At 45.4% G+C, this 60,948-nt stretch overlaps 1 protein-coding gene across 1 annotated transcript; it reads right to left on the bottom strand.

Annotated features, from left to right (window-relative positions):
* Positions 1–1,128: 1,128 nt before the first annotated feature.
* Positions 1,129–48,578, bottom strand: frmpd3 (FERM and PDZ domain containing 3). The gene is made up of 15 exons (XM_090198757.1): positions 48,472–48,578; positions 48,094–48,254; positions 47,669–47,771; positions 47,124–47,169; positions 43,818–43,922; positions 38,194–38,301; positions 32,857–32,988; positions 32,132–32,251; positions 13,715–13,851; positions 11,110–11,236; positions 10,460–10,549; positions 10,032–10,211; positions 9,432–9,567; positions 6,788–7,756; positions 1,129–5,418 (listed from the first exon to the last, which is right to left on the bottom strand). Exons 1-15 carry the CDS (start codon positions 48,510–48,512, stop codon positions 2,549–2,551), a joined length of 5,325 nt encoding a protein of 1,774 aa, XP_090054883.1. The 5' UTR covers positions 48,513–48,578; the 3' UTR covers positions 1,129–2,548.
* Between the last annotated feature and the right edge of the window lie 12,370 nt (positions 48,579–60,948).

Genomic DNA, 60,948 nt, shown 5'->3' with positions numbered 1-60,948 from the left:
AGGATAGGCTACTTCTGCCCGATGCTCAGTAAGAGGAGCAGGATAGGCTACTTCTGCCCAACGCTCAGTAAGGAGCAGGATAGGCTACTTCTGCCCGATGCTCAGTAAGGAGAAGGACATCTCAAGGAGGTCTATTTATATTCATTTTGAAGTGAATGTCAGATGAGGCCCAAATAACTTGAGTGTAACAAACAAACATTTGAATCTACACCAAATGTAAATGTGCATTTCTAAACCGAGGATTATAATTTTATTGCTCTTAAAACATGAGAAACGTTGTACAGACAGAAGAACACAGTGAAGACAAGATTATTGACAAATAAATAAAAGTAAATAAATAAGTGCCAACAAACACAATGGAATAGGCCATGGAACATTGGTCCATTATGTTATGGAACAGAGACATATTCACAGTTTGGCAACAATGCAACTCAACAATGACAACCACACAAAATATTTCTATATTAACATTATGTCAAAAACAAAATGTTTGAAAACATTTCCAGGTGGTCATGATGAGAGAATGCCGTTTGATACTGTAAATATTTAGTTTTTATAAAAATAAACATGTCCCATGCTTTATACTCATTATATAGTCTTAAAATATACGTTTTTGCTATTAGTTTTCTATGGAACATAACTACATAACATTATACGATACAGACATGTTTTCTATTTTTTTTTTTACAAAACAGTGAAGAATTTGGAACCAATCTTCACATTGTCAGTTAGTGGGATAATTTAAAAGTGTTTTCCTGGCTCACAAATATTCCAACCGTTTTACAATATTTACATAATACAACTCCGCGTAAAGAATTCCCATTGCAAAACATTACTGCAGTAAGTAGCCTCCTCGTATTTTTGTGGATGTATATTCTTTCTTTCTCACTTCAATAAAACTAGTAGTAACACTGAATCTGCGACCACCATCTTGACCGTTCTACTTCTTGTATCTTCAAGAAGAAATGTAGAATTGGGGAAGCATGCGAGACACTAGTGCAGTGAAAGAAAACACATGGCATGAATAGTACCCTAATGTCAGAGTCTGAATAGTTTCAGTTTCGGTTGAGGTTAGCAATAGGCTGCTTTGATCTCCGTGGTTTGACAACAGGATGAGACAGAAAGCCGTTTTCAGACAGAAAACACAGGTGTCAGTTTTATTAAAATACATAGAAAACTACTTTGTGTGTGTGATTTATATATATCTCCTGTATTTTGTGATTTATATATATATCTCCTGTATTGCACAATGGACAACAGCACATAGAGAGCAAAAAGTATAAACCCATTGAATTGTTTGTGACACAAAATCCTGTAAAATGATTTTAGAGAAGAATATAGCAACTTGAATCTCTTATAAGATGAAATAGTTTATAAAACTGAAGGTGTATGATGTGACGTTTGTTTTCTAGCTCAATGTTCAGTAGGCTGAATGTAAACAAAACATGAACTTAGATCATGTGTGAGCAGGAGCAAATGCTGAAGGTTGTGCAAAAGTCTAAGGCTAAGTTTGCTAAAGTGGATCTCCCATTTACCTCATCTCGTTTACAAGAGGCGAGGTGCAGATTTAATGTGGATTGTGATCGTTGTGTGTGAGAGCGTGTGAGAGTGTGTGTACTGTGTGTGTGTGTGTGTGTCTCAAACCAAGACAGCAATGTGAGGTTTACTACAATTTATACAGTAGAGCGGGGCTGCCTTCCTTCACGAAGAACATTGATCCTACTCAGCTGATTGGTTAGCCGCTAGTGAGTTAGCGTTTCTGCTACATCTGCCCCAACCTGTGGTGTTATTCTACAGGTGTGTAAATGGGCCCCATGTCTGTTTTATAGCAACCCAATTCAAATGTGTGGATTTTACAATCTCGCAGAGGTACCATTTTCAACATTGTGAATGTGATGTATGTGATATTGTTGAGGTGCATGTCATGATACTCTCCGATGACCAACATAACTCCTTCTGTGACAACAGTTAGAAATGTAACAAACAAACACGTCAACTACTAACCCAGGCTTTGGACTACCTAATTCACAGAATTCGCTACTTTGACATTCTCTGTGGTATTTTTGCCCAGAGCACATTAAAATGTCTTAAGATTTATTATAGGTGTATTACTCTTTATATTTGTTATACTCAAATTCATTTTAGATATTATTTTCATTATATTTATTCTCCACAAAATGGTATACTTTGCTAAAAAGATACAACTCAAATATACATAGAAAATAATGAGAAGGACCTTTGAAATGTGAGAGTTGACATGGAGGAGTGGTTAGCCCTGTTTTTCACCCAGCGTTTCAGGGGTGTAGGTGCATACACCTTTTGTACAGCGGTGCCCAAGCGTTTGTCTTTTATGCTAGAACACTACAGGGCCACTCTGCAACTGCCACAGCCCCTGGTAACATATCATGGAGCAGTTGCATTGTGATGGATGGATCATTGCATGTCCTGTAAACAATAAATAACTAATGGACGTTGAGAGTGTGGTCCCAGCCACCCACACTCCCAACTGTCATAAATAATTATTCACTAACTTCCCCCAACTTTGTCTCTACTGGGCGGGCAGGGTTTTCATTGGGCGAGAGAGGGAGCCCATGTTAGTGGTGGTTGTAGTAACTAGGGGACTCACGCTCTTGTTAGGCAGACTACTGGAGTGGCCCATAGCATCCTCGGCTGCACGCAACAACAAAGTGTAATTGATAGCAACCTCTTCAACCTTCCGCAGCAGCTGCAGCCTTTGGGCCTCTGAACGCACCCCTCTAACCAGCTTGATGAAGGTCTGAGTCAGTTCGCAGAGGACCAGGAAGCTGGCCGTAACAACGCTCAGCATGCGCGTGGGGCTCTTCTCGACGCTCGCCACCCGTCTGCACGCCGCCCTGAACTCCTTGAAGCGCACCGCCAGCTCCTGTTTGTACTCGGCGATCCGGGATGGCTGGAGGCGTGATTCGTTATCCACCTGGGGAACGTTAGCGCACTGTCGCAGGATGGCTAGCAGCTCATTAGCATCCAGCTGGGCGTTGAGGAAACCGTCCGGCAGGCTGAACGTTTGCCCTTGCAGGGACTGGACCCTCGCCAGGCTACCCTCCAGAGTCCCGCAGGCCCGGAGGTCAATCTCCTGTGTCTGCGGTTCCTCTTCTTCTTCCTCTTCCTCTATTTCTTCCTCCTCCCCACTGCAGCCCTCCGCGTGGAGAACCTGGAGGGTTTTGCTGATGACGGGCAAGGTCTGAGAGTCCAGCTGCATCCCAGGCAGGACCTGGAGGGGGATGGAGTAGGAAAGCTCTTCTTTCTCACTGCTCTCGTCCGCCTCCTCACATTTCCTGTAGCAGAAACAGAAGGAGCAGCACTTCTCCCTGTCGTCACTGTCCTCGCTAGGCAGCCCCAGCAGCATCTCAGTCGGCGCCCCCTCTTTGCTCTCCCGCAGGAGCTCTTCTCCCTGGACGAAGAACACTCCTTTCTTCCCCTTCGCCGCTGCAGCAGCCGTGTGAGTTTGAGTTTGATTGTGAACAGGCTCCACGGGCGTTGGAAGCCTCAGTCCTGTGGCCCTCACTCGCTCCATCTCCTTCTCCAGGCTCTTGGCTTTGGGTTTGACCTCGGCGTACAGTGGCGTGCCTTCAGCGTTGTCCACCTCCCCGATGCTATACCGCCTCTGGAGCTTCTTGTACTGCGGAGCGCCCATGCAGTCTGGTGTGCGAGAGGTGCAGGTGGGCAAGCAGGAAGCCTGCTCCCCCCTGGGTTCCCGTGACTCCAGACTGGTCGAGCGGATTCGGGTGGTTTTGATCTCTAAGGTCTGAGGTCTCCTTTGATCTCCCTGGGAGTGAGGGGTTTTGGAGGTCGCTGGAGGGGTCTTGGAGAGGGATCTCTCTCTGCCTCTATGCTGCTGTGGCTCCGCAGTTGAGCCGACGGGTGTATCAGGCAATCGGATCCCTCTGCACATCCTCTTGCAGTCGCAGCTGCGGCGTTGCTCTCGGGAGATGCCAGGGGCTTTTAGCACAGGACTTGTACGGAGCTGGCAAGCACAGGGGGTGCCTGAGGGGACTGGCGAGGACCCCTGGGGTAGGTACTCTCCCCCGGATGACTTGGGCTTCAGAAGTTCTTCCAGGAACTCTAACTCGTACTGCCGGACCTTCTGGAGCTGGGCTCTGCGCTCGTCAGTCTCCCGACGAATCCGAGCTGGGAACGTGGCTGATAGGAGGTTCTTGATACTGAGGAAGGGGGCGCTACGCTGGGCCTTCCCTTTACCACCACCCTGCTTCTTGCTGTCGGCAGATGGAAAAGTGGAGACCTTGTCCACAGAGCAGGTAGGGTGTGTGGAGTCTCCCAGGAGAGATAATGTCTTCGAGGGGCATTTCTGTGGCTCAGCTTGAGCTTTACCCTGGGACCTCTCTGCCTTGGCCTCTGCTGCTTCCTTCCTCTCAGCTTTCACAGGTATGTGTGGGGACTGGGAGTACTTTGTTGGAACCTGGGGGCTGGGCTTGACCAAGACGGGGTCTGCTCCTGCTCCTCCTGCTGCTCTCGCTGCAATCTCTTTGCTGCTAGCCAGTTGGAGGCCTTTGGCCCGAAGACGCTCATCGTCTGTTGGGGAAGAGGAATGGAACACCACCACCTTCTGGGATTGTGGATCCTTCGGTCTTAGCTGTGGCCCGGGTTCTCTCACTGGGCATGTGCAGAATAGGCCATCAACTGGCAGGAGGTCATTAGAGCTTGAAGGCTTGATGGTCTCACTAGAGGCAGTCTCGGCATCTTGGCACATGTTTGTGGGGCAAATCTTGGCGGAGGCAGTTCTGTCTACAGCCAAGAGAATAGGTAAGGCTTTGTTGGTAGGGTCCGGACTCAGAGGCGCAGACTTCTTCCCCTTGATCCCTGCAGAGAGATTGGGGCTTAGTTTTCCCACAGCAGAACAGGGTGACCTTTGATCCTTGCCGACCTTGGGTGCCTGGCCTGGATCGGACACTTTCAGCTCCTCAGGTGACTTTGCAGGGCGGTCTTGCGTGCACGCTTTGGTAGACTCTGGTTTTTCCTTCTTGCCTTCACTTGGTTCACTCTGCGATGGGTCTTGGGTAACGTTACTCCCCTGCTTCACTGAGCTGAGACCTGGACTGGCAGTCTCCTTAGCAGGGCTGAGCTTTAGGGGAACAGTCTTACTGAGGGTCACTGGCTTCGAGGGGCAGCTGCCGCGGATCTGACCCATGGAGAACGCACCACCCTCTATAGTCTGGGTGGTGCAGCCTGGTATGGCCAAGGGGAAGTCCCTGCGACTGAAGATACGCTCCTTGTTGATATGGTGGGCCAGCAGGTAGGCCTGGTTCTGGTGCTGCTTCATGGCCGACACCATCTCTGAGACGTCTGTCAGCTCTGAGGAGTTGGTCTCGTGCCCTGAGTCCAACGAGGACTCAGGCGTAATGGCCGCCAACACGATCAACCCTACGGAAAGAAGGAAACACAAGACACTATCAGGGTCCCGAGGAAGACATGAAATATCACAGACAGGTGGAAAGCAGTCATTGATTGTGCAAAGATGGCACATCAAATATACTGTTTCTAAGTACTAACTCATCAAGGGATTTTTCTTTTAAAGCTCTGCTAATCATCTGTGAGTAAAACATTGTTTTGCATCAAACTGAATTTTAATCAAGACTGAGGGAACACTTGTGTTTCTCTCACTATCAAAATATACAGCACAAGAGACTTTGTTCAGTGTCAAGCAGTGTTCTGTAAAACAACACGTCAAAACTTAGTCTTTTTGTCCCTGTTTTGGGATGCTAAAGCTTTGAACTTGAATTATGCTATCAAGCCAGGCTCAATTCATCGGGGCGTGGACTCTACCAGGTGTTTGAAAGTGTTCCACAGGGATGTTGACTCCAATGTTTCCCACAGTTGTTCCCACAGGAAACTGTTGAGTGTGAAAAACCCAGCAACATTGCAATTTTTGACAGACTCATATATGCGCGCTTAGCACCTATTACCATACCCTGTTCAAAGGCACTTAAATATTTTGTCTTCCCCATTCACCCTCTGAATGATACACATACAGAGTCCATGCCTCAATTGTCTCAAGGCATAAAAATCCTTCTTTAACCTGTCTCCTCCCCTTCATCTACACTGAAGTGTACAAACCATTAGGAACACCTGCTCTTTCCATGACATAGACTGACCAGGTGAAAACTATGATCCCTTATTGATGTCACTTGTTAAATCCACTCAAATCATTGTAGATGAAGGGGAGGAGACAATTGAGATATTTTTTCAATATATTTTTAATTTAACCTTTATTTAACTAGGCAAGTCAGTTAATAACACATTCTTATTTACAATGACGGCCTACTCACATGGATAGACATGGATAGTGTATGTGCATCATTCAGAGGGTGAACAAAAGATTCAAGTGCCTTTGAACAGGGTATGGTAGTAGGTGCCAGGTGCACCGGTTTGAATGTGTCAAGAACTGCAAAGCTGCTGGATTTTTCATGCTCAACAGTTTCCCGTGTGTATCAAGAATGGTTCACCACCCAAAGGACATCTAGCCAATTTGACACAACGTTGGGAAGCATTGGAGTCAACATGGGCCAGCATCACTGTGGAACGCTTTCTACACCTTGTAGAGTTCATTCCTCGACGAACTGAGGCTGTTCTGAGGGGAAAAGGGGGTGCAACTCAATATTAGGATTGTGTTCGTAATATTCTGTACACCAAGTGTATAAAAACATTTCAAAGTGCCCTTAGTAGTCACTGAGCCCTAAAATTAACAATTAGCACTAGAAATAGCCCTTGTAGCATGACTCGGCATGTTGACCTGTGGTCTGAGCTGGCTGTTGGGGGTGATGGGGGAAATCCTCTGATGCAGCTAGGGCCTCCAGTGCCTGCAGAGTGGACACCAGAGCATCATCCAGCTCCTGGGCATGGTCCCGTACTGTCCTGGTGGCCACGTTGTCTATCAACGTCACCGGGACATCCTCTGGAGCTGGTACCACTTCCTTGGCAGAAGCCTTAGCAGAGCTCTTGCCTGCAGTTGCCCCAGTTGTAGTGCTTGGACTGGGGACGGAGTTTGGGTTTGGTTGAGACTTCCGTCCTCTCTTGGAGTCGTCTTCGTCCGAGCTGTTGTCCCTGAAGCCAGGTGGAGGAGCAGCAAAGGCTGGCGGAGGAGGCTGCAGCTTTCTTCCTACTTCCTCCACCTCTTCTTCCTCTTCCTCTTCGTTCCCCGGCGGAGGCAGGGCCATGAGGTCTACTGCACCACCATCACGAGAGGCACAGGCGCTGGAGCAGTGCTTCGACGAGTTGCCGCTGCTTCCACCGTTTAAGGCCACAACCACTCCCTCTGCTCTCAACCTGGCCTTACAGGAGTCACAGAAGAACCGTGTAGCTCGCTGGGACTGCCCCATGGTTTGGGCTCTGCTCCTGAAGACCACTGAGCTCTCCTGGACGGGGCTCTCTGGCCTCTCGCCGATCGTCTCCGTGCTCCGTGGGATTGGGTCAGACTTGGCACTGGGCCGCTCTGGTACCTCTTGGGAAATTAAGTTCTCGTTGATGTTGAGCTCGGGTTCTGCTTGCATTTGGAGCTCCTGCAGCTGTTGTGGCTCCCGGAGATGGACGTGGCATAGACCCAGGTGTTGGGACTCTGCGGGCAGTGGGGCGGTCGCTGTCTTCTGAGACTGGGAACCTGGGTCCCTCGTATGGGATCTTTCCCTCTCATCCCCTCGTCGGTCTCCACTGGGCACCGCTGTGACGCCAGAGCGTGGGTGGGCGTGGTGGGAACCTCTGTAATCTGAGGACAGAATTGTCAGAGCAATTGAGAGGCTGAGAGGTGAGGAATCGCATGGGAGGATGGAGTGGGTCCTTATGGGAAAATAGAGGAGAAGGCTGGTGGATGTTTTTCAGTGATGAATGCTGGAGACTGGAGTTGGAGGTTTGAGGTAAGTCTGGTGGGATGTTATGGGACGTAGCGGCCTTCCTCTCATGCAGGCACACCACCACAGCAGATGGAAACAGAGCTGTTTGAATATTACATGTATACTTGATTACAGAGATAAAAGCAAGGCAAAACCCCTGAAATGTTACCCTGTGCATGGAGGGAGAGAATAGTCCAATGAAGATGAGACCTCAGGATGGAGATGGGAGGAGCTGTTGATATGGTTTAGGTCCGGATGCACAGATGCATTATGGAGAAGCAGGTGTCAGTCCAGTTGGATTGAGCAGAGTTGGTTGCAGTATAATGGTTTACATGCAATGCCTCACACTTGCAGACACACACAAAAACCTGTAAATGGAATCCTTGAGATGCAAACTGATATGCAGTCAATGGGGGCATTGGATGCTAAGTTTGAATGCTGAGTTTGTATGTTGAGTTTTATTGTTACAAAATGTAGGCAAAGCAAACAGTATGGAAATGATTTTAACCTTAAATGAAAAATACTTTCAGTTTTATCTAAAGCTAATAATAATGGATTCTCTGTAACACTTCCCAAAAAAATAGACCTACAGAAACACCATGTATACAAAAGTATGTGGACACCCCCTTCAAATGAGTGGATTCAGCTATTTTAGCCACACCCATTGCTGACAGGTGTATAACATTGAGCACACAGCCATGCAATCTCCATAGACAAATGTTGGCAGTAGAATAGTCTTACTGAAGAGCTCAGTGACATTCAATGTGGCACCGTCATAGGATGTCACTTTTACAACAAGTCAGTTCATCAAATTTCATCCCTGCTAGAGCTGCCCCGGTCAACTGTAAGTGCTGTTATTGTGAAGTGGAAACATCTAGGAGCAACAACAGTTCAGCCGCCAAGTGGTAGGCTACACAAGCTCACAGAGCGGGACCGCCGAAAGCTGAAGCAATGCCAAGCATCGTCTGGAGTGGTGTAAAGCTCGTCACCATTGGACTCTGGAGCAGTGGAAGCGTGTTTTCTGGCGGTCCGACCAACTAATCTGCGTTTGGCGGTGCCAGGAGAACGCTACCTGCCCCAATGCATAGTGCCAACTGTAAAGTTTGGTGGAGGAGGAATAATGGTCTGGGGCTGTTTATCATGGTTCGGGCTAGGCAATGAAGGGAAATCTTAAAGATGCAGCATACAATGACATTCTAGACGATTATGTGCTTCCCACTTTGATTCAACAGTGTGGGAAAGGCCCTTTCCTGTTTCAGCATGACAATGTCCTCACTAATGTTCTTGGGGCTGAATGGTAGCAAGACCCCGCAGCAATGTTCCAACATCTAGTTGAAATCCTTCCCAGAAGAGTGGAGGCTGTTATAGCAGCAAAGGGGGGGGGGGGGCAACTTCATATTAATGCCCATGATTTTGGAATGAGATGTTCGACGATCAGGTGTCCACATACTTTTGGTAATGTAGTATACATTTCTTAAACATCAACAGATATTGTGAATATGCAGTTTCATTGCAAGTCCTAATAAATCAAGGAGGTGACTACTAACATACCTGCCTTGATCATATAAGACTGACCAGGTGTCCGGTAGTAGATGGCTCGTTTGGGGTCCACGAACAGCTTGTAGTAGCCAGAGATGAGACAGGCGAAGTTACTGGCATCAGGCCACTCCATCAACAGGACCAGAGGCTGCAGGGGTGGATCATTAAGACTTAGATTAAGATTCCTTTATTATTAATTGTACACAAGGTCCAACGGAAATGTGTCTTCTGCTTTATCCAATAATGTAGATAGATTGGCTTTATCCCAGCCCCTCCGAAACCCACACACACACATTCATACACAGAGGTTGGAAAGGTTGGAGCAGGGATGGAGACAAGTTAAGAGACCTCAACAAAGCACTTGACTGTATATTTATTCTAATGGCCATACCGGTTCTTCAACTTGGTTTATGTTGCAGGTTTGATTTAATTTAATTTAATTTGAAAGGAATTCTTCTGTGCAGTGAAAATCTATGCTAGATAGCATGGCCTACAAGTAAGATGCAAGGATTTCTGGCAAAACAAACACATCTCATTCTATTGAGTTCCACTCTGAGCCTCAAAATGTCCTTCTAGATCTATAGTTGTACATGTGTTCAATCTGTCATATACCTTGGCCTCATGTATGGCCACCTCTACTCGGGCAACGCCCTGGTTCTCCCGGTGCAGCTGTATCTTAGCAACGCGACTGAACTCTGTCAGAACTGTGGTCAGGTTGTTCTTTAGGTCGATCACATGACCGATGCCGTGCCGCGGACCCACCAGCAGCGTAGTGGCCGACTGCTTCTCATCCTGTGGATCAATCAGTCAGTAAATCAATCGATCAAACATAAACATGAGCTGTACGTTGACAAAAGAGAAATTCATCATAAAAGAGTGGGACTCGTATATGATGTGGGAATACAAAATTGGAATGTTCATAAGGGAATGGTAGGCCGTCATTGTAAATAAGAATTTGTTCATAACTGACCTGCCTAGTTAAATAAAGGTTAAATAAAGGTTAAATAAAGGTTAAATAAATGAATAAGTGTTGCCATTACCGGTCCGACGGTGTGGAACAGCAAGCCTCCAAAAGGCGGAAGATCGTTGAGCACACGCATGTACTGCAGCTTTCCCTGGAGAGGAGGGACCTGTCAGTAGACACAACACAACACTCAAGGGCCCAGTCTCAATAGTCTCTAGTGGCTTCCTCTACTCGTCTCCTCGATCTGCACTAACATTAAAGAACTGGACAGGTGAAATTAACATCCTAGCTGGCATCCTTCATTATTGCTTTCACTTATCTTGTGATTTCAGATCAGTGGAGATGAAGGAGAGGAGATGAGGAGGAGAAGCCACTTAATATGGTTGAGATTCACCCAAGGACGACAAGACGGATGTGGTCGCCCTGTTGCTAGCTTCTACTAGTGAGATTCACCCAAGGATGACCATTGGATTTTATATTGCAATACTATACATGTCCTCTTGGGGTCACTGTCTAGCCATGTATTGGGGCACAAGGACACTTTAAATATGTATGGAACTCCACAGCCAGTCAAATCCAAAGATAAACTGCTTAACGGAGAGTGCAAGCCCTCAGATGAAAGGTAGGCTATACAATGAATCTGAATAACTTAGTGTTATAGCTATGCTGTATCTAGAGAATATTTACTGAAAGGAAGGTCATTGTGTGACAGAGAGGACAGATCACCTTATTGCCGGAGGGAGGCGGATGCTGATAGGTTTTGAGCAGCTGTGACAGGGTCTTACACACATTCTTCTCCTTGATGGTGGGAAGCAGAGTGAGGGGTAGGAAGGGTTCCAGACCCCACTCCTTCCTGGGGAGGGAGAGAGAGAGAGAGAAAGAGAGGCGGGAATAGAGAGGAGGGGGGAGAGTAGAGAGCAAGGGGAGAGAGGAAGAAAGAGAGAGAGAGAGAGAGACAGAGAGAGATGGTATACTCAGTCAGATGCTGACAGCTGTGGGACTATGTCTATATCTCAGGGAGAGACCCCCAGGGAAGACTCGTGGGCTATGTCCCAAATGGCTCCTTATTCCTTTATAGCCCTGTGGGCCCTGGTCAAAAGTAGTGCACAACATAGGGAATAGAATGCCAGTTGGGACGCAGCCCAACGACTGCTCCTATTCTCTGTCACACTGCAGGATTGACAAGGCTACCCTCAGAGTCAGACTCAGACAGGAGGGAGAACACTGGCTCTTCTCTGTCTGTGTGACTGAATGACTTGACTTGCAACGACTGTTATTTCATTGTATTCACTTGCATATTATGTTTTTGTTGAACGCACTGATTGTAAGTTGGTCTGGATAGTATCTGCTAAATTAGTCTGTCAGAGTGAAATAGTTATCAGAATTATCTACACTCAACAAAAATATAAACACATGCAACAATTTCAAAGATTTGACTAAATTACAGTTCATATGAGGAAATCAGTCAATTTTTCATTCATTAGACACATCTCCTTCACATAGAGTTGATCATGTTGATTGTGGCCTGTGGAATGTTGTCCACTCCTCTTCAATGGCTGTGTGAAGTTGCTGGATATTGGCGGGAACTGGAACACACTGTTGTATACGTCGATCCAGAGCATCCCGAACATGCTCAATGGTTGTTATGTCTGGTGAGTATGCAGGTCATGGAAAAACTGGGAAATTTTCAGTTTCCAGGAATTGTGTACAGATCCTTGTGACATGGGTCCGTGCATTATCATGCTGAAACATGAGGTGATGCTGGTGGATGACCGGCACAATTACCATTGATAAAATACAATTGTGTTCATTGTCCGTAGCTTATGCTTGCCCATACCATAACTCCACCACCACCATAGGACACTCACAGGGTTGACATCACCAAACCGCTCGGCCACACAACGCCATACACTCTGATGGCCATCTGCCATCTGACCAGTACAGTTAAAGCCGGGATTCATCTGTGAAGAGCACACTTCTCTAGTATTTCAGTGGCCATCGAACGTGAGCATTTACCCACTGAAGTTGGTTACGATGCCAAACTGCAGTCAGGTCTAGACCCTGGTGAGGATGACGAGCATCCAGATGAGCTTCCCTGAGACGGTTTCTAAAAGTTTGTGCAAAAATTATTTGGTTGTGCAAACCCGCAGTTTCATCAGCTGACCGGGTGGCTGGTCTCAGACGATCCCACAGGTGAAGAAGCTGGATGTGGAGGTCCTGGGCTGGCGTGGTTACACTTGGACTGTGGTTGTGAGGCCGATTGGACGTACTGCCAAATTCTCTAAAACAACTTTTGGAGGCGGCTCATGGTAGAGAAATGTGCACCTGTGAAATAATCATGCTGTTTAATCAGCTTCTTGATATGCCACACCTGTCAGGTGGATGGATTATCTTGGCAAAAGGAGAAATGCTCAGTAACATGGCTGTAAACGTTGTGCACAAAATTTGAGAGAAATAAGCTTTTTGTACGAATGGAAAATGTCTGGGATCTTTAATTTCAGCTCATGAAACATGGGACCAACACTACATGTTGTGTTTATATTTTTGTTCAGCGTAGTTATCTGGTAGCGTCTGTCAGAGTGATCTAGTTGTCTGGTAATGTCTGTCTGTCAGAGTTATCTAGATAGCCGGTAATGTCTGTCTGTCAGAGTGATCTAGTTATCTGGTAATGTCTGCCAGGGTGATATAGTTATCTGATAATGTCTATCAGTCAGAGGGATCTAGTTATCTGGTAATGTCTGTCTGTCAATGTGATCTAGTTGTCTGGTAATGTCTGTCACTCAGAGTGATCTAGTTATCTGGTAATGTCTGTCAGAGGGATCTAGTTATCTGGTAATGTCTGTCAGAGGGATCTAGTTGTCTGGTAATGTCTGTCACTCAGAGTGATCTAGTTATCTGGTAATGTCAGTGAGAGGGATCTAGTTATCTGGTAATGTCTGTCAGTCAGAGTGATCTAGTTATCTGGTAAGTTGGGGATATGACTAAATGTGTGGCCTGAGGGATTTGTAATTTCTTGGTGTCAGAGTAACTTGAGCTCGTGGTTTGAGTGGTTTCTGTTTTTAATATTAGATGGATTCATTATGGATCATTTTGATATACTTTTAGAAGCTCAGCTGGATACCACACTTCTGCACATTAGAGCTAAGACATTTTTAATGAAACATAATGGAATACGGAGACATGCATTTCGGTCTTTGAGGTGTCTGAGAGATGAGTCATGCAGCTGAGGGATCCATTTTGTCATAAGACACACACACACACACACACACACACACACACACACACACACACACACACACACACACACACACACACACACACACACACTTACTCCACATTCTTGAGCGAGATCTTCTGATTAGGTCTGGCCGACGACACTGTGATGTAGATATGAAGCGCCGCCAGCCGCAGTGTGACATCAGACTTCCAGTCCATGCCGAAGCGCTCTTTGATGACGTCATTGCGACTCTGTGGTGGGGAGGGGGTAATGTCATGTTATTCTGGTTATACAGTTTTAGGCACAGCGATAACAGAGATGGATGTCCTTGTCAGGAACCTCTTCCAGCAATTTCATGCAAAGGGGTGAGACACAGAGATGCACTGGTTACTTCATTTATTTGTGTTGGACGTAATGTGAAACTGGTTTTGGTATGTCTATATACCATCTTGGTATGGCAGAATCTCTAGCGTGGTAGAGTTACTATAACAACATTCTAGAATGAGATGAAGAAGGACATAAATCTGGAACTACTCATTTGTGCTAGAAGTTCTAATCCTTTTGTTGGCTCAGTGGGCTGAGGGGCTCCGCTGCAGAAAGAACCCCTTGACGATACAAACAGAACCATGAGATCTGTATCCATGGTGTCCCCACCTACAAGTACCTGAAGGCTGTATCCATGGTGTCCCCACCTACAAGTACCTGAAGGCTATATCCCTAGCTGTAGAGGTATCTGAAGGCTATATCCCTAGCTGTAGAGGTATCTGAAGGCTATATCCCCACCTACAAGTACCTGAAGGCTATATCCCTAGCTGTAGAGGTACCTGAAGACTATATCCCTAGCTGTAGAGGTATCTGAAGGCTATATCCCTAGCTGTAGAGGTATCTGAAGGCTATATCCCCACCTGTAGAGGTATCTGAAGGCTATATCCCTAGCTGTAGAGGTATCTGAAGGCTATATCCCTAGCTGTAGAGGTACCTGAAGGCTATATCCCTAGCTGTAGAGGTACCTGAAGGCTATATCCCTAGCTGTAGAGGTACCTGAAGGCTATATCCCTAGCTGTAGAGGTATCTGAAGGCTATATCCCTAGCTGTAGAGGTATCTGAAGGCTGTATCCCTAGCTGTAGAGGTATCTGAAGGCTATATCCCTAGCTGTAGAGGTACCTGAAGGCTATATCCCTAGCTGTAGAGGTATCTGAAGGCTATATCCCTAGCTGTAGAGGTACCTGAAGGCTTTATCCCTAGCTGTAGAGGTACCTGAAGGCTTTATCCCCTGTAGAGGTATCTGAAGGCTATATCCCTAGCTGTAGAGGTATCTGAAGGCTATATCCCTAGCTGTAGAGGTACCTAAAGGCTATATCCCTAGCTGTAGAGGTATCTGAAGGCTATATCCCTAGCTGTAGAGGTATCTGAAGGCTATATCCCTAGCTGTAGAGGTATCTGAAGGCTATATCCCTAGCTGTAGAGGTACCTGAAGGCTATATCCCTAGCTGTAGAGGTATCTGAAGGCTATATCCCTAGCTGTAGAGGTACCTGAAGACTATATCCCTAGCTGTAGAGGTACCTGAAGGCTATATCCCTAGCTGTAGAGGTACCTGAAGGCTATATCCCTAGCTGTAGAGGTACCTAAAGGCTATATCCCTAGCTGTAGAGGTATCTGAAGGCTGTATCCCTAGCTGTAGAGGTATCTGAAGGCTGTATCCCTAGCTGTAGAGGTACCTGAAGGCTATATCCCTAGCTGTAGAGGTACCTGAAGGCTATATCCCTAGCTGTAGAGGTATCTGAAGGCTATATCCCTAGCTGTAGAGGTACCTGAAGGCTATATCCCTAGCTGTAGAGGTATCTGAAGGCTATATCCCTAGCTGTAGAGGTATCTGAAGGCTATATCCCTAGCTGTAGAGGTACCTGAAGGCTATATCCCTAGCTGTAGAGGTATCTGAAGGCTATATCCCTAGCTGTAGAGGTATCTGAAGGCTATATCCCTAGCTGTAGAGGTACCTGAAGGCTGTATCCCTAGCTGTAGAGGTATCTGAAGGCTATATCCCTAGCTGTAGAGGTATCTGAAGGCTATATCCCCACCTGTAGAGGTACCTGAAGGCTATATCCACACCTCTAGAGGTATCTGAAGGCTGTATCCCTAGCTGTAGAGGTATCTGAAGGCTGTATCCCTAGCTGTAGAGGTATCTGAAGGCTATATCCCTAGCTGTAGAGGTATCTGAAGGCTATATCCCTAGCTGTAGAGGTACCTGAAGGCTGTATCCCTAGCTGTAGAGGTATCTGAAGGCTATATCCCTAGCTGTAGAGGTATCTGAAGGCTATATCCCCACCTGTAGAGGTACCTGAAGGCTATATCCCCACCTGTAGAGGTATCTGAAGGCTGTATCCCTAGCTGTAGAGGTATCTGAAGGCTATATCCCCACCTGTAGAGGTATCTGAAGGCTATATCCCTAGCTGTAGAGGTACCTGAAGGCTATATCCCCACCTGTAGAGGTATCTGAAAGCTATATCCCCACCTGTAGAGGTATCTGAAGGCTATATCCCTAGCTCTAGAGGTATCTGAAGGCTATATCCCTAGCTGTAGAGGTACCTGAAGGCTATATCCCTAGCTGTAGAGGTACCTGAAGGCTATATCCCTAGCTGTAGAGGTATCTGAAGGCTATATCCCTAGCTGTAGAGGTATCTGAAGGCTGTATCCCTAGCTGTAGAGGTATCTGAAGGCTATATCCCTAGCTGTAGAGGTACCTGAAGGCTATATCCCTAGCTGTAGAGGTATCTGAAGGCTATATCCCTAGCTGTAGAGGTACCTGAAGGCTTTATCCCTAGCTGTAGAGGTACCTGAAGGCTTTATCCCCTGTAGAGGTATCTGAAGGCTATATCCCTAGCTGTAGAGGTATCTGAAGGCTATATCCCTAGCTGTAGAGGTACCTAAAGGCTATATCCCTAGCTGTAGAGGTATCTGAAGGCTATATCCCTAGCTGTAGAGGTATCTGAAGGCTATATCCCTAGCTGTAGAGGTATCTGAAGGCTATATCCCTAGCTGTAGAGGTACCTGAAGGCTATATCCCTAGCTGTAGAGGTATCTGAAGGCTATATCCCTAGCTGTAGAGGTACCTGAAGACTATATCCCTAGCTGTAGAGGTACCTGAAGGCTATATCCCTAGCTGTAGAGGTACCTGAAGGCTATATCCCTAGCTGTAGAGGTATCTGAAGGATATATCCCTAGCTGTAGAGGTATGTGAAGGCTATATCCCTAGCTGTAGAGGTATCTGAAGGCTATATCCCCACCTGTAGAGGTACCTGAAGGCTATATCCCCACCTGTAGAGGTATCTGAAGGCTGTATCCCTAGCTGTAGAGGTATCTGAAGGCTGTATCCCTAGCTGTAGAGGTACCTGAAGGCTATATCCCCACCTGTAGAGGTATCTGAAGGCTATAGCCCTAGCTGTAGAGGTACCTGAAGGCTATATCCCCACCTGTAGAGGTATCTGAAAGCTATATCCCCACCTGTAGAGGTATCTGAAGGCTATATCCCTAGCTGTAGAGGTATCTGAAGGCTATATCCCTAGCTGTAGAGGTACCTGAAGGCTATATCTCTAGCTGTAGAGGTACCTGAAGGCTATATCCCTAGCTGTAGAGGTATCTGAAGGCTATATTCCTAGCTGTAGAGATACCTGAAGGCTATATCCCTAGCTGTAGAGGTATCTGAAGGCTATATCTCTAGCTGTAGAGGTACCTGAAGGCTATATCCCTAGCTGTAGAGGTATCTGAAGGCTATATCCCTAGCTGTAGAGGTATCTGAAGGCTATATCCCTAGCTGTAGAGGTACCTGAAGGCTATATCCCTAGCTGTAGAGGTATCTGAAGGCTATATCCCTAGCTGTAGAGGTATCTGAAGGCTATATTCCTAGCTGTAGAGGTACCTGAAGGCTATATCCCTAGCTGTAGAGGTACCTGCAGGCTATATCCCCACCTGTAGAGGTATCTGAAGGCTATATCCCTAGCTGTAGAGGTATCTGAAGGCTATATCCCTAGCTGTAGAGGTATCTGAAGGCTATATCCCTAGCTGTAGAGGTATCTGAAGGCTATATCCCTAGCTGTAGAGGTACCTGAAGGCTATATCCCTAGCTGTAGAGGTATCTGAAGGCTATATCCCTAGCTGTAGAGGTATCTGAAGGCTATATCCCCACCTGTAGAGGTACCTGAAGGCTATATCCCCACCTGTAGAGGTATCTGAAGGCTGTATCCCTAGCTGTAGAGGTATCTGAAGGCTGTATCCCTAGCTGTAGAGGTACCTGAAGGCTATATCCACACCTGTAGAGGTATCTGAAGGCTATAGCCCTAGCTGTAGAGGTACCTGAAGGCTATATCCCCACCTGTAGAGGTATCTGAAAGCTATATCCCCACCTGTAGAGGTATCTGAAGGCTATATCCCTAGCTGTAGAGGTATCTGAAGGCTATATCCCTAGCTGTAGAGGTACCTGAAGGCTATATCTCTAGCTGTAGAGGTACCTGAAGGCTATATCCCTAGCTGTAGAGGTATCTGAAGGCTATATTCCTAGCTGTAGAGATACCTGAAGGCTATATCCCTAGCTGTAGAGGTATCTGAAGGCTATATCTCTAGCTGTAGAGGTACCTGAAGGCTATATCCCTAGCTGTAGAGGTATCTGAAGGCTATATCCCTAGCTGTAGAGGTATCTGAAGGCTATATCCCTAGCTGTAGAGGTACCTGAAGGCTATATCCCTAGCTGTAGAGGTATCTGAAGGCTATATCCCTAGCTGTAGAGGTATCTGAAGGCTATATTCCTAGCTGTAGAGGTACCTGAAGGCTATATCCCTAGCTGTAGAGGTACCTGCAGGCTATATCCCCACCTGTAGAGGTATCTGAAGGCTATATCCCTAGCTGTAGAGGTATCTGAAGGCTATATCCCTAGCTGTAGAGGTATCTGAAGGCTATATCCCTAGCTGTAGAGGTATCTGAAGGCTATATCCCTAGCTGTAGAGGTACCTGAAGGCTATATCCCTAGCTGTAGAGGTATCTGAAGGCTATATCCCTAGCTGTAGAGGTATGTGAAGGCTATATCCCTAGCTGTAGAGGTATCTGAAGGCTATATCCCCACCTGTAGAGGTACCTGAAGGCTATATCCCCACCTGTAGAGGTATCTGAAGGCTGTATCCCTAGCTGTAGAGGTATCTGAAGGCTATATCCCTAGCTGTAGAGGTATCTGAAGGCTATATCCCCACCTGTAGAGGTACCTGAAGGCTATATCCCCACCTGTAGAGGTATCTGAAGGCTGTATCCCTAGCTGTAGAGGTATCTGAAGGCTGTATCCCTAGCTGTAGAGGTACCTGAAGGCTATATCCCCACCTGTAGAGGTATCTGAAGGCTATATCCCTAGCTGTAGAGGTACCTGAAGGCTATATCCCCACCTGTAGAGGTATCTGAAAGCTATATCCCCACCTGTAGAGGTATCTGAAGGCTATATCCCTAGCTGTAGAGGTATCTGAAGGCTATATCCCTAGCTGTAGAGGTACCTGAAGGCTATATCTCTAGCTGTAGAGGTACCTGAAGGCTATATCCCTAGCTGTAGAGGTATCTGAAGGCTATATTCCTAGCTGTAGAGATACCTGAAGGCTATATCCCTAGCTGTAGAGGTACCTGAAGGCTATATCCCTAGCTGTAGAGGTATCTGAAGGCTATATCCCTAGCTGTAGAGGTATCTAAAGGCTATATTCCTAGCTGTAGAGGTACCTGAAGGCTATATCCCAAGCTGTAGGGGTACCTGAAGGCTGTATCCATACCTGTATGTAGAGGTACCTGAAGACTATATCCCTAGCTGTAGAGGTACCTGCAGGCTATATTCCTAGCTGTAGAGGTACCTGAAGGCTATATCCCTAGCTGTAGAGGTATCTGAAGGCTATATCTCTAGCTGTAGAGGTACCTGAAGGCTATATCCCTAGCTGTAGATGTACCTGAAGGCTATATCCCTAGCTGTAGAGGTACCTGAAGGCTATATCCCTAGCTGTAGAGATACCTGAAGGCTATATCCCTAGCTGTAGAGATACCTGAAGGCTAAATCCCTAGCTGTAGAGGTATGTGAAGGCTTTATCCCTAGCTGTAGAGGTATCTGAAGGCTATATCCCTAGCAGTAGAAGTATCTGAAGACTATATCCCTAGCTGTAGAGGTATCTGAAGGCTGTATCCCTAGCTGTAGAGGTATGTGAAGGCTATATCCCTAGCTGTACAGGTATCTGAAGGCTATATCCCTAGCTGTAGAGGTATCTGAAGGCTATATCCCTAGCTGTAGAGGTATGTGAAGGCTATATCCCCACCTGTAGAGGTATCTGAAGGCTATATCCCTAGCTGTAGAGGTATCTGAAGGCTGTATCCCTAGCTGTAGAGGTATCTGAAGGCTATATCCCCACCTGTAGAGGTACCTGAAGGCTATATCCCCACCTGTAGAGGTATCTGAAGGCTGTATCCCTAGCTGTAGAGGTATCTGAAGGCTGTATCCCTAGCTGTAGAGGTACCTGAAGGCTATATCCCTAGCTGTAGAGGTATCTGAAGGCTATATCCCTAGCTGTAGAGGTACCTGAAGGCTGTATCCCTAGCTATAGAGGTATCTGAAGGCTATATCCCTAGCTGTAGAGGTATCTGAAGGCTATATCCCCACCTGTAGAGGTACCTGAAGGCTATATCCAAACCTGTAGAGGTATCTGAAGGCTGTATCCCTAGCTGTAGAGGTATCTGAAGGCTGTATCCCTAGCTGTAGAGGTATCTGAAGGCTATATCCCTAGCTGTAGAGGTATCTGAAGGCTATATCCCTAGCTGTAGAGGTACCTGAAGGCTGTATCCCTAGCTGTAGAGGTATCTGAAGGCTATATCCCTAGCTGTAGAGGTATCTGAAGGCTATATCCCCACCTGTAGAGGTACCTGAAGGCTATATCCCCACCTGTAGAGGTATCTGAAGGCTGTATCCCTAGCTGTAGAGGTATCTGAAGGCTGTATCCCAAGCTGTAGAGGTATCTGAAGGCTATATCCCTAGCTGTAGAGGTATCTGAAGGCTATATCCCTAGCTGTAGAGGTATCTGAAGGCTATATTCCCACCTGTAGAGGTATCTAAAGGCTATATCCCTAGCTGTAGAGGTACCTGAAGGCTATATCCCCACCTGTAGAGGTATCTGAAGGCTATATCCCCACATGTAGAGGTATCTGAAGGCTATATCCCTAGCTGTAGAGGTATCTGAAGGCTATATCCCTAGCTGTAGAGGTATCTGAAGGCTATATCCCTAGCTGTGGAGGTATCTGAAGGCTATATTCCTAGCTGTAGAGATACCTGAAGGCTATATCCCTAGCTGTAGAGGTACCTGAAGGCTATATCTCTAGCTGTAGAGGTACCTGAAGGCTATATCCCTAGCTGTAGAGGTATCTGAAGGCTATATTCCTAGCTGTAGAGATACCTGAAGGCTATATCCCTAGCTGTAGAGGTATCTGAAGGCTATATCTCTAGCTGTAGAGGTATCTGAAGGCTATATCCCTAGCTGTAGAGGTATCTGAAGGCTATATCCCTAGCTGTAGAGGTATCTGAAGGCTATATCCCTAGCTGTAGAGGTACCTGAAGGCTATATCCCTAGCTGTAGAGGTATCTGAAGGCTATATCTCTAGCTGTAGAGGTACCTGAAGGCTATATCCCTAGCTGTAGAGGTATCTGAAGGCTATATCCCTAGCTGTAGAGGTATCTGAAGGCTATATCCCTAGCTGTAGAGGTACCTGAAGGCTGTATCCCTAGCTGTAGAGGTATCTGAAGGCTATATCCCTAGCTGTAGAGGTACCTGCAGGCTATATCCCCACCTGTAGAGGTATCTGAAGGCTATATCCCTAGCTGTAGAGGTATCTGAAGGCTATATCCCTAGCTGTAGAGGTATCTGAAGGCTATATCCCTAGCTGTAGAGGTATCTGAAGGCTATATCCCTAGCTGTAGAGGTACCTGAAGGCTATATCCCTAGCTGTAGAGGTATCTGAAGGCTATATCCCTAGCTGTAGAGGTATCTGAAGGCTATATTCCTAGCTGTAGAGGTACCTGAAGGCTATATCCCTAGCTGTAGAGGTACCTGCAGGCTATATCCCAAGCTGTAGAGGTACCTGCAGGCTATATCCCAAGCTGTAGGGGTACCTGAAGGCTGTATCCATACCTGTATGTAGAGGTACCTGAAGACTATATCCCTAGCTGTAGAGGTACCTGCAGGCTATATTCCTAGCTGTAGAGGTACCTGAAGGCTATATCCCTAGCTGTAGAGGTATCTGAAGGCTATATCCCTAGCTGTAGAGGTACCTGAAGGCTATATCCCTAGCTGTAGATGTACCTGAAGGCTATATCCCTAGCTGTAGAGGTATCTGAAGGCTATATTCCCACCTGTAGAGGTATCTAAAGGCTATATCCCTAGCTGTAGAGGTACCTGAAGGCTATATCCCCACCTGTAGAGGTATCTGAAGGCTATATCCCCACATGTAGAGGTATCTGAAGGCTATATCCCTAGCTGTAGAGGTATCTGAAGGCTATATCCCTAGCTGTAGAGGTATCTGAAGGCTATATCCCTAGCTGTGGAGGTATCTGAAGGCTATATTCCTAGCTGTAGAGATACCTGAAGGCTATATCCCTAGCTGTAGAGGTACCTGAAGGCTATATCTCTAGCTGTAGAGGTACCTGAAGGCTATATCCCTAGCTGTAGAGGTATCTGAAGGCTATATTCCTAGCTGTAGAGATACCTGAAGGCTATATCCCTAGCTGTAGAGGTATCTGAAGGCTATATCTCTAGCTGTAGAGGTATCTGAAGGCTATATCCCTAGCTGTAGAGGTATCTGAAGGCTATATCCCTAGCTGTAGAGGTATCTGAAGGCTATATCCCTAGCTGTAGAGGTACCTGAAGGCTATATCCCTAGCTGTAGAGGTATCTGAAGGCTATATCTCTAGCTGTAGAGGTACCTGAAGGCTATATCCCTAGCTGTAGAGGTATCTGAAGGCTATATCCCTAGCTGTAGAGGTATCTGAAGGCTATATCCCTAGCTGTAGAGGTACCTGAAGGCTGTATCCCTAGCTGTAGAGGTATCTGAAGGCTATATCCCTAGCTGTAGAGGTACCTGCAGGCTATATCCCCACCTGTAGAGGTATCTGAAGGCTATATCCCTAGCTGTAGAGGTATCTGAAGGCTATATCCCTAGCTGTAGAGGTATCTGAAGGCTATATCCCTAGCTGTAGAGGTATCTGAAGGCTATATCCCTAGCTGTAGAGGTACCTGAAGGCTATATCCCTAGCTGTAGAGGTATCTGAAGGCTATATCCCTAGCTGTAGAGGTATCTGAAGGCTATATTCCTAGCTGTAGAGGTACCTGAAGGCTATATCCCTAGCTGTAGAGGTACCTGCAGGCTATATCCCAAGCTGTAGAGGTACCTGCAGGCTATATCCCAAGCTGTAGGGTTACCTGAAGGCTGTATCCATACCTGTATGTAGAGGTACCTGAAGACTATATCCCTAGCTGTAGAGGTACCTGCAGGCTATATTCCTAGCTGTAGAGGTACCTGAAGGCTATATCCCTAGCTGTAGAGGTATCTGAAGGCTATATCTCTAGCTGTAGAGGTACCTGAAGGCTATATCCCTAGCTGTAGATGTACCTGAAGGCTATATCCCTAGCTGTAGAGGTATCTGAAGGCTATATCCCTAGCTGTAGAGGTATCTGAAGGCTATATTCCCACCTGTAGAGGTATCTAAAGGCTATATCCCTAGCTGTAGAGGTACCTGAAGGCTATATCCCCACCTGTAGAGGTATCTGAAGGCTATATCCCCACATGTAGAGGTATCTGAAGGCTATATCCCTAGCTGTAGAGGTATCTGAAGGCTATATCCCTAGCTGTAGAGGTATCTGAAGGCTATATCCCTAGCTGTGGAGGTATCTGAAGGCTATATTCCTAGCTGTAGAGATACCTGAAGGCTATATCCCTAGCTGTAGAGGTACCTGAAGGCTATATCTCTAGCTGTAGAGGTACCTGAAGGCTATATCCCTAGCTGTAGAGGTATCTGAAGGCTATATTCCTAGCTGTAGAGATACCTGAAGGCTATATCCCTAGCTGTAGAGGTATCTGAAGGCTATATCTCTAGCTGTAGAGGTATCTGAAGGCTATATCCCTAGCTGTAGAGGTATCTGAAGGCTATATCCCTAGCTGTAGAGGTATCTGAAGGCTATATCCCTAGCTGTAGAGGTACCTGAAGGCTATATCCCTAGCTGTAGAGGTATCTGAAGGCTATATCTCTAGCTGTAGAGGTACCTGAAGGCTATATCCCTAGCTGTAGAGGTATCTGAAGGCTATATCCCTAGCTGTAGAGGTATCTGAAGGCTATATCCCTAGCTGTAGAGGTACCTGAAGGCTGTATCCCTAGCTGTAGAGGTATCTGAAGGCTATATCCCTAGCTGTAGAGGTACCTGCAGGCTATATCCCCACCTGTAGAGGTATCTGAAGGCTATATCCCTAGCTGTAGAGGTATCTGAAGGCTATATCCCTAGCTGTAGAGGTATCTGAAGGCTATATCCCTAGCTGTAGAGGTATCTGAAGGCTATATCCCTAGCTGTAGAGGTACCTGAAGGCTATATCCCTAGCTGTAGAGGTATCTGAAGGCTATATCCCTAGCTGTAGAGGTATCTGAAGGCTATATTCCTAGCTGTAGAGGTACCTGAAGGCTATATCCCTAGCTGTAGAGGTACCTGCAGGCTATATCCCAAGCTGTAGAGGTACCTGCAGGCTATATCCCAAGCTGTAGGGGTACCTGAAGGCTGTATCCATACCTGTATGTAGAGGTACCTGAAGACTATATCCCTAGCTGTAGAGGTACCTGCAGGCTATATTCCTAGCTGTAGAGGTACCTGAAGGCTATATCCCTAGCTGTAGAGGTATCTGAAGGCTATATCTCTAGCTGTAGAGGTACCTGAAGGCTATATCCCTAGCTGTAGATGTACCTGAAGGCTATATCCCTAGCTGTAGATGTACCTGAAGGCTATATCCCTAGCTGTAGAGATACCTGAAGGCTATATCCCTAGCTGTAGAGATACCTGAAGGCTAAATCCCTAGCTGTAGAGGTATGTGAAGGCTTTATCCCTAGCTGTAGAGGTATCTGAAGGCTATATCCCTAGCAGTAGAAGTATCTGAAGACTATATCCCTAGCTGTAGAGGTATCTGAAGGCTGTATCCCTAGCTGTAGAGGTATGTGAAGGCTATATCCCTAGCTGTACAGGTATCTGAAGGCTATATCCCTAGCTGTAGAGGTATGTGAAGGCTATATCCCTAGCTGTAGAGGTATCTGAAGGCTATATCCCTAGCTGTAGAGGTATGTGAAGGCTATATCCCCACCTGTAGAGGTATCTGAAGGCTATATCCCTAGCTGTAGAGGTATCTGAAGGCTGTATCCCTAGCTGTAGAGGTATCTGAAGGCTATATCCCCACCTGTAGAGGTACCTGAAGGCTATATCCCCACCTGTAGAGGTATCTGAAGGCTGTATCCCTAGCTGTAGAGGTATCTGAAGGCTGTATCCCTAGCTGTAGAGGTACCTGAAGGCTATATCCCTAGCTGTAGAGGTATCTGAAGGCTATATCCCTAGCTGTAGAGGTACCTGAAGGCTGTATCCCTAGCTGTAGAGGTATCTGAAGGCTATATCCCTAGCTGTAGAGGTATCTGAAGGCTATATCCCCACCTGTAGAGGTACCTGAAGGCTATATCCAAACCTGTAGAGGTATCTGAAGGCTGTATCCCTAGCTGTAGAGGTATCTGAAGGCTGTATCCCTAGCTGTAGAGGTATCTGAAGGCTATATCCCTAGCTGTAGAGGTATCTGAAGGCTATATCCCTAGCTGTAGAGGTACCTGAAGGCTGTATCCCTAGCTGTAGAGGTATCTGAAGGCTATATCCCTAGCTGTAGAGGTATCTGAAGGCTATATCCCCACCTGTAGAGGTACCTGAAGGCTATATCCCCACCTGTAGAGGTATCTGAAGGCTGTATCCCTAGCTGTAGAGGTATCTGAAGGCTGTATCCCAAGCTGTAGAGGTATCTGAAGGCTATATCCCTAGCTGTAGAGGTATCTGAAGGCTATATCCCTAGCTGTAGAGGTATCTGAAGGCTATATTCCCACCTGTAGAGGTATCTGAAGGCTATATCCCTAGCTGTAGAGGTACCTGAAGGCTATATCCCCACCTGTAGAGGTATCTGAAGGCTATATCCCCACATGTAGAGGTATCTGAAGGCTATATCCCTAGCTGTAGAGGTATCTGAAGGCTATATCCCTAGCTGTAGAGGTATCTGAAGGCTATATCCCTAGCTGTGGAGGTATCTGAAGGCTATATTCCTAGCTGTAGAGATACCTGAAGGCTATATCCCTAGCTGTAGAGGTACCTGAAGGCTATATCTCTAGCTGTAGAGGTACCTGAAGGCTATATCCCTAGCTGTAGAGGTATCTGAAGGCTATATTCCTAGCTGTAGAGATACCTGAAGGCTATATCCCTAGCTGTAGAGGTATCTGAAGGCTATATCTCTAGCTGTAGAGGTATCTGAAGGCTATATCCCTAGCTGTAGAGGTATCTGAAGGCTATATCCCTAGCTGTAGAGGTATCTGAAGGCTATATCCCTAGCTGTAGAGGTACCTGAAGGCTATATCCCTAGCTGTAGAGGTATCTGAAGGCTATATCTCTAGCTGTAGAGGTACCTGAAGGCTATATCCCTAGCTGTAGAGGTATCTGAAGGCTATATCCCTAGCTGTAGAGGTATCTGAAGGCTATATCCCTAGCTGTAGAGGTACCTGAAGGCTGTATCCCTAGCTGTAGAGGTATCTGAAGGCTATATCCCTAGCTGTAGAGGTATCTGAAGGCTATATTCCTAGCTGTAGAGGTACCTGAAGGCTATATCCCTAGCTGTAGAGGTACCTGCAGGCTATATCCCCACCTGTAGAGGTATCTGAAGGCTATATCCCTAGCTGTAGAGGTACCTGCAGGCTATATCCCAAGCTGTAGAGGTACCTGCAGGCTATATCCCAAGCTGTAGGGGTACCTGAAGGCTGTATCCATACCTGTATGTAGAGGTACCTGAAGACTATATCCCTAGCTGTAGAGGTACCTGCAGGCTATATTCCTAGCTGTAGAGGTACCTGAAGGCTATATCCCTAGCTGTAGAGGTATCTGAAGGCTATATCTCTAGCTGTAGAGGTACCTGAAGGCTATATCCCTAGCTGTAGATGTACCTGAAGGCTATATCCCTAGCTGTAGAGGTACCTGAAGGCTATATCCCTAGCTGTAGAGATACCTGAAGGCTATATCCCTAGCTGTAGAGATACCTGAAGGCTAAATCCCTAGCTGTAGAGGTATGTGAAGGCTTTATCCCTAGCTGTAGAGGTATCTGAAGGCTATATCCCTAGCAGTAGAAGTATCTGAAGACTATATCCCTAGCTGTAGAGGTATCTGAAGGCTGTATCCCTAGCTGTAGAGGTATCTGAAGGCTATATCCCTAGCTGTAGAGGTATCTGAAGGCTATATCCCTAGCTGTAGAGGTATCTGAAGGCTATATCCCTAGCTGTAGAGGTACCTGAAGGCTATATCCCTAGCTGTAGAGGTATCTGAAGGCTATATCTCTAGCTGTAGAGGTACCTGAAGGCTATATCCCTAGCTGTAGAGGTATCTGAAGGCTATATCCCTAGCTGTAGAGGTATCTGAAGGCTATATCCCTAGCTGTAGAGGTACCTGAAGGCTATATCCCTAGCTGTAGAGGTATCTGAAGGCTATATCCCTAGCTGTAGAGGTATCTGAAGGCTATATTCCTAGCTGTAGAGGTACCTGAAGGCTATATCCCTAGCTGTAGAGGTACCTGCAGGCTATATCCCCACCTGTAGAGGTATCTGAAGGCTATATCCCTAGCTGTAGAGGTACCTGCAGGCTATATCCCAAGCTGTAGAGGTACCTGCAGGCTATATCCCAAGCTGTAGGGGTACCTGAAGGCTGTATCCATACCTGTATGTAGAGGTACCTGAAGACTATATCCCTAGCTGTAGAGGTACCTGCAGGCTATATTCCTAGCTGTAGAGGTACCTGAAGGCTATATCCCTAGCTGTAGAGGTATCTGAAGGCTATATCTCTAGCTGTAGAGGTACCTGAAGGCTATATCCCTAGCTGTAGATGTACCTGAAGGCTATATCCCTAGCTGTAGAGGTACCTGAAGGCTATATCCCTAGCTGTAGAGATACCTGAAGGCTATATCCCTAGCTGTAGAGATACCTGAAGGCTAAATCCCTAGCTGTAGAGGTATGTGAAGGCTTTATCCCTAGCTGTAGAGGTATCTGAAGGCTATATCCCTAGCAGTAGAAGTATCTGAAGACTATATCCCTAGCTGTAGAGGTATCTGAAGGCTGTATCCCTAGCTGTAGAGGTATGTGAAGGCTATATCCCTAGCTGTACAGGTATCTGAAGGCTATATCCCTAGCTGTAGAGGTATCTGAAGGCTATATCCCTAGCTGTAGAGGTATGTGAAGGCTATATCCCTAGCTGTAGAGGTATCTGAAGGCTATATCCCTAGCTGTAGAGGTATGTGAAGGCTATATCCCCACCTGTAGAGGTATCTGAAGGCTGTATCCCTAGCTGTAGAGGTATCTGAAGGCTATATCCCCACCTTTAGAGGTACCTGAAGGCTATATCCCCACCTGTAGAGAGGTATCTGAAGGCTGTATCCCTAGCTGTAGAGGTATCTGAAGGCTGTATCCCTAGCTGTAGAGGTACCTGAAGGCTATATCCCTAGCTGTAGAGGTATCTGAAGGCTATATCCCTAGCTGTAGAGGTACCTGAAGGCTGTATCCCTAGCTGTAGAGGTATCTGAAGGCTATATCCCTAGCTGTAGAGGTATCTGAAGGCTATATCCCCACCTGTAGAGGTACCTGAAGGCTATATCCAAACCTGTAGAGGTATCTGAAGGCTGTATCCCTAGCTGTAGAGGTATCTGAAGGCTGTATCCCTAGCTGTAGAGGTATCTGAAGGCTATATCCCTAGCTGTAGAGGTATCTGAAGGCTATATCCCTAGCTGTAGAGGTACCTGAAGGCTGTATCCCTAGCTGTAGAGGTATCTGAAGGCTATATCCCTAGCTGTAGAGGTATCTGAAGGCTATATCCCCACCTGTAGAGGTACCTGAAGGCTATATCCCCACCTGTAGAGGTATCTGAAGGCTGTATCCCTAGCTGTAGAGGTATCTGAAGGCTGTATCCCAAGCTGTAGAGGTATCTGAAGGCTATATCCCTAGCTGTAGAGGTATCTGAAGGCTATATCCCTAGCTGTAGAGGTACCTGAAGGCTATATCCCAACCTGTAGAGGTATCTGAAGGCTATATCCCCACATGTAGAGGTATCTGAAGGCTATATCTCTAGCTGTAGAGGTATCTGAAGGCTATATCCCTAGCTGTAGAGGTATCTGAAGGCTATATCCCTAGCTGTGGAGGTATCTGAAGGCTATATTCCTAGCTGTAGAGATACCTGAAGGCTATATCCCTAGCTGTAGGGGTACCTGAAGGCTATATCTCTAGCTGTAGAGGTACCTGAAGGCTATATCCCTAACTGTAGAGGTATCTGAAGGCTATATTCCTAGCTGTAGAGATACCTGAAGGCTATATCCCTAGCTGTAGAGGTATCTGAAGGCTATATCTCTAGCTGTAGAGGTATCTGAAGGCTATATCCCTAGCTGTAGAGGTATCTGAAGGCTATATCCCTAGCTGTAGAGGTATCTGAAGGCTATATCCCTAGCTGTAGAGGTACCTGAAGGCTATATCCCTAGCTGTAGAGGTATCTGAAGGCTATATCCCTAGCTGTAGAGGTACCTGAAAGCTATATCCCTAGCTGTAGAGGTACCTGCAGGCTATATTCCTAGCTGTAGAGGTACCTGAAGGCTATATCCCTAGCTGTAGAGATACCTGAAGGCTATATCCCTAGCTGTAGAGGTATCTGAAGGCTATATCCCTAGCTGTAGAGGTACCTGAAGGCTATATCCCTAGCTGTAGAGGTATCTGAAGGCTATATTCCTAGCTGTAGAGGTATCTGAAGGCTATATCCCCACCTGTAGAGGTACCTGAAGGCTATATCCAAACCTGTAGAGGTATCTGAAGGCTGTATCCCTAGCTATAGAGGTATCTGAAGGCTGTATCCCTAGCTGTAGAGGTATCTGAAGGCTATATCCCTAGCTGTAGAGGTATCTGAAGGCTATATCCCTAGCTGTAGAGGTACCTGAAGGCTGTATCCCTAGCTGTAGAGGTATCTGAAGGCTATATCCCTAGCTGTAGAGGTATCTGAAGGCTATATCCCCACCTGTAGAGGTACCTGAAGGCTATATCCCCACCTGTAGAGGTATCTGAAGGCTGTATCCCTAGCTGTAGAGGTATCTGAAGGCTGTATCCCAAGCTGTAGAGGTATCTGAAGGCTATATCCCTAGCTGTAGAGGTATCTGAAGGCTATATCCCTAGCTGTAGAGGTACCTGAAGGCTATATCCCCACCTGTAGAGGTATCTGAAGGCTATATCCCCACATGTAGAGGTATCTGAAGGCTGTATCCCAAGCTGTAGAGGTATCTGAAGGCTATATCCCTAGCTGTAGAGGTATCTGAAGGCTATATCCCTAGCTGTAGAGGTACCTGAAGGCTATATCCCCACCTGTAGAGGTATCTGAAGGCTATATCCCTAGCTGTAGAGGTATCTGAAGGCTATATCCCTAGCTGTGGAGGTATCTGAAGGCTATATTCCTAGCTGTAGAGATACCTGAAGGCTATATCCCTAGCTGTAGGGGTACCTGAAGGCTATATCTCTAGCTGTAGAGGTACCTGAAGGCTATATCCCTAGCTGTAGAGGTATCTGAAGGCTATATTCCTAGCTGTAGAGATACCTGAAGGCTATATCCCTAGCTGTAGAGGTATCTGAAGGCTATATCTCTAGCTGTAGAGGTATCTGAAGGCTATATCCCTAGCTGTAGAGGTATCTGAAGGCTATATCCCTAGCTGTAGAGGTATCTGAAGGCTATATCCCTAGCTGTAGAGGTACCTGAAGGCTATATCCCTAGCTGTAGAGGTATCTGAAGGCTATATCCCTAGCTGTAGAGGTACCTGAAAGCTATATCCCTAGCTGTAGAGGTACCTGCAGGCTATATTCCTAGCTGTAGAGGTACCTGAAGGCTATATCCCTAGCTGTAGAGATACCTGAAGGCTATATCCCTAGCTGTAGAGGTATCTGAAGGCTATATCCCTAGCTGTAGAGGTATCTGAAGGCTTTATCCCTAGCTGTAGATGTATGTGAAGGCTGTATCCCTAGCTGTAGAGGTATCTGAAGGCTATATCCCTAGCTGTAGAGGTATCTGAAGGCTGTATCCCTAGCTGTAGAGGTATCTGAAGGCTGTATCCCTAGCTGTAGAGGTATCTGAAGGCTATATCCCCACCTGTAGAGGTATCTGAAGGCTATATCCCTAGCTGTAGAGGTATCTGAAGGCGATATCCCCACCTGCAGAGGTATCTGAAGGCTATATCCCCACCTGTAGAGGTATCTGAAGGCTATATCCCTAGCTGTAGAGGTACCTGCAGGCTATATCCCAAGCTGTAGAGGTACCTGCAGGCTATATCCCAAGCTGTAGGGGTACCTGAAGGCTGTATCCATACCTGTATGTAGAGGTACCTGAAGACCATATCCCTAGCTGTAGAGGTACCTGCAGGCTATATTCCTAGCTGTAGAGGTACCTGAAGGCTATATCCCTAGCTGTAGAGGTATCTGAAGGCTATATCTCTAGCTGTAGAGGTACCTGAAGGCTATATCCCTAGCTGTAGAGATACCTGAAGGCTATATCCCTACATGTAGAGGTATCTGAAGGCTATATCCCTAGCTGTAGATGTATTTGAAGGCTGTATCCCTAGCTGTAGAGGTACTGTATCCATACCTGTATGTAGAGGTACTCGAAGGCTGTAGCCATACCTGTATGTAGAGGTACGTGCAGGCTGTATCCATACCTGTATGTAGAGGTACCTGCAGGCTGTATCCATACCTGTATGTAGATGTACCTGCAGGCTGTATCCATACCTGTATGTAGAGGTACTCGAAGGCTGTATCCATACCTGTATGTAGAGGTACTCGAAGGCTGTATCCATACCTGTATGTAGAGGTACCTGCAGGCTGTATCCATACCTGTATGTAGAGGTACCTGCAGGCTGTATCCATACCTGTATGTAGAGGTACTCGAAGGCTGTATCCATACCTTTATGTAGAGGTACTCGAAGGCTGTATCCATACCTGTATGTAGAGGTACTCGAAGGCTGTATCCATACCTGTATGTAGATGTACATGCAGGCTGTATCCATACCTGTATGTAGAGGTACCTGCAGGTTGTATCCATACCTGTATGTAGAGGTACCTGCAGGCTGTATCCATACCTGTATGTAGAGGTACTCGAAGACTGTATCCATACCTGTATGTATATGTACCTACAGGCTGTATCCATACCTGTATGTAGAGGTACTCGAAGGCTGCAGGGTCCCTCCTGAGCAGGTCTGCCGGGTCCTTGGGGAAGAAACAGATGCGGAAGAGACACTTCATCCCCTGGAAATACGTCCTGTGCACCACCTGAGGAGAGAGAGGGAGACGCCATGAATAACATCTATATCATAACAGCTTCCCTCCCAACATAGTTGACAAACACAGCTAGTCATTGGAAGGTGAGAGCCTGACAGTGTCTCCTGACAGTGAGAGTGTAATGTAATATATATATTCTATAGGATTTTATTTTTATGAGTGTAAACATGAGTACTGGTCAAACTGCAATGGTCTGAAGGGCTTTGTCCTTGGCAGTGATTCTAATTTGAATGTGGTGATACCATTCGGGGCGGCAGGGTAGCCTAGTGGTTAGAGCGTTGGACTACTAACCGGAAGGTTGCGAGTTCAAACCCCCGAGCTGACAAGGTACAAATCTGTCGTTCTGCCCCTGAACAGGCAGTTAACCCACTGTTCCCAGGCCGTCATTGAAAATAAGAATTTGTTCTTAACTGACTTGCCTGGTTAAATAAAGGTAAAATAAAATAAAATAAATAAATTCAATCTAGCCTGGTTAAACCGGACTCACCATTGAGCACAGAATTCGGTCTGGTTGAACCAGGCTATATTACACCCACACTGCTCTTTGAATGACTGTAACACGGTAATCAGGAGGAATACACTGTTGGCTCCCTTACATGTGAGAGCGGCTGGTTCTCCTGCAGCAGGTGTAGTCTCTGGTTCTGGTCCAGCCCACCTGACTCCAGCACCAGGGCAAAGTGCTCGATGTAACGCAGGGACAGGCGGTCCTGCAGGGACGAGATCACATCCTAGAGAGAGAGAAAGAAAGAGAGATGTATTTGCAGTTCATGGATAGCATTTATCTCTTGCAGAATTTATAAAATACTAAACTGTCCTCCTGTGTTAAGTGAATCTGTGCTATGTTGATTATTCTGCCACCAATACACCAAATGATCCTGTTATTTTCTCCATTGAGGGCTTCAGAGGTCATTCCCTATCTGCACTATGATGACCTGCCAGAGGAAAATACCACCGTGCCATTTGGGAACATATACTTTAGGTAATAGGGTTCTATTTAGGACTATATACTTTAGGTAATAGGGTTCTATTTAGGACTATATACTTTAGGTAATAGGGTTCTATTTAGGACTATATACTTTAGGTAGTAGGGTTCTATTTAGGACTATATACTTTAGGTAATAGGGTTCTATTTAGGACTATATACTTTAGGTAATAGGGTTCTATTTAGGACTATACACTTTAGGTAATAGGGTTCTATTTAGGACTATACACTTTAGGTAATAGGGTTATATTTAGGACTATACACTTTAGGTAATAGGGTTCTATTTAGGACTATATACTTTAGGTAATAGGGTTCTATTTAGGACTATATACTTTAGGTAATGGGGTTCTATTTAGGACTATATACTTTAGGTAATAGGGTTCTATTTAGGACTATATACTTTAGGTAACAGGGGGCCATTTGGGACTGTATACTTTTAGTAATAAATAGGGTTCTATTCGGGACAATATATTTTAGGTAATAGGGGGCCATTTGGGACTCAGCCACAGTGTATTCTTTACTCTGTTCCTTGTGGCTTCATGAGCAATGTCATGAGTGTTGTTAGTCTATGAACAACGTTCAAAGAGCATCTGTGAGTGTGTGTGTGTGTGTGTGTGTGTGTGTGTGTGTGTGTGTGAGTGTGTGTGTGTGAGAGTGTGTGTGTGTGTGTATGTGTGCGTGTATGTGTGTGTGTGTGTGTGTGTGTGTGTGTGTGTGTGTGTGTGTGTGTATGTGAGTGTGTGTGTGTGTGTGTGTGTGTGTGTGTGTGTGTGTGTGTGTGTGTGTGTGTGTGTGTGTGTGTGTGTGTGTGTGTGTGTGTGTGTGTGTGTGTGTGTGTGTGCGTGTATGTGCAGCCAGTGACCTATTGTAACAGTTAGTTTGAGTACTGTAGTCTCCTAAATGGAAGGGTTGATGGTGGATGAATGTCCTAGCAGCAGAGATGGAAATGCATTCACCTTGAATCACAGTGGTGCAGAAACACACTGACTGTCTGGTAAAACAAAACAAGGATAAGCTGTATGGGCAATAGTGACCAAGGATTACAATGACAACAATCTGATGCAACACAAAGTGGATGGGGAAATAAATAGTCATTTCAGTCAGGTGGAAAGTCATTGTCACTATACAGCGTAAATCGTACAATTGAATAGAAATGTACACGTTATTCACTAAAGAGATCTGGTGTGGCGTCCTATAGTGCAATTGATTGATTTGCATTTTACATTTGAATGTGATTCCATTTAATTAGGCCACAGTAGAGCTCTTTTACCCCTCTCTTTCTCACTCCCTCACGTTCTCTCTCTCCATTTATGTCCCTCCCTCCCTCCCTCCCTCCCTCCCTCCCTCCCTCCCTCCCTCCCTCCCTCCCTCCCTCCCTCCCTCCCTCCCTCCCTCCCTCCCTCCCTCCCTCCCTCCCTCCCTCCCTTTCTCTTCCCCTCTCGCTCCCTCACGTTCTCTCTCTATCCATTTCTCTCTCCATTTATGTCCCTCCCTCCCTCCCTCCCTCCCTCCCTCCCTTTCTCTGTCCTTTCTCTCTCTCTCTCTCTCCATCCATTTCTCCATCACGCTCTCCCTCAATGAACTGGAAAATACATTTCTGAAATCTAATATTGTGCCTTAATGGTAAGAGATATCAGAGTCATCTCAGAGCCTGACAGTGTCTCCTGACAGTGAGAGCCTGACAGTGTCTCCTGAGACTGAGAGCCTGACAGTGTCTCCTGACAGTGACAACCTGACAGTGTCTCCTGACAGTGAGAACCTGACAGTGTCTCCTGACAGTGAGAACCTGACAGTGTCTCCTGACAGTGAGAGCCTGACAGTGAGAGCCTGACAGTGAGAACCTGACAGTGTCTCCTGACAGTGAGAGCCTGACAGTGAGAGCCTGACAGTGAGAACCTGACAGTGAGAGTCTGGCAGTGTATACTGACAGTGAGAGCCTGACAGTGAGAACCTGACAGTGTCTCCTGACAGTGAGAACCTGATAGTGTCTCCAGACAGTGAGAGCCTGACAGTGAGAGCCTGACAGTGTCTCCTGACAGTGAGAGCCTGACAGTGAGAGCCTGACAGTGAGAACCTGACAGTGTCTCCTGACAGTGAGAACCTGATAGTGTCTCCTGACAGTGAGAGCCTGACAGTGAGAGCCTGACAGTGTCTCCTGACAGTGAGAACCTGATAGTGTCTCCTGACAGTGAGAGCCTGACAGTGAGAGCCTGACAGTGTCTCCTGACAGTGAGAGCCTGACAGTGAGAGCCTGACAGTGTCTCCTGACAGTGAGAGCCTGACAGTGTCTGCTGACAATGAGAGCCTGACAGTGTCTCCTGACAATGAGAGCCTGAGAGTGAGAGCCTGACAGTGAGAGCCTAACAGTGAGAGCATGACAGTGAGAGCCTGACAGTGAGAGCCTGACAGTGTCTCCTGATAGTGAGAGCCTGACAGTGAGAGCCTGACAGTGTCTCCTGATAGTGAGAGCCTGACAGTGAGAGCCTGACAGTGAGAGCCTGACAGTGAGAGCCTGACAGTGTCTCCTGATAGTGAGAGCCTGACAGTGAGAGCCTGACAGTGTCTCCTGATAGTGAGAGCCTGACAGTGAGAGCCTGCCAGTGAGAGCCTGACAGTGAGAGCCTGACAGTGTCTCCTGATAGTGAGAGCCTGACAGTGAGAGCCTGACAGTGTCTCCTGACTGACTGCTGGATGTCATTACAATATTACATCTTGTGTACCAAATGGCACCCTATTCCCTTTTTAGTGCACTACTTTTGACTAGCGCTTGGGTCAAAAGTAGTGCACTACATAGGGAATAGGGTGCCATTTGAGACGGAGAAACAGACATTATAAAATACTGTGAATTGAAGGAAGTGGGCTTCTCAGAACGAGGCCTGTTCTTCATTCACTGTGGAGGGAGTCTTACCATCATTGATGTCATTAGATATTTGTATTTTTGGGGGGAAGTGATGGTTACTCCCACTGGGCACAGATGCCAGTTCAACGTCTAGTTTTCATTTTCATTTGGTTTAGTTGTCAACTAACGTGAAATCAACCAAATAATTCCCCCTGTCATTGGATTTAGGTTAAAAGTTGGATTCCCTTACGTTGATGACATTTTGAAAATCCAATCAGTCTTCCATGTTGATTCACCAGCATTTTGTTTATGATGTGGAAACAATGTTGATTCAGTGGGTAGTCAATATGTTTGCATTTCATGTGCAGTTTAAAACTTCTTATGGCTGCAGGGGCAGTATTGAGTAGCTTGGATGAAAGGTGCCCAGAGGTGCCCAGAGTAAACGGCCTGCTCCTCAGTCCCAGTTGCTAATATGTGCATATTATCATTAGTATTGGATAGAAAACACTGAATGATGTCTGTGAGTATAACAGAACTCTTATAACAGGCAAAAACCTGAGAAGAAATCCAAACAGGAAGTGGGAAATCTGAGGGTGGTCGATTTTCAACCCAGCCCCTATTGAAAACACAGTGGGATATGGATCAAGTTGCACTTCCTAGGGTTTCCACTAGATGTCAACCATCTTTAGAAACTTGAATGAGACTTCTACTGTGTTGTGGAGCCGGATGGGAGCTGTTTGAGTCAGTGGTCTGGCAGAGAGCCAGGTCCTGGTCACGCGCATTTCACATGAGAGCGACCTGCGTTCCATTGCTTCTTCACAGACATAGGAATTCTCCGGTTGGAACGTTATTGAAGATTCTTGATAACAACATCCTAAAGATTGGTTCTATACTTAGTTTGACAAGTTTCTTCGACCTGTAATATAACCTTTTGAAGTTTTCGTCCGACGTTCGACTGGACCTGCACGAGCGTTTGGATTTGTGTACTAAACACGCTAACAAAAGTAGCTACTTGGACATAAATAATGGACATTATCGAACAAATCAAGCATTTATTGTGGAACTAGGATTCCTGGGAGTGCATTCTGATGAAGATCGTCAAAGGTAAGGGAATATTTATAATATGATTTCTGATTTCTGTTGACTCCAACATGGCGGATACATTTTTTTTTCTGAGCGCCGTCTCAGATTATTGCATGGTTTGCTTTTTCCCTAAAGACTTTTTGAAATCTGACACAGCGGTTGCATTAAGAAGAGGTATATCTATATTTCCATGTCTAACAATTGTATTTATCGACATTTATAATGAGTATTTCTGTAAAATTATGTGGCTCTCTCCAATATCACCGGATGTTTTTGGAACTAGTGAATGTAACGCGCCAATGTATACTGAGATTTTTTTATATAAATATGTACTTTATCAAACAAAACATACATGTATTGTGTAACATGAAGTCCTATGAGTGTCATCTGATGAAGATCATCAAAGGTTAGTGATTCATTTTATCTCTATTTGTGCTTTTTGTGACTCCTCTCTTTGGCTGGAAAAATGGCTGAATTTTTCTGTGAGTTGGTTGTGACCTAACATAATCGTTTGTGGTGCTTTCGCTGTAAAGCCTATTTGAAATCGGACACTGTGGTGGGATTAAATGGGCATAAAAATATATTTTTTAAATACCCAGATTTTTGGACAAATATTTGACAGTTGTATCTTAAAGCATAATTGAGAAATAAATAATTGAAGTTGGAACATTTGTGACATTTTAGGATTACCCAAGCCTCCTTTAAGACGTTAAGCAACATTTGGTGATATATGAAGCGTTACTGCTTACTCTGTAATATGAGTAGTATTTTACAATCTATTGTTGAACATAATATACTCTTTGGGCGTATCAAAGTTACAGACTGGGATCTCTGGTAGTTTTAGAGTAGCGGAGAATATTTTATACAGAAACATTGGCATAGTAGGCAATGTAACCGTTGAAAACCCTCCTATTACTTGTGTCATTGCACATCCTGCAAATCACCAGCAGAGGGCGACGATTTTGAATCCTATTTCACATTCACTCTGTTGGTAATGCTTACAAATTGGATCATACACTGTATACGTACCCTGACAGTGGTGCGGCTGTCAAACGTAAAGGACTTGATCTGACCATTCTCCAGGAACACCTTCAGCACATTTGGTATGAGTAGCAAAGAGTCGTCCTTTAGCATTGTCTGTGAGAGAGAGACAGAGAGAGAGAGACAGAGAGGGTGGGCAGAAAGGGAGAGATGAAGAGAGGCAGAGAGAGAAAGAGAGGGAGAGAAAGAGAAAGAGAGGGAGAGAGAGAGAGAGAGTGAAAGAGAGGGAGGGAGAGAAAGAGAGGGAGAGAGAAAGAGAGAGAGATGGAGTGAAAGAGAGAGAGGGAGGGAGAGAAAGAGAGAAACTGTAAAACCTGAGTGCCTCTTATAGCAGTAAGAGAGAGGCAATATGAGGTATCTGAGAAAAAAACTTAAAAGGTCAAAATCGCACATCAACATGGTACAGTACATCTAATAAACCCCAGAGTAGAGGATCAGGGCTATAATTGAATGGTGTTAGAAGTCCGTAACTGTGGAAAGTGCAGATAGAAGTACCTTCCATCTAAAAGCAGTTAAGAAGGAACCAGACTGGAGCTTCCAGAGTGCAATGGGAGAGCAATACCTTATTTGAACCGGGGCAGCCTGAATCTCTGCTTTAGAAACCCTGCCTGGATATATTGTGCTGTGATCAAAGAGAAGCTTATTATATTTCCTCAATACATCCATTTAATATGTATGTGCCGGTGTTGCGAGTACAATTGGTAGCTAGCTGGCTGAATAGACTATAAAGTGCAGTGGTTACGTAGGCCAGGGAACTGCAGGAGGCCTGATGACTCAAGGTTATTCTGCTTTTATCAGCCACTTATCAGAAAAGTTTCCTCTGCTGGAGTTGAATTCAGTCCAGGTAGGGAGATGGGGCGTGACAGGTATTCACTCTTTCCAGAGGTACTGTGACTAGGAGGGTGAATGAGGTAAGTGGAGAGAGTTGGTGACTCAAAGCCCCAGTCACACACCCACATCATCCACTGCTGGTCTGAAAACCACTTAGAGAACAGAGAGAGAGGAGGATGTGGAAGATGTACAGTATAGCCCCTCACAGTTACAGTATAGCCCCTCACGGTTACAGTATAGCCCCTCACAGCTACAGTATAGCCCCTCACAGTTCTGTATAGCCTCTCACATTTATAGTATAGCCCCTCACAATTATGGTATAGCCCCTCACAGTTACAGTATAGCCCCTCACAGTTACAGTATAGCCCCTCACAGTTACAGTATAGCCCCTCACAGCTACAGTATAGCCCCTCACAGTTACAGTATAGCCTTTCACAGTTACAGTATAGCCCCTCACAGTTACAGTATAGCCACTCACAGCTATATAATTAAAAAAAAAATCCATTTTAGAATTAGTTTATAACGTAATTATAACGTAATTATAACGTAATTAGCTTATAACGTAATTATAACGTAATTAGCTTAAAACGTAATTATAATGTAACAAAATGTGAAAAAGAGAAGGCGTCTGAATGCTTTCCAAATGCAGTGTAGGTAGCTTAGCGGTGAAGAGCTTTGGGCCAGTAACCAAAAAGTGACAAATCTGCCAATGTGCCCTTGAGCAAGGCACTTAACCAATAATTTATTCTCTAAGTCACTCTGGATAAGAGCATCTGTTGAATGACAAAAATGTAATAATATTGGAAAATTATATGATGAGAGGTAATGAAAAGAATCCTTCAGTAAATGTGAGCATCATTTAGAATAGACTGACGTCACTACAGATGTATCCACTACAGATGTATCAACTACAGATGTATCAACTACAGATGTATCCACTACAGATGTATCCACTACAGATGTATCAACTACAGATGTATCCACTACAGATGTATCCACTACAGATGTATCAACTACAGATGTATCAACTACAGATGTATCAACTACAGATGTATCCCACTACAGATGTATCACCTACAGATGTATCCACTACCAATGTATCAACTACAGATGTATCTACTACAGATGTATCAACTACAGATGTATCCACTACAGATGTATCCACTACAGATGTATCCACTACAGATGTATCAAGTACAGATGTATCAACTACAGATGTATCACCTACAGATGTATCCACTACAGATGTATCCACTACAGATGTATCAACTACAGATATATCAACTACAGATGTATCAACTACAGATGTATCCACTACAGATGTATCAACTACAGATGTATCCACTACAGATGTATCCACTACAGATGTATCAACTACAGATGTATCCACATAAGATGTCAGCCAGGCTACACTCTTACAAAAAAATATACTATCTAGAACCTAAAAGGGTTCTTCGGCTGTCCCTGTAGGATAACTTTTTTAGATCCAGGTGGAACCATTTTTGGTTCAAGGGAGAACTCTTTTGGTTCCTGGTAGAACCCTTTTGGGTTCCATGTGAAACTTTTTCCACGGAGGGCTGTACATGGAACCCAAAAGGCTTCTCCTATGGGGACAGCCGACGAACCCTTTTGGAACCCTTTTTTCTAAGAGTGTAGTTTAGTTCCTCCTAGTCCACCGTGGCTTCTCTCTAAAACCCGAGGGAAATGATGGTGGCAGAAGTAAAGGTTGAATTTAGCATAACAGGCTGTGCTGTGTGACCCGAGTGTGGAGCAGAGCAGTGCAGGCAGGGTCTGTCTCCCAAATGGCACCCTATCTCCTAAATGGCACCCTATTCCCTATATAGTGCCCCTGGCTCTCCTCAGAAGTATATACGGGCTCTGTTTTAGATGCAGCCATAGAGAAATGGAGCATTATGAGAGCCACAAGGGCTCCTTCCCAAATGGCACCCTATTCCCTACATAGAGCCCTATTGGCTCCTGTCAAAAGTGGTGCACTATGTAGGGAATAGGGTGCCATTTGGGATGCATCCATAGTAGATGTAGCCCTCATCTCTCTCTCCCTCTACGAAGATAAACTCCACATGCTCAGGTTAGGTGGTCTGCACTGATATGTAAGTCCAAACCAATCAATCCCCATTCCCAGCCTGATCCCAGGAGACAGATAGACATGATTAAACACTCTGCAGAAGGGGGATTGTTCGATCTTTACCAATCATACACCCAGGGGAGGAGGAGCATCTCTCTATCCCTGTATCAGGCCTCCACCCAGGGGAGGAGGAGCATCTCTCTCTCCCTGTATCAGGCCTCCACCCAGGGGAGGAGGAGCATATCTCTCTCCCTGTATCAGGCCTCCACCCAGGAGAGGAGGAGCATATCTCTCTCCCTGTATCAGGCCTCCACCCAGGGGAGGAGGAGCATATCTCTCTCTCGCTGTATCAGGCCTCCACCCAGGGGAGGAGGAGCATCTCTCTCTCCCTGTATCAGGCCTCCACCCAGGGGAGGAGGAGCATCTCTCTCTCCCTGTATCAGGCCTCCACCCAGGGGAGGAGGACCATCTCTCTCTCCCTGTATCAGGCCTCCACCCAGGGGAGGAGGACCATCTCTCTCTCCCTGTATCAGGCCTCCACCCAGGGGAGGAGGACCATCTCTCTCTCCCTGTATCAGGCCTCCACCCAGGGGAGGAGGAGCATCTCTCTCTCCCTGTATCAGGCCTCCACCCAGGGGAGGAGGAGCATCTCTCTCTATATATATATCTGTATAGGAGGGGTCTACATGCAGTCTAATCTAGGCTATAGGTGAGATCTATGGTATTATCATGTGTGTTATTGATCCCTCTTAGCCCCCAGGCTGCTGTGTGTGGGTGTGTGGATGTGTGGGTGTGTGTACGTCATGCATGAGGGATGCTTACTTTCCTGGTAATGAAAGGCAACGAGCCAGTAACTCTCCCGTTAGCTCCCCGCAAACTCATGTGTTAGAGGCTCCCCAGTTATCTCTCCTGTTAGAGGCTCCCCAGTTATCTCTCCTGTTAGAGGCTCCCCAGTTATCTCTTGTCTTAGAGGCTCCCCAGTTATATCTTGTGTTAGAGCCTCCCCAGTTATATCTTGTGTTAGAGGCTCCCCAGTTATATCTTGTGTTAGAGGCTCCCCAGTTATCTCTCCTGTTAGAGGCTCCCCAGTTATCTCTCCTGTTAGAGGCTGACCAGTTATCTCTCCACCCCCCTGTGTGTGTTCCCTACAGGTTGTAAACGTGTCCAGACTGGCAGGGAAATGTAAACTTGTGTACTCATTGATTCCACTCTTACGACTTGTTAGCAACACACACCAGGGCAGCATCCCAAATGTCATCCTATTCCCTATTTAGTCATCTTATGCCCTTTTGACCAGGGCCCACAGGGCTCTGCACTATATAAAGAATGCGATTTGGGATGCATAGAGATGATGTTGAAACCAAGCAGCTGAAGCCTAACTTGTTATTCATAAATTGCATAACAAGCTGTCAATAGGAACAGTGAGAGATAAGCTTGTTGGCTTCACTGTAGAGCCAACTTCTCTGGGCTTTGAGAAGAGAACTCAGCCTGCGTCCAAAATGGCACTATATTCCCTATATAGTGCACTACTTTTGACCAGGGCACATAGGGCTCTGGTCAGAAGTAGTGAACTATGTAGGGAATAGGGTGCCATTCGGGACACGTATTCAGAGCTCAGAGACAGTAGGGAGAGGGCTTTCACAGCCATGCAGGGACTTTACATGTCTGCTCTCAGCCAGCCTGACACTGTAACGCTGCTGCTGCAGCTCAATTCAAAATGTGTCCAATGTTTAACAAACATCTTAGAAACAGTTTAGAGGCGCAACCTGTGCTATATCAGAGAGAGGGGACATCGATCTGGAGGACAACAATTTATAATCAAAAGCTGCACTGTGTTGGACCCAAGGCTGTTTTGTATGGTGCAGGTAGTCAGCTACCCAAAGAGGATGTTCAGCCATGTTTAATCAGCCGGGAGACAGGCCCAGACCCAAGGTAAAGAGAGAACAAATGAAAGAGAATGTTTTAGAGAGAAGTGGAGAAAGAATGAATAGTGAGAGAAATTGGTTTAGAGAAAAATAGAAAGAGTATTAACGATTTAGAAAGCAAGAACAACATAGAATAAGACATAAATGTAGAGATAGATGGAAAGAAGAGTGCAGGTGTGAGAGAAGGATCACCAGCGAAGTGGTACTTAATGAGTCTGGGTCACTGAAGGATCACCAGCAGAGTGGTAGTTAATGAGTCTGGGTCACTGAAGGATCACCAGCAGAGTGGTACTTACTGAGTCTGGGTCACTGAAGGATCACCAGCGAAGTGGTACTTACTGAGTCTGGGTCACTGAAGGATCACCAGCAGAGTGGTAGTTAATGAGTCTGGGTCACTGAAGGATCACCAGCAGAGTGGTACTTACTGAGTCTGGGTCACTGAGAGGATAACCAGCAGAGTGGTACTTACTGAGTCTGGGTCACTGAAGGATCACCAGCAGAGTGGTACTTACTGAGTCTGGGTCACTGAAGGATCACCAGCAGAGTGGTACTTACTGAGTCTGGGTCACTGAAGGATCACCAGCAGAGTGGTACTTACTGAGTCTGGGTCACTGAAGGATCACCAGCAGAGTGGTACTTACTGAGTCTGGGTCACTGAAGGATCACCAGCAGAGTGGTACTTACTGAGTCTGGGTCACTGAAGGATCACCAGCAGAGTGGTACTTACTGAGTCTGGGTCACTGAAGGATCACCAGCAAAGTGGTACTTACTGAGTCTGGGTCACTGAAGGACACTTGTTCTGAAAAGCGCACTTTGGGCGGGTTGGTTCTCAGATGGGCCTTCTTAGCTGCACTTATAAAGGCTGACTTAGGTGACTAGAAGAGAGGAAAGACAAAGACATTTAGGGTTTATTAACGGCATTAACAATTCATATTAATTAAATTAGAAACGTTTTTATTAAATTCTTTGGCTACCTGCCGCCCCAAAAGTGCTTTTGAAACAGACTGTTGATACGAGAAATCCTAGTAGTACAGTTGCCATGCAGCCTATAGAGGTGATTGTGTTCAGTAGCACTGCACTGGGAAGGGTTATGGTTCTATGTTGAACCTTAATGCCACAAAGAACCCTTTGAGCCCAATGGTTATTTTAAGTTCAAAAAAAGGATTTATTCTTTTTTTAGTGATAATTAAAGGTTATGAGGTGATGTAAAGTACTTAAGTAAAAATACTTAATTTTTAAAATTTATTTTATTTCACCTTTATTTAACCAGGTAGGCTAGTTGAGAACAAGTTCTCATTTACAACTGCGACCTGGCCAAGATAAAGCATAGCAATTCGACACATACAACAACACAGAGTTATACATGGAATAAACAAAACACACAGTCAATAATACAGTAGAACAAAAGAAAACAAAAAGTCTATATACAGTGAGTGCAAATGAGGTGAGTTAAGGAAATAAATAGGCCATGGTGGCGAAGTAATTACAATATAGCAATTAAACACTGGAATGGTAGATTGGCGAGTCGGCCCGAGAATTTAACCCTGTGGCACACCCATAGAGACTGTCAGAGGACCGGACAACAGTCCCTCCGATTTGACACACTGAACTCTATCAGAGAAGTAGTTGGTAAACCAGGCGAGGCAATCATTTGAGAAACCAAGGCTGTCGAGTCTGCCAATAAGAATGTTGTGATTGACAGAGTTGAAAGCCTTGGCCAGGTCGATGAATACGGCTGCACAGTAATGTTTCTTATCGATGGCGGTTATGATGTCGTTTAGAACCTTGAGCGTGGCTGAGGTGCACCCATGACCAGCTCTGAAATTCGAAATGGTCAGTGATCTGTTTATTAACTTGGCTTTTGAAGACCTTAGAAAGACAGGGTAGGATAGATATAGGTCTGTAGCAGTTTGGGTCTAGAGTGTCACCCCCTTTGAAGAGGGGGATGACCGCGGCAGCTTTCCAATCTTTGGGAATCTCAGAAGATACGAAAGAGAGGTTGAACAGGCTAGTAATAGGGGTTGCAACAATTTCGGCAGATATTTTTTAGAAAGAGAGGGTCCAGATTGTCTAGCCCGGCTGATTTGTAAGGGTCCAGATTTTGCAGCTCTTTCAAAACATCAGCTATCTGGATTTGGGTGAAGGAGAAATGGTGGGGGCTTTGGCGGGTTTCTGTGGAGGGTGCCGGGCAGTTGACCGGGGTAGGGTAGCCAAGTGGAAAGCATGGCCAGCCGTAGAGAAATGCTTATTGAAATTCTCAATTATAGTGGATTTATCGGTGGTCCTACTTAAAGTCCAACTGAAGTCGTATTCTTGTGGATCTGTACGTTACTGTACTATTTATGTTTTTGACAACTTTGACAACTGTTTTTGACAACTTTAATTACACTACATTCCTAAAGAAAATAATATACTTTTTACTCCATACATTTTCCCGGACACCCAAAAGTACTAGTTACATGTTGAATGTTTAGCAGGACAGGACAATGGTCCAATTCACACACTCATCAAGAGAACATCCCTGGTCATACCTACTGCCTCTGATCTGACCGACTCAATAAACACAAATTCTTCGCTTGTAAATTATGTCGTTGGAGTGTGCCCCTGGCTATCTGTAAATGATGTCAGAGTGTTGGAGTGTGCCCCTGGCTATCTGTAAATTATTACAGAGTGTTGAAGTGTGCCCCTGGCTATCTGTAAATGATGTCAGAGTGTTGTAGTGTGCCCCTGGCTATCTGTAATGATGTCAGAGTGTTGGAGTGTGCCCCTGGCTATCTGTAAATGATGTCAGAGTGTTGGAGTGTGCCCCTGGCTATCTGTAATGATGTCAGAGTGTTGAAGTGTGCCCCTGGCTATCTGTAATGATGTCAGAGTGTTGAAGTGTGCCCCTGGCTATCTGTAAATGATGTCAGAGTGTTGGAGTGTGCCGCTGGCTATCTGTAAATGATGTCAGAGTGTTGGAGTGTGCCGCTGGCTATCTGTAAATGATGTCAGATTGTTGGAGTGTGCCCCTGGCTATCTGTAAATGATGTCAGAGTGTTGGAGTGTGCCGCTGGCTATCTGTAATGATGTCAGAGTGTTGGAGTGTGCCCCTGGCTATCTGTAAATGATGTCAGAGTGTTGAAGTGTGCCCCTGGCTATCTGTAAATGATGTCAGAGTGTTGGAGTGTGCCCCTGGCTATCTGTAATGATGTCAGAGTGTTGGAGTGTGCCCCTGGCTATCTGTAAATGATGTCAGAGTGTTGAAGTGTGCCCCTGGCTATCTGTAAATGATGTCAGAGTGTTGGAGTGTGCCCCTGGCTATCTGTAATGATGTCAGAGTGTTGGAGTGTGCCGCTGGCTATCTGTAAATGATGTCAGAGTGTTGGAGTGTGCCCCTGGCTATCTGTAAATGATGTCAGAGTGTTGGAGTGTGCCCCTGGCTATCTGTAAATGATGTCAGAGTGTTGGAGTGTGCCGCTGGCTATCTGTAAATGATGTCAGAGTGTTGGAGTGTGCCCCTGGCTATCTGTAAATGATGTCAGAGTGTTGGAGTGTGCCCCTGGCTATCTGTAAATGATAATAAGAATAATACTTGTGCTGGTTGGATAATATAAGGAATGTAAAATGATTTATACTTTTACTTTTGATACTTAAGTATATATTTACTGGGTGACTTTCACTTTTACTTGAGTCATTTTCTATTAAGGTATCTTTACTTTTACTCAATTTTGACTTTTGGTTACTTTTCCACCACTGAATGTACGGGAGGCAGCTCATTAGATTATTTTGGGGCGTTGTTTGTTCACAGCTCTTTTTTGTGCAACTGTGAGTGAGTGTGTCATTCCATTTGATCAAATCTGTTGTTTTACACTATTAGAGAGAGGAAAGAGAGAGAATGAGAGAGAGAGAATGAGAGAGAGAATGAGAGAGAATGAGGGAGAGAGAGAGAGAGAATGAGGGAGAGATCTGTATATGTTGTTGCTTTGTGTGTGAGAGGGAGACATGGAGGGATACAGAGATACAGATAGAGTTTGAGAACTTCAAGGAGAAAAGGCATGAGAGAGTAACGGTGAGAGAGAACTTTGTATTGTTACCTGGTGAGGCTGCAGCACAGTGAGAACTATGGAGTCTTTGCAGCATCTATAGAGAGGACAGAAAAGAGGAGAGGAGTGTGGAGTGGATTAGGTAACACCAGGGCTGTGGCATTGGAAGAAACTGTCCTGTTCTTATCTGCTAGACCTCCTCTCTGTTCTCTGTGTTCTCAATGACTCATCTGTCTCATTATGTTTCTATGGAACACATGAGGCTTAGAGACAGACTATTTCTCCATGAATTTAGCCTTCAAACACACAGAACGATCCCCGCTGTACTGCTGCTGCTGCATTTACTGCAAATATTCTGCTCTTATGTGTTGTGTGAGTTCACACATTGAAAGAACTCAGGAAAACATTCCCACCAAAGTTTGTCCTGTCCTAGACTCACATAAAGTGTAGGCTATAGACGAATAACAATCTAGAGACACATTGCGTTGGACTCGACTCATTCCTTATCTCCCCCCACCTCCCATCCCTTACCTTCCTAACCAAACCCACCGCCCTCCTCCCTCCCCCCTCCCCTGTGGTGATATAAAGGATGTTACCTTACAAGGTCTATGACTCTCTCCCGGGAAGCCTCGCTCACCACCTCCTCATTGATGGCCAGGATCTGGTCTCCAGGGAGAAGCTTGCCGATGGACGGGCCGTCTGGGACAGCACACATACACACACAGGCAGAGGAACGCTTAGTCTATGAGTAATGGACACACAGACAAAGACATCAAACTGACAACACTCATATATCATCTCTCTCTCTCTCTATCTCTTGCTCTACCGCTCTATCGCTCTCTCTCTCACACACACACACACACACACACACACACACACACACACACACACACACACACACACACACACACACACACACACACACACACACACACACACACACACACACACACACACACACACACTCACGCACACACGCACACGCATGCACACGCACACGCACACACAGTTCCCTACCTACCTGCAGAGACGGAGCGTACAATGACTGGTCTCTGGCTGCCTGCTATGAATCCGAAGCCTTGGCTGGGGTGGCGCTGAATGCAGACCTGTCGAGCTGAAGCTGGGCCAGGAGTCAGGCTACCACTGTCCATACCATCCTGGCTCTCTTCTAACATCGCAGGGCTGCACCGGGAACACACAGACACACACACACACACACACACACACACACACACACACACACACACACACACACACACACACACACACACACACACACACACACACACACACACACACACACACACACACACACACACACACACACACACACACACACACACACTCAGAGTATGTAGAAATGTGTTGTGACCCTACGTAGGGAGGGAGTGTAGTGTACCTGTCACATGTGTTTGTGTGTCCATCCTGGACCTTGGCCATCCCCTGAGAGGAGGGAGGAGCATGGGACGGGGTCTCACAGAAAGGAGCTCAGTCTGATTCTCAATCATTCACCTGAGAGAGGAGGATGGACAGAGGAGGGATGGAGGGGGTAGGGCATTATATATGTGATGGAGTGGAAGGGGGAGAAGGAGGGAATAACATTAGAGATTGAAGGGAAACAATCACATGACTGAAGCAAATTCCAACAGAGCCTAGAAGATTAAAGCCTATAAGACTTGCCGCAGAGTAAAAAACTCAATTGTTATAGGCCAGGGGTATTCAACTCTTACCCTACGAGGTCTGGAATAGGCCAGGGGTATTCAACTCTTACCCTACGAGGTCTGGAATAGGCCAGGGTTATTCAACTCTTACCCTACGAGGTCTGGAATAGGCCAGGGGTATTCAACTCTTACCCTACGAGGTCTGGAATAGGCCAGGGGTATTCAACTCTTACCCTACGAGGTCTGGAATAGGCCAGGGATATTCAACTCTTACCCTATGAGGTCTGAAATAGACCAGGGGTATTCAGCTCTTACCCTACGAGGTATAGAATAGGCCAGGGATATTCAACTCTTACCCTATGAGGTCTGAAATAGATCAGGGGTATTCAACTCTTACCCTACGAGGTCTGAAATAGACCAGGGGTATTCAGCTCTTACCCTATGAGGTCTGGAATAGGCCAGGGGTATTCAACTCTTACTCTACGAGGTCTGGAATAGGCCAGGGGTAGCTCTTACCCTATGAGGTCCAGAGCCTGCTGGTTTTCTGTTCTACCTTATCATTTATTGCATCCACCAGGTGTCCCATGTCTAAATCAGTACCTGAGTAGAGGGGAATCATCCACCTGGTGTCCCAGGTGTAAATTAGTCCCTGATTAGAGGGGAATCATCCACCTGGTGTCCCAGGTCTAAATCAGTCCCTGATTAGAGGGGAATCATCCACCTGGTGTCCCATGTCTAAATCAGTCCCTGAATAGAGGGGAATCATCCACCTGGTGTCCCAGGTGTAAATTAGTCCCTGATTAGAGGGGAATCATCCACCTGGTGTCCCATGTCTAAATCAGTCCCTGAATAGAGGGGAATCATCCACCTGGTGTCCCAGGTCTAAATCAGTCCTTGATTAGAGGGGAATCATCCACCTGGTGTCCCAGGTCTAAATCAGTCCCTGAATAGAGGGGAATCATCCACCTGTTGTCCCAGGTCTAAATCAGTCCCTGATTAGAGGGGAATCATCCACCTGGTGTCCCATGTCTAAATCAGTCCCTGAATAGAGGGAAATCATCCACCTGGTGTCCCAGGTCTAAATCAGTCCCTGACTAGAGGGGAACAATGAAAAAAAGCAGTGGAACTGGCTTGGAGGTCCAGAGTTCAGTTTGAGGGTTGTAATCTAGGCTATTTGTTGTTATGAAACCACCATCCATTTTATTTCAAGCAAGCTACATTTGTGGTCTAGCCACAAAACAGCATGGCTTCTACACAAGGGCAAAAAATACTATTTTGAAGTTGAAAGAAGCGATATCACTGAACACACTCTCCATCTGGGTCCCAAATGGCACCCTATTCCCCTAGGGCTGTAATCAAAAGTAGTTCACTACGTAGAGATAGGGTGCCATTTGAGATGCCACCTTTCTCCACATCTCCAACACACTCAATAGATCGCGTTCTACACTGAACAAAAAGAGTAACACAACATGCAACAATGTCAAAGATTTTACTGAGGTACAGTTCATATAAGGAAATCAGTCAACTGAAATAAATTCATTAGGCCTATGGATTTCACATGACTGGGAATCCATATATATTTTACCTTTATTTAACCAGGTCGGCCAGTTGAGAACAAGTTCTCATTTACAACTGCAACCTGGCCAAGATGAAGCAAAGCAGTTCGACACAAACAACAACACAGAGTTACACATGAACAAACAAACGTACAGTCAATAACACAATAGGAAAACATCTATATTCTGGCAACGAGAGCGTACAGGTCGCAGTGGTGGGTAGTAAATGGGGCTTTGGTGACAAAACGGATGACACTGTGATAGACTGCATCCAATTTGCTGAGTAGAGTGTTGGAGGCTATTTTATAAATAACATCGCCGAAGTCAAGGATCTGTAGGATAGTCAGTTTTATGAGGGTATGTTTGGTAGCATGAGTTAAGGAGGCTTTGTTGCGAAATAGGAAGACGATTCTAGATTCAAATGGTGGTCACAGATACCTTAAAAAAAGGTAGGGGCATGGATCAGAAAACCAGTCAGTATGTGGTGTGACCTCCATTTGCCTCATGCAGCGCGACACATCTCCTTTGCATAGAGTTGATCAGGCTGTTGATTGTGGCCTGTGGATGTTGTCCCACTCCTCTTTAATGGCTGTGCGAAGTTGCTTGATATTGGTGGGAACTGGAACACGCTGTCGTACACGTTGTTCCAGAGCATCTCAAACATGCTCAATGGGTAATCTGTCTGGTGAGTATGCAGAATAGTGTACATATCCTTGTGACAGGGGGCCGTGTATTATCATGCTGAAACATGATGTGATGGCGACGGAGGAATGGTATAACAATGGGCCTCAGGACCTCGTCACGGTATCTCTGTTCATTCAAATTGCCATAGATAAAATGCAATTGTGTTCATTGTCCGTAGTTTATACATGCCCATACCATAACCTCACCGCCACCATGGGGCACTCTGTTCACAATGTTCAGGCCAGTTGGACGTATTTCCAAATTCTCTAAAACGATGTTGGAGGCGGCTTATGGTAGAGAAATTATCTTGGCAAAGGAGAAATGCTCAGTAACAGGGATGTAAACAAATTTGCGCAAAGAGATACGCTTTTTTGTGCGTATGGAACATTTCTGGTATCTTTTATTTCAGCTCATGAAATATGGGAACAACACTTTACGTGTTGAGTTTATATTTTTGTTCAGTGTAGTTTCTTCCAAACCTTCTGACTCCAGATAAAGAATGTACACAGGATTGAACAGAAGAAGAGAGAGTGTGAAAGAGGATTTGAGGATGTAAACAGAGAGAGGGAGTGTTTACATGCACTGTGGGCCTTTTTAAAAAAAAATACATCTGTCAGAAAGCAAAGCACTTAAAATCTGTGTAAGGCAGAACAACTGAATGAACCTAGCTTTTAATGGCTCTAGTGATGAAGAGGCAGCTGAGGTCAACAACAACAACAACAACAAAAACACATTCTCATTTCCAGATGCCTGCGTGGGAGTCAGAGTTAGAGGGACGGACAGAGAGGATACACATAGATGAAGAGGGATCGAAAGAAACGGTGATATACCATTGTTTTATCTCCTTTTAGTGAGCTGCATATTCTGACAATGTCTGCCTACAGATGAGACGCTGAATGGATTTTGAATGGGACAGATTGCATCTGGAGGACTAGCATCAGACAGAGAGAGAAAGAGATAAAAGAGAGAGAGAGATAAAAGAGATAGAAAGAGAGAGAAAGAATGAGAAAAGAGAGAGAGAGAGAGAGATACTAGAGAGAGAGAGAGATAAAAGAGAGAGAAAGAGAGAAAGACAGATATAAGAGAGAGATAAAAGAGAGAGAGAGAGAGATACAGGAAAGAGAGATGAAAGAGAGAGAAATAAAGAGATAAAAGAGAGAGAGAGAGAGATACAGGAGAGAGAGATACAGGAGAGGGGGAGAGAGACATTCAGGAGAGAGAGAGAGAACAGAGAGTGAAAGAGAGAGAGAACAGACAGAGAGAGAGAGAGAGAGAGATAAAAGTGAGTGAAACAGAGAGAGAAAGAAAGAGATAACAGAGAGATAAAGGAGAGTGAAAGAGAGAGAGAACAGACAGAGAGAGAGAGAGAGAGAGAGATAAAAGTGAGTGAAACAGAGAGAGAAAGAAAGAGATAACAGAGAGATAAAAGAGAAAGAGAAAGAGAGAGAGAGAGAGAGAGAGAGAGAGAGAGAGATATAGAGAGAGAGAGAGATAGATAGAGAGAGAGAGAGAGAGAGAGAGAGAGAGAGATGGAAAGTGAGAGAGGGAGACAGATAAGGAAAAGTTAAATGTTATTCAGATACCGATGATCCATTTTACCCACAGTGTCGGGTCTGTGGAGAGGCATAGATAAATACAGGGATGACAAGCCATCAATACATGAGCACAGGTGATTCAGTGGAGTCAATGGTTGATATTTATGGTCTGTCACATTTGTTTTTCCTGATAACGACAGAAGGGCATTGGAGGAAAATGTCACCTCTCCAATCACAGCGCAGCGTTAATGATCCCTGACTAATCTATGACAGGCGATCAATTGACGATTTATATCCATTTCAAAGATCTCTCGTCAAGGGAGAGACTCATTATAGCAGTATGCTAACAATTAACTAAAAGGATTATAAAGTGTGTCCCAAATGACACCCTTTCCCCTTTATAGTGCACAACCTTTATAGGGGATATGGTTACATTTGGGAGGAAGACATAACATGATATCAACCTAGTTAGCACATTTGGTTTCTTGGAAATTGTGGGAACATATGTTTTTGGTTTCACTTTGGTTGTGGGAGTGAAGCATACGTTTCGTGACCGGGAAAACAGAACAGAAGTGAAAACTGCGCCTGTACTGGGAATGTACATTTTTTAGGTTGCAGGGAGGTTCTGACAACGTTTCTGGGAGGTTTTCTTAACGTTCTGAGAATGTAAGTTCTCGGTTATTTTTTGTTTTTTTAATAACTTCCTGAAAACTTACACTGAATGTTTTAAAGACATTGTTATGTTATTTTTGGCTTAACTCCAAGCATAGATAGATGACACGGAGATTCATTTTAGCCCTGATCATGCAAACACATTTTGTTGTTGTTGTTGTTGTGACATGGCATCACTGAGATTCAAAACCTATAATCTTCTGTTCTTTACTCATGGTATTAGTCGACAAAACCACCAGGATGGAGCTAGCATGCTATATATTTTTTCCCCATGTAAAGGTGATCATTTTAGTCTATTCAAACAGACCGTATTTCAAAAGAAAACACACCAATTAAGATCAGGTGTGGCCAATTAGTGGGCACAGCCAACACACCTAAACACACTTCACAAGATAGAGGATATTGAGAGTTTTGCTGATGTTTAAAAAGAAATGTATATGTTTTTAAATAAGCATTATGTTTTTTTATAAAACGTTTTCTAAATGTTCTCGAAACAATTTGAGAACATGACTTTAAATTATGCTGGACTACTGAAACGTCTGACTAGCAACTATCTATCCTGTACCATTCCCAAAGGGTGTATGGGAAGGTTGTAGGCAAAATAACCATAGGACAACCACGCTCTCACCAAGCTCTAACAAACATGGTACTTAAAACGAAGGCTTCCCTGTCAGTATACAGACTGCGTCCTCACTGGTTCCCAGCAAACAGTGAACGTTCATACATTAGGTAACCATATATTGTTTGCTGGGAAGTTGTTTTCAGGAACTTGTGAAACTCCTGATGTATAATGTTTGTTGTTTATGGTAATTCAGGCTGAAGTGTGAAGGTATTTAAGTCCTAACTGTTGCTTAGACTCTCTTTGATGCTATGTATCGAGAATCACCAGCTGTTGTTGCAAAACCTACTCATATTCTGTGATTAAGCACTTGTGACTAAGTAGCCTATAGCTGTCACAATGTAATTGTTCTTTCTCTCTACCCCACTCTTTCTTTCTCTCTCGGCAGCCTGCCACCTCCCACCCTCCCATCTGCAATATCGCTCTCTCTTTCTCTCCGCCCATTCTCTCCCCTCTCTCTTTCTCTCCGCCCATTCTCTCTCCCCTCTCTCTCTCTTTCTCTCTGCCCATTCTCTCTCCCCTCTCTCTCTCTTTCTCTCTGCCCATTCTCTCTCCCCTCTCTCTCTTTCTCTCCGCCCATTCTCTCTCCCCTCTCTCTCTCTTTCTCTCCGCCCATTCTCTCCCCTCTCTCTCTCTTTCTCTCCGCCCATTCTCTCTCCCCTCTCTCTCTCTTTCTCTCTGCCCATTCTCTCTCTCCTCTCTCTCTCTTTCTCTCCGCCCATTCTCTCTCCCCTCTCTCTCTCTTTCTCTCCGCCCATTCTCTCTCCCCTCTCTCTCTCTTTCTCTCTGCCCATTCTCTCTCCCCTCTCTCTCTTTCTCTCCGCCCATTCTCTCTCCCCTCTCTCTCTCTTTCTCTCTGCCCATTCTCTCTCCCCTCTCTCTCTCTTTCTCTCCGCCCATTCTCTCTCCCCTCTCTCTCTCTTTCTCTCCGCCCATTCTCTCTCCCCTCTCTCTCTTTCTCTCCGCCCATTCTCTCCCCTCTCTCTCTCTTTCTCTCTGCCCATTCTCTCTCCCCTCTCTCTCTCTTTCTCTCTCCCCTCTCTCTCTCTTTCTCTCCGCCCATTCTCTCTCCCCTCTCTCTCTCTTTCTCTCTGCCCATTCTCTCTCCCCTCTCTCTCTTTCTCTCCGCCCATTCTCTCCCCTCTCTCTCTCTTTCTCTCCGCCCATTCTCTCTCCCCTCTCTCTCTCTTTCTCTCCGCCCATTCTCTCTCCCCTCTCTCTCTCCTTCTCTCCGCCCATTCTCTCTCCCCTCTCTCTCTCTTTCTCTCCGCCCATTCTCTCTCCCCTCTCTCTCTTTCTCTCTGCCCATTCTCTCTCCCCTCTCTCTCTTTCTCTCCGCCCATTCTCTCTCCCCTCTCTCTCTTTCTCTCCGCCCATTCTCTCTCCCCTCTCTCTCTTTCTCTCCACCCATTCTCTCTACCCTCTCTCTCTTTCTCTCCGCCCATTCTCTTTCCCCTCTCTCTCTTTCTCTCCGCCCATTCTCTCTCCCCTCTCTCTCTTTTTCTCTGCCCATTCTCTCTCCCCTCTCTCTTTTTCTCTCTGCCCATTCTCTCTCCCCTCTCTCTCTTTCTCTCCGCCCATTCTCTCCCCTCTCTCTCTTTCTCTCCACCCATTCTCTCTCCCCTCTCTCTCTCTTTCTCTCTGCCCATTCTCTCTCCCCTCTCTCTTTCTCTCCGCCCATTCTCTCTCCCCTCTCTCTCTTTCTCTCCGCCCATTCTCTCTCCCCTCTCTCTCTTTCTCTCCGCCCATTCTCTCTCCCCTCTCTCTCTTTCTCTCTTTGGTTCCTCGCCCCTCTCTCCGCCCCTCCTCTCTCTCCATTTTTCTCTGCTCCCTCTTCACCGTCGGGAGGGAAGGAAACCCATCCTGTCGCGTCATCATGGAGCCTCATAGGGATTGGTTATCCATCAGTGGTCTGTGACGGCTGTATACCATTATGCATGTCAATGGCTCCTCCACACCGCCCTGCCAGGGCTGGGTACCATTATGCTTGTCATATCTACTCAGCACCTCCCCTTCAGCCCATCCCTGCCAAGAAAGGGGGCAGGATTTGTGTCCTGACCAAGGAGATAGCATAAATATCCCTGCCAGGAGAGGGGGGAGGATTTGTGTCCTGACCAAGGAGATAGCATAAATATCCCTGTTAAGGAGAGAGAGCCCACACTTATCCTCTCCAGCCACAGACATTACTCACTGGGGCCGGAGCCCGGAGTCCAGTGGCCATTACCCCGGAGCCAAGAGCCAAGAACCCAGAACTTGGAACCTGTAATCTATTCTAGAACCTATAGAACAGGAGCCCAGTAATTGTCAGACATACAGTAGACAATACATCAGTCCTATATCTATGGTGTAACTTAGGGTTGCAAAGTTCTGGTAACTTTCCCAAAATTCCCTGCTTTTCCAAAAATCCATGTTGGACGATTCCGGATTCCCTACTTTATTCCCCTCTGATTATGGGAATCTTCTAACTGGGATTTCTGGAACTTAGGGTTGCAAAGTTCTGGTAACTTTCCCAAAATTCCCTGCTTTTCCAAAAATCCATGTTGGACGATTCCGGATTCCCTACTTTATTCCCCTCTGATTATGGGAATCTTCTAACTGGGATTTCTGGAAAACCTGGGATTTTTGGAAAAGTTATCGGAATTTTGCAACAATCTCTGAGTTCAGCAGGCCAGTTAAACAAGATCTCTGGTGTTCAGCAGGCCAGCTAAATAAGATCTCTGGTGTTCAGCAGGCCAGCTAAATAAGATCTCTGGTGTTCAGCAGGCCAGCTAAATAAGATATTGGGTGTTCAGCAGGCCAGCTAAATAAGATCTCTGGAGTTCAGCAGGCCATCTAAATAAGATCTCTGGTGTTCAGCAGGCCAGCTAAATAAGATCTCTGGAGTTCAGCAGGCCATCTAAATAAGATATTTGGTGTTCAGCAGGCCAGCTAAATAAGATCTCTGGTGTTCAGCAGGCCAGCTAAATAAGATCTCTGGAGTTCAGCAGGCCATCTAAAGAAAATCCCTAGTGTTCAGCAGGCCAGCTAAAGAAGATCTCTGGTGTTCAGCAGGCAAGCTAAATAAGATCTCTGGAGTTCAATGCGGTTGTGTTCTGAATGAGTGAACCCAATCTTTTCCCTTCACTGTTTGATTGACAAATGTATTGACAAATACATGGATGGATGGATGTTTAATCACAAGCCACAGCTGGCAGCCACTGAGCTGGAGTCAGCCCATGATTCACTGAGTATAAAGAAACAGTTTTAGGTTATTTTCTGTTCAATACCTCATGCTACAATCACTGTGTTCAGTGCTCAATACCTCATGCTACAATCACAATGTTCAGTGTTCAATACCTCATGCTACAACCACTATGTTCAGTGCTCAATACCTCATGCTACAATCACTATGTTCAGTGTTCAATACCTCATGCTACAATCACTATGTTCAGTGTTCAATACCTCATGCTACAACCACTGTGTTCAGTGCTCAATACCTCATGCTACAATCACAATGTTCAGTGTTCAATACCTCATGCTACAACCACTATGTTCAGTGCTCAATACCTCATGCTACAATCACTATGTTCAGTGTTCAATACCTCATGCTACAATCACTATGTTCAGTGTTCAATACCTCATGCTACAATCACTATGTTCAGTGTTCAATACCTCATGCTACAATCACTATGTTCAGTGTTCAATACCTCATGCTACAACCACTATGTCCAGTGTTCAATACCTCATGCTACAACCACTATGTTCAGTGCTCAATACCTCATGCTACAATCACTATGTTCAGTGTTCAATACCTCATGCTACAATCACTATGTTCAGTGTTCAATACCTCATGCTACAATCACTATGTTCAGTGTTCAATACCTCATGCTACAATCACTATGTTCAGTGTTCAATACCTCATGCTACAACCACTATGTTCAGTGTTCAATACCTCATGCTACAATCACTATGTTCAGTGTTCAATACCTCATGCTACAACCACTATGTTCAGTGTTCAATACCTCATGCTACAATCACTGTGTTCAGTGTTCAATACCTCATGCTACAATCACTATGTTCAGTGTTCAATACCTCATGCTACAATCACTATGTTCAGTGTTCAATACCTCATGCTACAACCACTATGTTCAGTGTTCAATACCTCATGCTACAATCACTATGTTCAGTGTTCAATACCTCATGCTACAATCACTATGTTCAGTGCTCAATACCTCATGCTACAATCACTATGTTCAGTGTTCAATACCTCATGCTACAACCACTATGTTCAGTGCTCAATACCTCATGCTACAATCACTATGTTCAGTGCTCAATACCTCATGCTACAATCACTATGTCCAGTGTTCAATACCTCATGCTACAATCACTATGTCCAGTGTTCAATACCTCATGCTACAATCACTATGTCCAGTGTTCATTGACATATGGGACTTCCTCCTAGGAGTGAAGGATCGAGGCTAATACTGTGAGGAAAAGATAGGATGTGAGAGAGAGACAAAGAGAGAGAGTGGAAGACAGAGACAGACAGGCAGGCAGCTGGAGGACACAGAAGCAGATAAACAACAATCCGGTAACATCGAACGACCTTTAGTGAGCGAGAAGGCCCCGGAATTCTGTCAAGAACCACCTCCCCTAGGGCATCAACAAGCCCGGTCGTTTCCATGGTTACCACAGCGCTAGCTCGACAGTGGGGGAGCATGATTATTATTGTTATTTGGGGCTGCTAATAATTGTCCTGTTGCACACAGTGTGCAATGAAAATGTGTTTCTTGCATATCCCAACTCCCCCCGAGACACCCGCATAGAGTTCTCAACCAGGGTCACCATTGTACAGTGCCCCTCAAGCAATTAGGGTTACGTGCGTTGCTACAGCAACAGATTTAACACCTTGTCAGCTCCAGGTATTCCAACCAGAGGCCTTTCGGTTACTGGCCCAAGTTCGAGGATACCTCCCACCACGGTGATTTGATTGTAGTGATGGTGATAAGGAGTGATGATGGTGATGAGGCGACAGCTAGGTTAGTTTACAGACGACTGCCTTCACTTGGCTGCTTCACAGACAGTCCCCCCTACAGCCAGTGTGGCCAGATGCTCAAACATCCCTGAGCACCAGAGGCACAGACCAAACCAATCCATTCTGCTTTTGTACCCAGGCAGGCTGTGCCCTGTGGTGCTGCCTCAGGGGGTTGCTAACCCTTCTGTGGGGAGACCGGAAGACTGGGAGATGGAGGAGAAATTCACCATCTCTGACCTTTTACGTTTAAGACACTCTGGAATATAACATCTGTAAATTTGGTACAACTACAGATGTCGGATCTTAATTTGACCCGTTTCGTCGCAGGAAGAAAATAATCCTGCAGCAGGAGAATTTTAATATCTGAAGAAGTATTTAGATTCGCTGCCAGGGGGGCGTTTGTATACAATGCAGTACCGTACCTACATTGTACTTTAGACTGCAGGTCCAATGGCATCCAGTTCAAGTAGCCTATGTAGGCTACGTGCAGGCTACAGCACGTCTTGTGTGAATTCTTATGTGGATTATAATAAATTGACATATTATTAGGGGGTAGATCTATTTTTTGTTAGGGAAATTATATATATATATATTTTTATCAATGCAAGCAATAGGCTAAATAAATGATTGTTGGCCTCTGTGCCTGTGTTTTCCAGCAGTTATATCCGTGGACCCTCGCACACATTTGCCAGAGTTTGAATCCAGTCCGCTGCCCTTTGGCCTTCCCCGTCTTTCCAACACTGTTCTATCTCTTCAAAAACATTGCCAAAGGAGTGGGAGCCCCACTCATTAAAAAAATTATAATTGGACAAATAAAATGTTGATTGTGACCGCACGTCCAACATAAAACATGATTATAAATAATACAAGGTAGGCTAAATTGGTTCATAGAGCACGCACAGACCTACCAAGCAACAATAGATGCTATGCTAACTGATATATAAAGCAACAATAGATGCTATGCTAACTGATAGATAAAGCAACAATAGATGCTATGCTAACTGATATATAAAGCAACAATAGATGCTATGCTAACTGATATATAAAGCAACAATAGATGCTATGCTAACTGATATATAAAGCAACAATAGATGCTATGCTAACTGATGTATAAAGCAACAATAGATGCGATGCTAACTGATGTATAAAGCAACAATAGATGCGATGCTAACTGATATATAAAGCAACAATAGATGCTATGCTAACTGATATATAAAGCAACAATAGATGCGATGCTAACTGATGTATAAAGCAACAATAGATGCGATGCTAACTGATATATAAAGCAACAATTGATGCTATGCTAACTGATATATGCTAACTGATTCCACCATTGAAAGAGAAAACAAACAAATAAATAGAAAATAAACTCAGTGCTTAGATTTCTGAGGTGGAAATTAAAAACCTCAGAGGACTTGAGCCTTGAATACATTGCAAGTGTGCTGTCTCACTTTTGATTAACGCATTGAATGAGTGAAGGAGTTTCACCATCGGATCTTTCATTGTTAAATTCATTTATATAGCCTAGAGGTGTAGTGGTGCCTGGAGAAGTGGTTATGCTCTAATTTTGCAAAAAAAAAAATCGCGAAGCACCCTGTGTTCAACATTCAATGAGAAACAGTGACACATAACGCTCTGAATTACCTAACATGATGAATCACATATAGGCCTTTCACAGTCAGGCTTAGCCAATTTGTACTGTGCAAGTAGGTTAATAGTAGGCCTACTATTGAAACAGATCAACTGAGTCAGGTTTTCAAAGTCACACTTTTTTTTGATAGAAAATCATGCAAATTGGATGTTCTAAATTCACAAAAATTCCTAATCCAAGTTAGGAAACCACTTTTGAGGTCTGGGAAAACATTTGATTGTAGTTACCCTACAAATCAAGTGCAGGCACCTAGCATTGTTGTTCGGTTAGCAGTGTTTCTGTAGCACATGAGATGGAGTTTGCAAAACAAATGGCCAGTGGATGGATGAAACTAATTATGATGTTATCATTCTGTCAGGTAAGCAGGCTAGTTAACATTACCATTAGCGAGACACTTTTCTTTGATGTGTAAATTAGTAGACTATTTGTTTTACTTCCTGAAACATTGAAACAAATGCAGTTCATTTGTGGGCCTAATGTAGGC

This window comes from Oncorhynchus mykiss, chromosome 14, assembly GCF_057628025.1.
Source record: "Oncorhynchus mykiss isolate SJ-2025 chromosome 14, ASM5762802v1, whole genome shotgun sequence".
Classification (NCBI taxonomy): Eukaryota; Metazoa; Chordata; class Actinopteri; order Salmoniformes; family Salmonidae; genus Oncorhynchus; species Oncorhynchus mykiss.
This window is presented reverse-complemented; position numbering and strand designations above follow the sequence as displayed.

Excerpts from the sequence above, each read along its gene's own strand:
- frmpd3 (XM_090198757.1), bottom strand. The coding sequence starts at position 48,512 with ATGGCCAAGGTCCAGGATGGACACACAAACACATGTGACAG. Across the intron at positions 32,252-32,856 it reads AGAACCAGCCGCTCTCACAT|GTGGTGCACAGGACGTATTT; the intron begins GTAAGGGAGCCA and ends CTCTCTCCTCAG. Across the intron at positions 5,419-6,787 it reads ACAGCCAGCTCAGACCACAG|GGTTGATCGTGTTGGCGGCC; the intron begins GTCAACATGCCG and ends TTCTTTCCGTAG.